Genomic DNA, 72,089 nt, shown 5'->3' on the forward strand with positions numbered 1-72,089 from the left:
GCAGATAGACAGGGGATGCAACTAAACTGGGTTCACTTCAGGTCCCCTGAGCATTTCAGCTCATCATAGGAGATCCAAGCTCTCTCACTACATAACATGATGCCTGGAAATTCACCATCAGAAAGTTATACCTAAGGATTCTGAAGACATTTATATTTTTAGTAAGTTTGTTAAAATGCAGATACTTCCGTGGTGGACAATACCTTTGAGTTATGAGGTGCCTTTCAAAAAAAAGACCAGTTGAAAGATTAATAGAGCAATGTCCTACAAGGCTTCTTAAAGCTGGTTTTCAAAGGACTTCTCTCATGACAGTAGAAAGAAATATATTTTATGACTATATATTGATAGAATAAAGATGACAAATTAATTTCACCTCACACGCTGCCCCAATCTGGTGATAGGGGTTGTCGAGTGCTGTATCGAGAAGGAATCTGATGCCTTTTTGGGCCCCAGCAGAAGTAAAAGCCATAAAAACCTGGTAATGTAATAATGGCACTGCCTGTGTGCCAGGCACTGTTCTAACTGCTTTGCATGTGTTAATTAATTAAATCCACCCAATAATCTTATTATCAGGTGTTGTTATTTTATATTTACAGCTAAGGAAATGGACATTGGTTTAATAACTTGCCTGAAGTCACAGAGCTAGTAAGTGATGGAGCTAAGTGCTGAACATGGAACACCTAGCTTCAAGGCTGTCTGCATAATCCTTAAGCAATAATGCTCTGTAAATTAGAGCAGATAAATGGAATGAAAGGGACAAAGCAATTTGTCTCCCCTCTGTGCATACAGTGATGCAAAACTAGGACTTCTAAATGCTTTATCGTTAGATACCACGTGAAATAGTTTCTAAGCACTTCTAACGCTACCTGGTGCTACTTCCAGTCTAATATCTGATCAGAAATAAAAGGCTCTTCAACTGACACAGATGTCACTTGGGACAAGAGACCCCCATGGCATGACTCTTGATTCATGAAGAGTGGCCAAAACTGAGGTATGAGCCATAAAGCCCCATGGCTGGTGCTACCTGCTTTTAACACAAAAGGAGTCCTCACACACTCAACCAAGAACGTATGATACACAGTGATCAGTACTAAGTACTGATCTTGGGCAAATGCTTCAGGTAAACCCTTCATCTAGAATCTAAGGTTAAAATAGCACCAGATCTGCGAACAGAATACTTCTTGGAATATTTGTTTGTGATTTTTTTTCTTTTACAATATGCCTATCCCACCAGACTATGAAGTCTCCAAGACCAAGTCTAGGGCACATTCTCATCTGCACCCACAGCCTGGCAATATGCACGACAAGTAGTCGGTTCTCAATTTTTTGTGCATGGGGTGAATGAGTGGTGGATGGGTGGTGTTCCGTCTAAATCCAGAAGATAGTCTATAGGAATGCAGAATGTCGGTGTTCAGATCCCAAGCCTTCCGTGGAGATACCAACTGCTTTTGATTCTTAAGTAAGAAAGGGCAAAGTGAGATACACTTACACATACACACACACACACACACACTCACAGTTTGACTGACTTGGTTTAACAAAGTTACTAAAACGCACTCCCAGGCTAAAAGGTAGGGGAAATTTTCAAGGACAAGATGTCCCCTCCCCTCCCAGTAAATTTTTCACCATATCAGAAGTATTTTACATTTACAATTTATATTTAATTTTGAGAAATTTAAAACAGCATAATTTCTTGTTTAAAAATGTAGAAATAGGTGGAGGGACATAGTCATCTTGTATAAACTTTTTAAGGAGCTTGGGATAATTGAAGTATGTATACACACACACACACACACACACACACACACACAAACACACACAAGTTAAAAATGGAGAAATGCACACACATGTCTGGGTTTCCAGAACCACAAAAAGTGACCACGTGCTTCTCTGATGTTTCAACATTGTCTCCAGGGACATATGTGATATGTTTCCCACACTTACAGCACCTCTCTTAAAGTTATTCATAAGGTTTTTCTACCTGTAGGATACATGTCATCTTCTCACATCCATTTATATCATTTATTCATACATATCTTGAATGATAAATCGGCAAGTATTTTGTTTTTCTCATTCATATGGTGCTTGCATTATAGCATGTTCCCCTTTGGCAGAAGTTTCACAATTACAGGCCCTCAAAGATATAAACAAAAAACAGGATATATTTATAAAATATATATCATATACATGTATAAAAACAAGTGTATATTTATATATAAATACATATATATATGTATACATAGTTTTTTCCATCCTTATGTCACTTGAGGACATACAGTAAAATGATTTTGTTATCCAATCACAAGAAAATTAGCGACCTTGATAAAAATTATCTGGACAAGTAATGAACATTTTAGTTAATTAAAAAAAATTATTTCTAAAAGTACTATGTTATTTCCTGCCCTCTAAAACTGATTCCAATAGACATAACTTAATCTTTTGTTGGTAACTTTAGGATGAAGATTGCTTACTCCTCGATTTTATAGGACACCTATGACCAAATTTACTTATTCAATAAATGTCTATTGATTGTCTCTTGTGTTCAGTGACAAAGTTAGACTCTGTGCTACCAACATTATAAAGCATCCCTGCCTCAACTGTCTCACAATCTGGCAGGGAATAGAGCTATACCTCCCTAGTTATTTGTAATATGAATACAGTAAAATAACTTTTTCATACATTAAAAAAAAATTTAGAAGGTATTTCATCATTTCACCTGATCCTTAAAAAGAAAAAACTCCAACAGGAATAAAAGAGAGTTAAGACATTCTAGACAAGGAGAATGGCATATGACTGCAGCATAGATTTGAAGAGATGACAAGAGAGGGGAAATCAAGGGGAAAAGTTAGTAAAGAGGCTAAATGAATAGTGGTTAATATCATGAATTTGGAATCAGACCACCTCATTTCAAGTCCCAAATCCCCCACTTATTAACTTTAGACCTGGGTAGGTTTTACCCTTTCTGAGCCTGTTTAAATCTGCAGTTGTTGTGAGAATTAAATGACATAACGAATGTGAAGACTATTGTTGAGGTCCCAGAACCCAGTGAGGAATATTTGGAACTATTGTTGTTGATTCATTATTTATGTCGTTATTATTAGAAGTGACCTGAAGTCATGTCTCCAGGGACATGTCTCTAAAGACAGTGTGGCAAAGAGACAGCTCTCCTCCCCAAAGGCAACTTTTTCCACTTTTGCCCACCCCCACCACTACAATGGGCTCCCCTACCAATGCCCATTAGGCCTAAACATTGCTGATTTCTTACCTGGATCAACTATTGTCCTTACTTCTATTTTGTCACGGCCCTACGTTCTAAGAAAAAGTGGCAAAATTAGAAAATAAGAAAAGCCTATCTATGTTAAACTAAAAATAGGCTTCAACTGAATTCAGTGTTCCTACCCTCGCAGGATGTTTCTATGCATTTTAAAGGTGCTCTTACTGAAATGATCTCTTAGACAAAGAATTCACTCTAATGGTGAGAATTTCAGATATAATGGCAGGCCTGAGGGAGAAATTTCCACACAGATACTTCCAGACCCCTCTAATGAATGATGAGTAGGTGGCTTCCTCCACCTACATGAAGAGCCATCTCTGCAGACAGCACTGCAGCTGGGTTCCAGTTTTGCACGCCATGAATTTCCAGTTACGTGGGTAGAAGATTCCATGGCACCATTCAGTTTATTCTTAGCATGTGTGGGTCATGCGTTATTCAGCATGATGAGACATCTCTGAATAATAAGGTGAAGATTATTTTTAAGGCCACAGCTAGCAAAACTGTAAATATTATTCAAAAGACAGAGCAGATGAAGCCATGAATACTCACAAGGCACAAGCAATAAAGTCAAGAAATTTTTATAAGGGATCTAAGAAGAACCAAACTGGTTCCTCCAATCTGCGAAACTCCAAATCTCATTGCACCTGAAGGCCTTGCAGGGCCCATTTATTGCCAACACATCCTTCTGCAGAATCCCTGGGCATCCCAGCTGCCAACATTTGATTCTTCATTAGCAACATTTCCAAACAACCTAGGAGTTTTCTAGGATCAGATAAATGAAGAATGCATAAATAAGAACTTCTTAATATGATTACGGGTCTTGCTTTGGAGGGAGGAAGGGACGCAGCAGAGTGATCCTTAGGCTGCTCATTAAAATAAGTCAGCTGCAGGTTGCTTACGAGCCTGCTCCCCAGCAGCTTCTCCAAAGGAAGACTAGGCAGCCGGAGATGGTGGCTGATCAATAACATGACAGGTGTGGCTGGTTGTCTCTAGGTGCCTTGACAAAAATATGTTCGTGCTGAAGCCACCATTCATTATAAGTTAACACAAGGGTGTGGTGTCTCGAAGTTTCCACGTTTACCAATTATAAGCTGAAACTATTAAGCATTTTGAAAACTAGCCAGAAAGCAGGCACACTGAAAAGTCCTGACTACACCTCTCTTTATGGACATCCTTTTTTCTGACCTTGTGTTACAGCAAAAATAACTTCAATCCCTCTCACCACTGACACGTTATAATCTTAACTTGTAAACCCTAAGCAAAAATAAAGACTAAATTTGATAACCTCTATTTCAAATAGAAAAGAGTGGTATTAAGGTTTAAAAAAAAGCCAACTGTTGTAAGTAAAATTAAATCTCTCCAGGAACCTTTATTTTAGAAAGGTTGGTATTCAAAGTTTGATTCCTCATGTTGAAACAGATGGGCAGAGCAGGAATAATCCTTACTGTGTATCACTTTAAAATTCACTATTTATGTGAAGGATTCATGTTCCTAAAGTACCAGTAAAATGTCTTTACTCTTCTTTTCCCACATGTCTTTGAACATTTCAACTACTTTTGCGGTCTGAACCATCACTCCAAGGTGAATTGCTTCTATTTCCACATTTCCTCTCCCACTCACTTCAGTTTAACAACGTTTCTGCTTACTGGTTCCGCCAGCTGTGTCTCTCACAGGAACCTCAAGCTCAAGCTGGTTGAAATGATTCATCCCCTTATCCAATAATTCAGCAAAACTTCTGGGCTTCTAATTGCTCTCGATGACATCTTCATGTCTGTAGTCACAGAGACTCAGAATCGCCAAGTCACTTTTGTCTCCCTTTTCCCTTCTTTCTTTACAGCAGGGTTTCTTCAACCTCTGCACTGTTGGCATTTTGAGCATGAAAATTCTTTGTCCAGAGAGGTAGGTTAGAATTGTTCTGTGCATTTTACAATGTTTGGCAGTATCCCCAGCCTCTTCCTACTAGTTGCCAGTAGGCAGTGCCCACTCCCCAGTCTGTAACAACCAAAAGTGTCTCCAGACTTTACCAAATATCCTCTGAGAGGAGAGAGGCAAAATCACTCGCCCTCCCCCAGTCAATTATAGTTGACACAGCCAATTTGTTCTACCTATTCTTCTCTTGCAGGTTCCTTGCATTATTTCTTTCTATCTCACTTCCATTTCAAGCCCTCACGTGACAATCAGAATGTGTGCTGTCTTTTTACAGTAATTTTTTGAGATGTACTGGATGGTGTCCCAAGACATGTCAAACTCAACAACCAACAACCAATCCAGGGGGAAAGAAAATCTAAAGAAAAGAAATCTGAGAAATAGTTCTGGTGACTCCAAAAAAGGTTGGAGTCTGAGGGCTTCAATGCTGATTTCATCTCTCACAGTTTAAGTCATAGGATTATTTTAGAATAGGAAAGACCCAATAAGAAGCCATCATTTAACTATTTAGACAATCTTGAACTGCAGTGTTGTGAACAAGGACACTGGGTTATAGCAAAGAATGTAGGTATGTACAGTGGAAAGAACATGGGTTGGGGGTGTTAGGGGGACCTGGTGTGAGTCCTGCCTTTGATAATCTGATGTTGGGGGATAAGAATATTTAACTCAGCAGATGTGTCATAAGGACTAGAATGATTAGTTGTTAATTGTTATTTCTATAGTATATCTTTTACCAGAAGGAAGTTGAGATAATAAGAAATGTGAAATACATGGCACATAGCAGGTGCTCAATAAATGTAAGCTGATAATAACATGAATACTTCATACTGATGCTGTTACAATAGGTTTAGATGAAATTAGGGAGATACTGTGATGGTTACATGAAGAATCTCATTAAGACAAAAACAACAGTGCTGAGGATACAGTCAGAATTTCCTAGGAAAAAAGAGGGACAAGAGTAGACTTGGAGTTAAGTGATGGACCCTCCTAGATCCACCACTATAAAGTAATGGTAGTAATAAGATAGCTTTAAAATTGATAATCAAGGGCTTCCCTGGTGGTGCAGTGGTTGAGAGTCCGCCTGCTGATGCAGGTGACACGGGTTCATGCCCTGGTCCGGGAAGATCCCACATGCTGTGAAGCAGCTGGGCCCGTGAGCCATGGCCGCTGAGCCTGTGCGTCCAGAGCCTGTGCTCCGCACCGGGAGAAGCCACAACAGTGAAAGGCTCACGTACCGCAAAAAAAAAAAAAAAAAAAAATTGATAATCAAAAGTTTACTAGCATCCCACAGATATGCACTAATAATATTTCAACCTTTTATTATGAAAACAAAATTAAAACAATTACACTGGATCTTTGAGAATCAGCCTGAATTACCTTTCTAAATGCAACAAAGACCGTGAAGGATGGGTTTCTTGAGAGAGTCAGAAAACACCAGCAAAAGTGTGGTGTCACAGACACCAAGGGAAAAATTACCTCAGATGGAGCAAACAGTCAATAAGATTAAGTGGTGCTGAATGATCAAATAAGAATTTAAAGTGCCTGGCTGGATTGGGGGTCACCAAACTCATTAGGAAGGGCCATTTCAGTCTGATGGTCATGGTGGACACCAGACTCCAGTGCGCTGAAGACAGAATGGGAAGTGAAGTAGTCAAAATGGCAGGTATAAGCATTCCAATGAGTTTGACAGTGAAAGATAAAAGGAAGGGCACAGTGGAATTGAGAGAGGTTTTCCTAAAAGTTGAGAAAGGCTCAATCACATTTAAATACTGAAGGGAAGAAGTTCACTGAAATTTCAAGAAGAGGAATCGTGCAGTAGAACATGGTTCCTGAAAAGGCAAAAGCGTATGTGATCTTGAAGAAAGGTGGAGGGATTAGGCTTAGATGATAGAAGGAAGAGAATAGATTCATCTTTCATAGCAGCAAGTGGGAAGGGGGAAAGGGTGGCTCCTTGGGCACTGAGTCAGTCACAGGAAGAGGAAAAAGTTCCCATCTGATGCCTTCCATTTTAATAAATAAAAGAAGTTGCTACATCACCCATGCCTCTGACTCTTATAAATTAGATAGTATTTCTTCTTTTATCCATTTTTCATTTGCAAGAATAGAGGGACAAGAATGGTCAATAGTTAATTATTTAAGATGGTCAACGGTTACATAATATTATTGGTGTATTCTTTTGATAATCCATGGTTCTTTTTTTCAATCCATGAACCCACCATCTCACACACACACACGCACACACACACCCCAATTTGAACACAAAACAAGGTCTAAGCTGTCCTGTGACTCATCAGTATGTTCTCAAATTGATAACATTTATACTTAAGTTACAAATCGGTACAGGATACACTCAAATAATACGTGATCTTCGAGTTGAAGTGTTGAAGTAAATGTCTCCTGCAAAGATGTAGGGCTCTCTCATCAGGACACAGGGTACTGGAAAATCACCTGCTAAGAATGTGGCCATTATGTAGGTTTTGTGTGCAAAACAAAGGTAGATGAGACTGTACCTTGGCGGAGCTGTCTGACGTGCCTCTGTCGCTGCCCAAGTGTTTCCCATGCCCTTGGCGGACTCGGGAAGGGGAGGAGCCTGCCAGACCAGTTGCAAAGTGCAGAACATGCCTCAGGGCCTCCATTCACAATCCAATTTGCCTCAGTGACTGTGCCCAGCCTTCACACCACAAAGCTGACCTTTCAACACAGGTAAGTTCAGCAACAATCACTTGGCTCAGTCATCGATTCTGCCTCATGCCAGAAATTCTGTAGTCCCGTGGTGGCGGTGGCCACTTGGCAGCAACTTACAGGAGGTCTGCTCTGGCATAGAATAAGGCTGTGTGTGTGTGTGTGTGTGTGTGTGTGTGTGTGTGTATCTTCTCCATAGTTAACAGGTGATGCTTGCAGGAAGGGAGGATGAGAAAAGATAGAGAAGGTCTGAATAGAAACAGCACCTCTGTTCTCTTTCTGGCCATTGTCACAGCACCCTAGCTATGTCCTGACTTCAACGGGGGTTTCTAAATACAAGGAAAAGGAAGGAAGGAGGGGGAAAGAAAAAAGGAAAAAAGAAGAGAGAGAATGCAAAAGCTGGGAGGCCTGAGAGGCTGAGTTAAAATCACCCTGGACGGGACTTCCCTGGCAGTCCAGTGGTTAGGACTGCACGTTTCCACTGCAGGGAGCCGGGCTTCGATCACTGGTCAGAGAACTAAGATTACACAAGCTGCATGGTGCAGCCAAAACAATAAATAAATAAAATCATCCTGGAATGTGCCTTTGGTTGGAATATCATTTCATCTTTTCTGCCTTTACTTTCTTCAATTCAAACTTTGAACTCAATGAAGTGGTTACAAAGAAACCTCTTTTTGTTATAACTTTCAAACCTTCCATATTTATATTTACATTCCTATAACAAATTTCCCTAAATCAATGGAATAGCAAGGACTCTTTGCGGCATTTTTGAAAATATTTTTTTACTCAGGTCAACACAACACAAGGATAACTACTTGTTTAATATTACCAGCGTGGACAGACAACTGGATAACTTGGGCCAAAATCTTCCTTTGTCAGATGACCAAAAGTTCACTTGACACTGAGCTGGGAAAGAAACAGAGACAAATGCTACAAACAGTCAAAAGCATCTCCTTTGTAAAGATGCTCCTTCCTCATATAATTTCCAAATGTGGTTCTACAGTAAAGAGTATATCCACTGTGCTTAATTGAAACGATTTTCATTTTGAAAACAAGCTCCTCTGTTCTTTTTTCACCTTAGGGAACTATACCTGCAATTGATTTCAAGAAGGAAGTGAATCTAGGTTAACTCCCCCCGCCCAGCACTGGAGGACCCCTTGCTCTAACTTCAGCGGGGAGAGAACTCAAAAGTAGCATCTAATGATGCTTTTAGTGCAGTCTCTGGCACAGAGTAAATGGTCACTAGCTGTTAGCTATTTTTATCCAATTGGAAGAAAAAGTCAACTGGTACTAAACAAAACCAAAGGCTGTGAATGTAGGGGGAAAAAGTAAAGGAACAAAGGAAAGGCCAATGGCTATTTGTAAGTAATGGATATTTTTAAAAACACTGATGAAGCAGGGAAAATGGAATCCAAATTCCAGGGAATTAAAGAGCAGTTAACAGTAAGTGTACGGTAAGAAAATGGAGGCAAGGATAAGACTACTTTTGAGTTTGCCAGTACAGAGACATAAAAAGCTAGTATAATACAATAAAACACTATCTGGGCATAGAGTTCATCAGATGACCAAATGATTCCCCTTCAGAATGCAACATTTATTCTTATATCAACTGACCTTTTCTATATCAACTGACCTTTTCAACAGACATGCCCCTCTATATGCATATGTAAATACATGTGTATTACTTATTAATAATATGTGGATACATGTGACAGATAAATGAAAGCTTAAAACCCCAGACCAACTAAAACATGATATGAATTCTCAAAAACCACATGTTTTATTGCAATCATTGTTCTGTTTCCTGCCAAGGTCAACTCAAAGTTATCTTGCAATGTTTTGGATTCTATTCCTCTCCCAAAGTTAGAACGGTGTAATATGAATGCTCCTTTCACAAGTGGCCACCAATTCAGCTCAACATTTTACAGCTTGCCTCAATAGCCTTCTACCTGCAATTCTTTGAACGGGATCCTGCTCAGCCAAGTTCCCTTGGGACAATTTCTGGCTTTAATCCAAGTCCTTAGTGTTGATAACCCTCCTCGCTACTCAGCACTCACCAGAATTCATAGATGATGCTGTGAGGTTGTTCAAGAAGCTGAATGCAACTCAGGTCATTTGTTGTCCCTCATCTCTCCATTTGCCATGTTGCTGATTTGTTTTTTTCACATCATGCTTCCACTATATATTTTAGCTGGTTTTTTTTTTAATTTCCCCATTTAACTGATCACCAGATTTCAGTTATCTGCAGTGAATTTCAAAGCCATCTAGGTACCTGTCCATATTTGCCTAACATCCCACCAGAACGCTCTCCTCATCCTTATGTATTTCTTCATCCACCACTTTGTCATTAACTTTCAACTTGACCTTCTTTAATTTTCTTCTTCTCATAGCTCCATAATTTCCTCTATCTAAATTTCTCCCTATGGATTGGAAGTGAAGTTCTTATATGCAATAGGATTTATTTTTTAATTATAATTTGTATTATAAAGGTAATTAAAACACATCACAAATGATAAAAATTGGACAATCACCCCCAAACACACAATTACGTGTTTCCTTCATATTTGTTTTCTTGTGCATAAATTTAACTTAGTTGTAACTCTGCTTCAAATATTTTAAACAACGTAAATAATAAGCATATAAAATTTATAATAATAGTATGTATGTAGTTTTCTATAAATTTTTTCACTTAACATTACGACATAAGCATTTTTAATTGAAGTATAGTTGATTTATAATATTGTGTTAGTTTCACGTATATAGCAAAGTGATTCAGTTATATTTTTTCATATTATTTTCCATTATAGGTTATTACAATACATTAAACATTGGTCCCTGTGCTATACAGTAAGTCCTTGTTGCTCTATTTTATATATCGTAGGGTATATCTGCTAATCCCATACTCCTCATTTATCCCCTCCCTACCTCCCTTTCCGCTTTGGTAACCATAAGTTTGTCTTCTATGTCTGTGAGTCTGTTTCTGTTTTGTAAATAGCTTCATTTGTATTATTTTTTAGATTCCACATATGTGATATCATATAATATTTGTCTTTCTCTGTCTTAACTTCACTTAGTATGATCATCTCTAGGTGCATCCATGTTGTTGCAAATGGCATTATTTCATTCTTTTTATGGCTAATATCCCATCATACACACACACACACACACACACACACACACACACACATATATATATATACACCACATCTTTATCTGTTCATCTGTTGATGGACACATAGGTTGTTTCCATGTCTTGCCTATTGTAAATAGCGCTGCCATGAACATTGAGGTGCATGTATCTTTTCAAATTAGAGTTTTCATCTTTTCCAGATATATGCCCGGGAGTAGGGTTGCTGAATCATATGGTAGCTCTATTTTTAGTTTTTAAGGAACTTCCATACTGTTTTCCATAGTGGCTGTACCAATTTACACTTCTGCCAACAGTGTAGTAGAGTTCCCTTTTCTCCACACCCTCTCCAGCATTTACTATTTGCAGACTTTTTGATGATGGCCATTCTGACCAGTGTGAGGTGACCTCGTGGTTTTGATTTGCATTTCTCTGATAATTAGCGATGCTGTGCATCTTTTCATGTGCCTGTTGGCCATCTCTATGTCTTTTTTGAGAAAATAACATAAGCATTTTTCATGCTGCTAAATAGACTCCATAATTATGACTTTAATAGCTAGGTAACATGCCATAATATCAGCTACCTTATTGTTGGACATTTAATTTATTTCCAATTACTTACTAGTATATAATAATGATGCTATGCATATATTAGTAGGTACAGCTTTTTCTCGCATATTTTGAACTATTTTCTTAAGATAATATCCCAGCAGTGGAATTAGTTGGGTGCAAACACATATTTCCAAGTTACCTTCCAAAAGTCATACCATCTTGCTACCATTATGTGAGGATACTAGTTTTGTTATATCCACATGAGCATAGAATGAATTAATGTCTAATGATGGTCTAATATATTCATATTGTACTCCATAGTTGTTTGAGCTAAATTTATCAATCTGATGCAATTTCAAAATTTTTCCATGTTAATTTCTTCACCTTACAAACTCATGTTCAGAATGTTGCCCTAACCAAGAAATGATGCCAGAGAAAAGAGATAAAGTCAAGTAAAGTGTTGTTGCTTTATTAAAAATTTTAACAACTTAAAGATGTGGTCTTGCTTATCATCTGTCTATAGAACAGGGAACTTGTTACTCATATTTTTCTCTTCTACCTGGCTATTATCAGGCGTAAAGCTCCATTAGGTCATTATTTCACATTTAAATAACCTGAGTAATTAGCTTTATCAGTTAGAGATGACAGATGTGGTATGTTTAGTATAAAGACACTATAAAATCCAATACCCCTAAGTCTATCATAATGTTTTATTACATGAAACACCTCAAGAGATGGACCAGATCTCTTAATTGTTCTTCAGGTACTTAAAGGTAATTAAATCACATAAATGTGATATTTCAAATTGTAGCTATTCATTAACCCCTCCAGTGGCCACTCACATGCCAGCAAAATGGCCAGTATTAGAAGGAACCAGCCCTCGATGGCATTCATGTTGTATCTGTAATCTCACAGCAATATCTGAATCAATGTACAGAAACCCATTTTCTGTATCTCCTTATGCATCTTCCCCTCTTGAAAAAGGGGAAATGTGGACAAGTGACTTAATAGAAGTATATTAATGAGGTTTCCTTAAAAGTGACTGAGATGTTATGCAATTTTATCATGTGCACTAACAAATCTGTTGAATTTCCTTGGATTGTGTCAAAGATGCTTCAGGGGAGAAGTCAAAGTTCTCTTTTGCTTGCAATGTTGACAAATTATTGAGAACAAGCTGATGATGTTTACTGGCTCAGCAAAGAGTAACGATTTGTCTGAATTATGAAAGGTACAAATAATTGACAAAATTTGACTATAGGTCAAAGGCTGCCTCCACACAAGAAAGAGGACCCAAGGAATACACAACCCCTGTTCTGTGCAAGAGAGTCTACAAAATCTTTTCAGTTTTTCAGAGATATTTTTTCTTTTTGTGGCTAATATTATACTTTTTGCTACTACTACATAACCAACAAATTTATTCAAGCTTTTAATGCATTTTCACTAATTGGTCTATTATGGCCAAATTTTGAACTTTGGCAAAATAACAAACCTATGCATGATAAACAAAGATAGACTTCTAAGTAATTAGCTCCAGAACAACTATGAAACATGGTCATGAAATAAATGCACATAGACTTATGGGTCCTTTGCCAATCAGGTACAAGAAGCCATACTTCTTGTAGAGGTTCAGCTATACTTCCTGTGTGGCAATTTCTCCAGATGACATTTTCAACCTTGTCTATTTTCTGGTCCTATTCCTAAGTACAGTGATGGAGATTCTCTGAAGATGTGTGGAGACAAAAAAAAAAAAAAAATTGTCACAAAACCACAGTGTCCCATGTCCACTCATCATCTCTGGTGTTTTTCCTCTGGGTTTCACAGAAATACAAAGGCCCAAGAAAGCTAAAAGTCTATTAACTCTCTTTCTTCTAGACATGATCCTACTTAAATCATTCTAGAAAGGGTTATCCCATTCTCCAGGGGAATGAATTTCACACCGTACTTAGAAGAATATTACCCTCATATAAGTAACAAGATGAACTGACACAGGCCACTTTGGAGAGTATGAAATCCCTGACATTTCTTAAAGTTGAATCATTCTAGGGAAACAATTTGAATGAATTCATTGGCATTACCCCCTTTGAAGCACCTACACAATTTTCAGTATTTGAATGACAACTACAATAGTTTATGATTCCTGTAGTTTCCAGAGAGAAGTAACATTTTTTGCACCTCATTAATCTCGATTTGTTTACACATGTCAGAGTCCTCAATTTAGCCGATACGTTGCTTGGCAATCTCAACCAAGCATTGCTCCACTTCTCATGAAAGACTAAGGCTTTTTTTTTTTTAGTTTTTGGAAGAAGAAGATTTCTTGACAACACATAATACCTATTGGATAGTTCACTTGGTCAACTGGTCTGATAGCAGAGGTTTTTCCAGACCCAATTCTCTTTCATAGGCCTCAGTGTTAGGCAGAGAATATATAGCTCTTCTCTGGTGTTTTGTTCTCTAGAGAAAGAGTTACATAGAAATGCATAAATAAATGGAATTCTTACTCCCAATTTGACTGATACCTTCATTCTTACCCTGTCATTGGCTCTGCCATATTTCTTAGTAGTGTGTTTTGTGGTCAAGTGAGTTTAGTCTAAGATAAGTCCATAGGAATAGAAGATACAGGAAACACTGACTTTTGTTGGCCAATTTGTTTCTGCAGCAAGGCCATCATCCAAGACTTCTAACGTCCTCAACACATGTTCATAAATAGACCAGTGCATGAAATGAAAAGAGGCAAAATCCCTAACTTTGTGAACAGTGTCGGATCAGTTGATTTAATATTCCTTGGTAGTCAGGAAAGGGGAAAACTCCAAAAGAGCTCCTTCTCCTGGTAGAGAGATTTAGTTATCATATGCATATTTATTATACTCTCAAATCTTAGTAATAGAGCCAAGGATATCCCCATTTAAACAGCTATAAACTGAAACTCAAAGAGATAGAGCCTCATATCCCATAGAAAGCCATCCGAGGGAACACATGGACCATGATTTCTTATTTTGCAACTCACTAGATTATTTTCCTTCCCATATGGCTGACTTGGTTGCTATCCAAATGAAGCAGGATCTTTTACCTAAAAAACAGCCTTTTCCAATTAACCAAATACATAATATAGAGAAGAGATTCTTTTAAAGAGTCAAGGACTGATCTCTCCTGGAGGCAAGCTACTGGATTTGAGGGACCAGAGGCCAAATGGGTAATGACAAATTCCAGGTTTTCATGTTTTGGTTCCTTGAGCGCCTGAAAGCATATGGAATGAGATTCTTTTCTGAGATGCTGCAGTGATGACAGGGAGAAATGTTGAAACTCACAGGATTTTAAGGAATGAAATGTATAGGGAGTTTTGGGGAGAACAATAGTAGAAAAAAAGTAATATAAGATCTGTCAGAAAATATCCTCAACTCTTACTATACAATTTGCCTTCTAAGAAAAACAGTCTTGACTCATGAAAGATGGTTTCATGGAAAAGAATAACTGGCATGCAGTACCGATAAAGCAAAATTGTAAACAAGCTAAATGGAGGGGGAAATTAAGAGAAATAAAGAAGACAAGGCTTAAAGGAAGTTTATGGGTTTCCAAAATAGATTTGCTCTGCTTTCTGTGCATGGATTTTAGACAAATCACTTTATTTTCATTAGTCTCCTTCTACCTAATGTGAAAATTAGGTTATTTGGGCAGACGATAGGAGGTGATTTTGACAATCACTTAGCACAATGCTTACCATATAGTGGCCAACAGATGTTAATTTCTCCAATGATGTGAGTCTAGTCTATAATCTCATTTAATGAAACATAGCTTATCTTATACACATTGTCCATTGAAGCAAGTAGCTGAAATTTAAAATGCACTAACAAAGATGAGACAATATTTGAATAATTATGAGGTCCACTAAATAGATTATAAATTAACTCCAGGTTCTTGTTCTTACATTGAAAGCCTTGAAACATTGTAATATACTTATTTTAAATGAGAAAACATCTTTGGATACAATTCTGGATATCTCAGCATATTCTTTTCTTACATTACTGTAGGTATAGGAATGTGCCTACCTCAAAAGTAATCTGTAAAAAGTAATCAAACTGGACTTCCCTGGTGGCACAGTGGTTAAGAATCTACCTGCCAATGCAGGGGACAACGGTTCGAGCCCTGGTGCAGGAAGATACCTCATGCCACGGAGGAACTAAGCCCGTGCGCCACAACTACTGAGCCTGCGCTCTAGAGCCCACAAGACACAACTAGTGAAGCCTGCGTGCCTAGAGCCTGTGCTCCACAACAAGAGAAGCCACCTCAATGAGAAGCCCGCACACCACAATGAAGAGTAGCCCCCACTCACCGCAACTAGAGAAAGCCCACGCACAGCAACGAAGACTCAATGCAGCCAAAAATAAATAAATAAATTTATTTTTTAAAAAGTATTCAGATTAATTCATTCGTTTAGAACTGACAGGTAACACAAATGAGACTAGTTCGAATTAGTCAGATGTCAATTCAAAACTACATTTGGCCAAGGGAATGTGGATCAATCATTTCTAGATTACTCAATTTTTTCAGAATAAGACAAAAATCATATGTAAAATCCACTGATTTAAATGTATTCTCAAAGATTTTTAACATTGCATGGTATGAAATACTCCTAACAGAGCCCTGAATGTAGCTGATAGGTCACTGCTTTGAAATCAACGATGTAATACGATTCAAGGAAGTTGTCAGCTGTCACAGGGAAAATCTAAGATTCTGAATCATTACTATACACAGGACATGAAGTAGTAGCAACCGTTGAAAATGAAAGGTCACAAATGGTTTGGTTACTCTTGAAAGGAAATCTCAGTAACTTAGTTTCCTTTAGTAACTCAGCATTAGTTAATTATGTAAACCCTTCTTATTCTCAAGGATCCACCTAAGAACCTATGGTTTGTCTTAATCAGTTACACTTAAAACTGTTAAATTATTAAACTGTAGTTATTGCTCACAAAGAGATATTTGGTGTATTTTAAAATGAATCATATATTCATATGGGATATTTAAGAAAGTATTTTTAAACAAGAAATTGCTATAAAAATATTAAGTTCTTACCATTTTATTTTTTTTGAATTTTATTTTATGTTTTTATACAGCAGGTTCTTATTAGTTATCTATTTTATACATATTAATGTATATATGTCAATCCCAATCTCCCAGTTCATCCCACCACCAACAACCCCACACCATGCTTTCCCCGCTTGGTGTCTATACATTTGTTCTCTACATCTGTGTCTCTATTTCTGCCTTGCAAACCAGTTCATCTGTACCATTTTCTAGATTCCACATATATGCGTTAATATATGATATTTGTTTTTCTCTTTCTGGCTTACTTCACTCTGTATGACAGTCTCTAGGTCCATCCACGTCTCTACAAATGACCCAATTTCGTTCCTTTTTATGTCTGAGTAATATTCCACTGTATATATGTACCATATTTTCTTTATCCATTCGTCTCTCGATGGGCATTTAGGTTGCTTCCATGACCAGCCTATTATAAATAGTGCTGCAATGAACACTGGGGTGCATGAGTCTTTTTGAATTATGGTTTTCTCTGGGTATATGCCCAGTAGTGGGATTGCTGGGTCATATGATAATTCTATTTTTAGTTTTTTAAGGAACCTCCAGACCGTCCTCCATAGTGGCTTTACCAATTTACATTCCCACCAATAGTGCAAGACAGTTCCCTTTTCTACACACCCTCTCCAGCATTTGTTGTTTGTAGATTTTTTTGATGATGCCCATCCTAACCAGAGTGAGGTGATACCTCATTGTAGTTTTGATTTGCATTTCTCTAATAATTAGTGATGTGGAGCAGCTTTTCATGTGCCTCTTGGCCATCTGTATGTCTTTTTGGAGAAATGTCTATTTAGGTCTACTACGCAATTTTGGATTGGGTTATTTGTTTTTTTTATATTGAGCTGCATGAGTTGTTTATATATTTTGGAGATTAATCCTTTGTCTGTTGATTTGTTTGCAGATATCTTCTCCCATTCTGAGGGTTGTCTTTTCATCTTGTTTATGGTTTCCTTTGCTGTGTAAAAGCTTTTAAGTTTCATTAGATCCCATTTGTTTATTTTTGTTTTTATTTCCATTTCTCTAGGAGGTGGGTCAAAAAAATCTTGCTGTGATTTATGTCAAAGAGTGTTCTTCCTATGTTTTCCTCTAAGAGTTTAATAGTGTCTGGTCTTATAGTTAGGTCTTTAATCCATTTTGAGTTTATTTTTGTGTATGGTGTTAGGGAGTGTTCTAATTTCATTCTTTTACATGTAGCTGTCCAGTTTTCCCAGCATCACTTATTGAAGAGACTGTCTTTTCTCCATTGTATATCCTTGCCTCCTTTGTCATAGATTAGTTGACCATAGGTGCGTGGGTTTATCTCTGGGCTTTCTATCCTGTTCCATTGATCTATATTTCTGTTTTTGTGCCAGTCCCATATTGTCTTGATTACTGTAGCTTTGTAGTATAGTCTGAAGTCAGGGAGCCTGATACCTCCAGTTCTGTTTTTTTCCCTCAAGATAGCTTTTGCTATTCGGGGTCTTTTGTGTCTCCATACAAACTTTAAGGTTTTTTGTTCTAGTTCTGTAAAAAATGACATTGGTAATTTGATAGGGATTGCATTGAACCTGTAAATTGCTTTGGGTAGTATAGTCATTTTCACAATATTGATTCTACCAATCCAAGAACATGGTACATCTCTCCTTCTGTTAGTGTCAGCTTTGATTTCTTTCATCAGTGTCTTATAGTTTTCTGAGTACAGGTCTTTTCCCTCCTTAGGTAGGTTTATTCCTAGGTATTTTATTCTTTTTGCTGCAGTGGTGAATGGGATTGTTTCCTTAATTTTTCCTTCCGATCTTTTGTTGTCAGTGTATAGGAATGCCAGAGATTTCTTTGCGTTAATTCTGTATCCTGCAACTTTACCGAATTCAATGATTAGCTCTAGTAGTTTTCTGGTGGCATCTTTAGGATTCTCTATGCATAATATCATGTCATCTGCAAACAGTGACTTTTACTTCTTTTCCAATTTGTATTCGTTTTATTTCCTTTTCTTCTCTGATTGCCATGGCTAGGACTTCCAAAACTATGTTGAATATGAGTGGTGAGAGTGGATATCCGTGCCTTCTTCCTGATCTTAGAGGAAATGCCTTCAGTTTTTCACCATTGAGAATGATGTTTGCTGTGGGTTTGTCGTATATGGCCTCTATTATGTTGAGGTAGGTTCCCTCTATGTCCACTTTCTGGAGTGTTTTTATCATAAATGAGTGAATTTTGTCAAAAGTTTTTCTGCATCTATTGAGATGATCATATGGTTTTTATTCTTCAGTTTGTTAATATGGTGTATCACAATGATTGATCTGCATATATTGAAGAATCCTTGCATCCCTGAGATAAATCCCACTTGATCATGGTGTATGATGCTTTTAATGTGTTGTTGATTGTCTTCTAGTATTTTGTTGAGGATGTTTGTTTAATAAATTTATTTATTTATTTATTCATTCATTCATTCATTCATTTATTTATTTTTGGCCATGTTGGGTCTTCGTTGCTGCATGCGGGCTTTCTCTAGTTGTGGTGAGCGGGGGCTACTCTTTGTTGCACTGTGCAGGCTTCTCACTGCGGTGGCTTCTTTTGTTGTGGAGCACAAATTCTAGGCATGTCGGCTTCTGTAGTTGTGGCATGTAGGCCTAGTAGTTGTGGTTCGTGAGTGCAAGAGCGCAGGCTCAGTAGTTGGGGTGCACGGGCTTAGCTGCTCCACGGCATGTGGGATCTTCCCGGAGCAGGAATTGAACCCATGTTCCCTGTATTGGCAGGTGGATTCTAAACCACTGGGCCACCAGGGAAGTCCCTTGTTGAGGATTTTTGCATGCATATTCATCAGTGATATTGGTCTTTAATTTTCTTTTTTTGTAGTATCTTTGTCTGGTTTTGGTATCAGGGTAATGGTGGCCTCATAGAATGAGTTTGGGAGTGCTGCTTCCTCTGCAATTTTTTGGAAGAGTTTGAGAAGGATGGGTGTTAGCTCTTCTCTAAATGTTTGATAGAATTCACCTGTGAAGCCACCTGGTCCTGGACCTTGGTTTGGTGGAAGATTTTTAATCACAGTTTCAATTTCATTACTTGAGATTGGTCTGTTCAGATTTTCTGTTTCTTTCTGGTTCAGTCTTGGAAGGTTATACGTTTCTAAGAATTTTCCATTTCTTCCAGGTTGTCCATTTTATGGGCATAGATATGCTTGTAGTATTCTTTTATGATGCTTTGTATTTCTGCAGTGTCCACTGTAACTTCTTTTTATTGATTTGAGTCCTCTCCCTCTTTTTCTTAATGAGTCTGGCTAAAGGTTTATCAATTTTGTTTATCTTCTCAAAGAACCAGCTTTTAGTTTTTGATCTTTGCTATTATTTTCATTGTTTCTATTTCATTTATTTCCGCTCTGATTTTTATGATTTCTTTCCTTCTACCAACTTTGGGTTTTCTTTGTTCTTCTTTCTCTAGTTCCTTTAGGTGTACAGTTAGATTGTTTATTTGAGATGTTTCTTGTTTCTTGAGGTAGGATTGTATTGCTATAGATGTTCCTCTTAGAACTGCTTTTGCTGTATCCCATAGGTTTTGCATGGTCGTGTTTTCATTGTCATTTGTCTCTAGGTATTTTTTGATTTCCTCTTTGATTTCTTCAGTGACCTCTTGGTTATTTAGTAACGTACTGTTCAGCCTCCATGTGTTTGTGTTTTTTACATTTTTTCCCCTGCAATTTAATTCTAATCTCATAGTGCTGTGATTGGAAAAGATGCTTGATATGATTTCAATTTTCTTAAATTTACTGAGGCTTGATTTGTGACCCAGGATGTGATCTATCCTGGAGAATGGTCCACGTGCACTTGAGAAGAAAGTGTAATCTGCTGTTTTGGGATGGAATGTCCTATAAATATCAATTAAATCTATCTGGTCTATTGTGTCATTTAAAGCTTGTGTTTCCTTATTAATTTCCTGTCTGATCTGTCCATTGGTGTAACTGAGGTGTTAAAAGTCTCTCACTATTACTGTGTTACTGTCGATTTCATCCTTTATAGCTGTTAGCATTTGCCTTATGTACTGAAGTGCTCCTATGTTGGGTGCATATATATTTATAATTGTTATATCTTCTTCTTGGATTGATCCCTTGATCATTATGTAGTGTCCCTCCTTGTCTCTTGTAATATTCTTTATTTTAAAGTCTAATTTATATGATATGATTATTGCTACTCCAGCTTTCTTTTGATTTCTATTTGCATGGAATATCTTTTTCCACCCCCTCACTTTCAGTCCATATGTGTCCCTAGGTCTGAAGTGGGTCTCTTGTAGACAGTATATAGATGGGTCTTCTTTTTGTATCCATTCAGCAAGCCTATGTCTTTTGGTTGGAGCATTTATTCCATTCACATTTAAGGTAGTTATTGATATGTATGTTCCTATTACCATTTTCTTAATTGTTTTGTGTTTGTTTTTGTAGGTCCTTTTCTTCTCTTGTGTTTCCCACTTAGAGAAGTTCCTTTAGCATTTGTGTAGAGCTGGTTTGGTGGTGCTGAATTCTCTTAGCTTTGGCTTGTCTGTAAAGCTTTTGATTTCTCCTTTGAATCTGAATGAGATCCTTGCTCGGTAGAGTAATCTTGGTTGTAGGTTCTTTCCTTTCATCACTTTAAATATATCATGCCACTCCCTTCTGGCTTGTAAAGTTTCTGCTGAGAAATCAGCAGTTAACCTTATGGAAGTTCCCTTGTGTGTTGTCATTTTTCCCTTGCTGCTTTTAATAATTTTTCTTTGTCTTTAATTTTTGTCTATTTGATTACTGTGTGTCTCGGTGTGTTTCTCCTTCGGTTTATCCTGCTTGGGACTCTGTGCACTTCTTGGACTTAGGTGGCTATTTCCTTTCCCACGTTAGGGAAGTTTTTGACTACAATCTCTTCAAATATTTTCTCAGGTCCTTTCTCTTTCTCTTCTCCTTCTTGGACCCCTATAATGCGAATGTTGGTTCGTTTAATGTTGTCCCAGAGGTCTGTGAGATTGTCTTCATTTCCTTTCATGCTTTTTTATTTCTGCGGCAGTGAATTCCACCATTCTTTCTTCCGGATCATTTATCTGTTCTTCTGCCTCACTTATTCCACTATTGATTCCTTCTAGTGTATTTTTCATTTCAGTTATTGTATTGTTCATCTCTGTTTGTTTGTTCTTTCATTCTTCTAGGTGTTTGTTCTTTAATTCTTCTAGGTCTTTGTTAAACACTTCTTACATCTTCTCAATCTTTGCCTCCATTCTTTTTCCAAGGTCCTGGATCATCTTCCCTATCATTATTCTGAATTCTTTTTCTGGAAGGCTGCCTATCTCCACTTCATTTAGTTGTTTTTCTGGGGTTTTATCTTCTTCCTTCATCTGGTACATAGTCCTCTGCCTTTTCATTTTGTCTATCTTTCTGTGAATGCGGTTTTCGTGCCACAGGCTGCAGAATTGTAGTTCTTCTTGCTTGTGCTGGCTGCCCTCTGGTGGAAGAGGCTATCTAAGAGGCTTGTGCAAGCTTCCTGATGGAAGGGACTGGTGGTGGGTAGAGCTGGGTGTTGCTCTGGTGGGCGGAGCTCAGTAAAACTTTAATCCACTTGTGTGCTGATGCGTGACTTCCCTCACTGTTGGTTGTTTGGCCTGAGTGGACCCAGCACTAGAGCCTACATGCCCTTTGCTGGGGCTAACGGCGGACTCTGGGAGGGCTCACGCCAAGGAGTACTTCCCAGAACTTCTGCTGTCAGTGTCCTTTTCCCCACGGTGAGCCACAGCCACCACCACCACCACCCGCCCCCCGCACCTCTGCAGGAGATCCTCCAACACTAGCAGGTAGGTCTGGTTCAGTCTCCTATGGGGTCACTGCTCCTTCTCCCTGGGTCCTGATGCACACATACTTTGTGTGTGCCCTCCAAGAGTGCCCCGTTTCCCCCAGACCTCTTGAAGTCCCACAGTCAAATCCTGCTAGCCTTCAAAGTCTGATTCTCTGGGAATTCCTCCTCCCGTTGCCAAACCCCCAGCTTGGGAAGCCTGATGTGGGGCTCAGAACCTTCACTCCAGTAGGTGGACTTGTGTGGTATAATCTGTCTCCAGTTTGTGAGTCACCCACCTAGCAGTTATGGGATTTGATTCTACTGTGATTGCACCCCTCCTACCGTCTCACTGCGGCTTCTCCTTTGTCTTTGGATGTGGGGTATCTTTTTTGGTGAGTTCCAGTGTCTTCCTGTTGATGACTGTTCAGCAGTTAGCTGTGATTCCAGTGCTCTTGCAAAAGGGAGTGCAACTATGATTTCACAGTTTCCTATGGCCACTCAAGAAGAATTATCCAAAAGATATCAGAGCACAGCTCCAGTATGCTTACAGACTTTTCCACCCAGTTTTCCCTGGCAGAGCTTCATATATATTGATATAACAGATCTAGGGCAACTCAGCAAACATCAATCAGCCAAAAGCCCATTCACCAAAAATCAATGGGTTGAATGAACAATTTGCTGAATTTTTTATCTAGCGTAGGCATTTTTTCCCCTAATCCTCCCATGAATATGAATAACAACCATAGAACATTATACATAAAAATAACTTAATAAGACAGCGAAAGACAGAAGTAGGCAGAGTAGCTAGGGGCTTTGGAATTACATAGTGGTGAGCTCCCTATGCTTTCTTTTTGCCTCATATATCCAGATTTGGAACTGAAGAAGCTAACAATCCTGAGATACCAACAAGTGCAGATAATTTTTTTTTAAAAAAAGAAAGCAAGCCTCAACAAAGCCAGTTGTCTCTCTAGCCAAAGGACCAGAAAGGGGCTGCCTAGAAAAAACACGTAACTTTTAGACAATAGTCTCTCTACTTCTGCCATACACCAGAAGTTAAAAAAAAAAACAAAAAACTGTGCCCACATCCCCACCCAGGCCAGCAAAGGCCTAGCAGAGAGTCTCAGCTTCCACCCCCACTTGAGAGTAAGGAGGCACCCTGCCCCTTCCACACTGGAGTGATGTCACAGGACAAGTAGTAGAATTAGGACTTTCACCACCACCCAGTGGTAACGAGGGCACTGCCTGCCCCCTGCCCAGTGGTGTTAGTGGAAACCATGTGGCAAGCAATCATGAAGCACTCTGACTTCTGCCAGCCAGGGAGTTATCATGGAGGTCTAGTGTGCAGCGGGAACTCCCAATCCCTTTCAGTAGTACCCAGGAGATACCCCATCCTTGCTCAAGTGTCAATGGAGGCCAATGGAGAACCTGGACTTCTACCCTCACATTGCAAGAAAGAGGTGGCACCTCCTCCCTCTTCCCCTGCTGAGCAGAGTCAAAATAAGCCAGTTAAAACAGAAGGTTTAAATAAGATTCAGAGTTGTATAATACCCAAAACGTCCAGATTTCAACCAAGGATCACACATCATATCAATAATCAGGAATATCTCAAATGGAACGAAAAAAGACAATCAATAGATGCCAACACTGAGATAACAAGGATGTTAGAATCATCTGAAAAAGATTTTTAAAGGAGCCATCATAAAAAGGCTTCAATGGACAATTATGAATACAGGCATACCTCAAAGATATTGTGTGTTAATCTTCAGACAACTGCAACGAAGTGAGTCATATGAATTTTTTGGTTTCCCAGTGCATATAAAAGTTCTACTCACACTATACTGTAATCTATTAAGTGTGCAATAGTGTTGTGTCTAAAAAATGTATATCCCTTAATTTAAAAAATTTTCTTGCTAGAAAATGCTAATGCTCATCCAAGCCTTCAGCAAGTCGTAGTAGTAACATCAAAAATGACCACAGATCACCATAACAAACATAATAATAATAAAAATGTTTGAAACATTGTGAAGATCACAAAAATGCGACACAGAGACACAAAGTGAGTAAATGTTGTTGGAAAAAATGGCACTGATAGACTTGCTTAATCCAGGGTTGCCACAAACCTTCAATTTGTAAAAAACACAATATCTGAAAAGCACACTAAAGCAAAGCACATTAAAACGAGTTATACTCATAAACTTGAAACAGATACAAACTGGAAGATCTCAGCAAACAAAAAGTTGATATAAATAAAACCAAATGGAAGTTTAAGTACTGAAAATTATAAGAACCAAAATCAAAAACTGAATAGATGAACTCAAGAGCAGAATGGAAGAGATAAAGATAATAATCACCGAATTAGAAGACAGAAATTACCAATCTGAAAAACAGAGAAGATAGACTGAAAAAATTAACAGAGTCTGAAGGAACTGTGGGACTATAACAAAAGATGTAATATTTATGTCATCAGAGACCCAGAAGAAAATGAGAAAGAGGGCAGGGCTAAAAAGAACTCAAAGAAATAATGGCTGAAAACTCCCAAATATGGCAAAAAGACACAAATCTACAAATTCAAGAAGCTAAGTGAATCTTAAACAGGATAAATCCCAATAAATTCACATCAAGACACATCATAGTCAAATTTATGAAAACTAAAAACAAAGAATAAATCTTAAAAGCAATGAGAAATAAATACCTCACCAATAATTGGAGGGGGAGAGGAATCTAATAACAGGAAATTTCTCATCAGAAGTCCTGGAGACCAAAAGGAAGTCACCAAAAAGTTTTCAACTGATGAATTAAAAGAACTATTGTCCCAGAATCCTATACTCAGTGAAAAATCTACTCTGGAAAATAGTTTCTTAAAGAATAAAACATGTAACTATAATATAACCCAGCTGTTGTGCTCCTTAGCACTTATCCCAAAACAATGAAAACTATGTACACACAAAAACCTATACACAAATTTCACAGCAGCCTTATTTGTACTAGCCTAGATTTAGAAACAACCCAGATATTCTTCAATGGTGAATAGTTAAACCATAGTATATTCATGCCATGGAATACTATACAGCAATAAAAAGGAACAAAATATTGACATATACAAAAACCTGGATGTATCTCCTGAGAAGTGTACTGAGTGAAAAAGGCCAGTCTCAAAAGGTTATGTACTAAATATTTCCATTTATATGTCATTCATGATATGAAAAAAAATTACAGAAATGGACAGCAAATTAATGGTTGCTAGGAGTTCAGAAGCTGGTGGGGACAGGAGGGAGTGAATGTGGAGATATCGGTGGTGACAGAAATGTTCTCTGTTTTGACTGTATCACTATCAATATCTTGGTTGTGATAATGTACTATAGTTTTGCAAGATGTTACCACTGAGGGGAACTAGGTGAAGGGTACACAAGACCTCACTGAATTATTTCTTAGAAATACATGTGAATCATATTAAAATAGTTTAATTAAAAAAAATAAATCTGATAGGGTAAGACTCTCATTCTTCTTCAGATGACTTTTCCTGGCTTTTCCTAATACATTTTACTGTCACCAAGTCCATGATACTTCACAAAAGGGCTTGGCAGACAGTGGTTGTAGATAAATACAAGTTAGAACCGGAGGGAAAATAAAAAATAAGCAGGAACCAAGTGGTAACTACAGCTGACAGACCGGTTTACGAGGACATATGGGCCAACCCTATGGGGACCCCTAAAAATAACTGGGAAACACTCTGACCACAGACTCTTTGGACTAGTAAGGACTCACTTGATCATTAAAAGTAATTGTGACTTTGTTTTAAAACCATAGGCTAGTAAAAATTGAAACATTTATGTTTTAACAATTCTCCCTGACCTTGACCAGCAGATTCATCTAGTGCTTATTTCATTTTTCTAGTTAAATAAATAAAATACTTCAAGGAGAACATTTCCCAGAGAAGGCTAATATTGTAAATTCTCCAAGGTACAGATTAGCAATTTCATTATGATCCCCACAAGCATTCACCAGTTCTTCTCCGCATGTGGTATAAAGCCAGGCGTTATACAAAGGAAGTAAAGAAAGGGGGTTAGAGCCTTTGAGAATTACAACGAAAAACTGAAAAGACACAGGAAAGAAACAGTCAACCACCTAAACACTAAACTATGCTCTTACATGCACACAGCACTACCAACGCCACCAGTAGCCCGTGAAACTATACCCCCCATCTCTTCACGTTTATGTTGGGCTTAGTTGCTTCCATTCCTGCCCAAGCCACCTGGGCCTCACACCTATCTGGATTGCATACCAGAAGCAGCAGTAAGGGGTAGTCATTTGTCCACACAACAAAGATTTACTCAGGGCTTACCATGTGTCATATTCCATGGTAATTATTAGGGTTATAAAGAAGCATGAAATACGGCCTTAGCTCTCAAGCCCTGGTATAAAGTAGACATGTCAACAAATAATGCAAATCAGAGTGATTAGTACAACCTTACACATATGGACAGGGTTGACCAGAAGCATGAAAAAGAGAGGGAGCGATTCTGCCACACAAGGAACATCCAATGTATGAGCGTTATCACCTGTACTTAGGCCAATCTCTTTCTTTGAAGCAACGAGACAAAATGGGGCTGTCACTGGTATGACATCAGGGCACCTGCCTATTTCCTTGGGAGGTTATGAAGTTCAAGGGTATAATCTATACAGGGGCTGAGATATATGTCCAACTGGCACAAATTTATCTGTACTGTTAAGCAAGTCCCATAGCTTTTCTGAATCCCATTTCCCTCATATGTAAAACAAGAGAGCGTACTGGGCTCTAAAAGACAATCTCAGCTAGAAGTCACTGCTTATCACCATCTAGTATTTATAAAGGGCAATCAGAACAATCCCCACTCCTCTAATTTCTAGCTATGTGAACTTGGGTAAGTCACTATCTCTCAATGCCTCAGTTTTCTCACCTCTAAAGTGGGCACAATAATAAGACATCTCATAGGACTGTCAGAAAGATTCAATGTGTTCATATACGTAAAGTGCTTAGAAGAGCACCCAGCTCATCCTAATTGTTATATAAATATTACCTATTGCTATTGTAATAGTTTTTTATTATAGATTACCAATGATATTTAATTATTACATTTAAAGCATTGAAATACTTGATTGTAAATGTACAAACTGTTTGCATATTCTTTCCAACAGTCACCATTAGGAATTCATAACTTAATACATTAACGAGTCAGATTCTGCCAAAAGCACACTCTTAAAAAATAAAACAGGTTTTTTTGGAAACCACATAACTTAGAGGGTGTTACTATATTATTTAATCATATTTAAAATAATTCCCTCCCAACCACAAAAAAAAAAAAAATGCATACATACTTCCAAAGCTGTCTAACCTCAAAATGACCTGAACACCTAATTTAGGATCCACTAGGTCCTTGCTATTCATGCGTAGTCGGCAGGCCAGCAGCATTGCAGCTGATGCAGTCGGTCTTATTTGGGGCTTAGGATTCTGCATTTGTACAAGCTTCAAGTGCTGCCGGTGCCGCTGGTCCACAAACAATACTTGGAGTAGCAAGACACTAAGCTGTGGCAATCAGAAACAGACTTCAAAATGACTGAAATGATTGAATTAGGTTCGCCAAAGTCCCGTTAATTGACCAAATCTGGAAAATGTCTTACTCGACACATTGTACAATCACAACCATGTTTATAAAGTATCTCAGAACTTACATGGAACTCTGACAGGAGTACATATATAAACATAAGAGGTTCCATATTGGCAGACATGTTGCTTGTGATTTAATTTTTATAATAAAATTTTCACAGTTACAGAGATGAGCTGACATAGTCTTCATAAGTGGGCACACATGACAGGGGGAAGTATACCAATATTAATTTGGATAACTGTCAGAAGGTCTTTATTGAAAGACATCACAATTACTGTGAAAGTGGGATTTCAATATAAGCATGGTGTTAAAAAGAGGTTGTGGTATAATTTCTGCTTTTAAGATTATTAGTAGGGCTTGTGTTATTCCTATGAACGGAGTGAATCTGACCCTCAGAGCTGAGTCTGTCAGAATCTCAATAGTTAGCTATATAGTGTCTAAAGATTTAAATTAAAATTATATGTATCTCGTCAAAAAGAGTGGCCAGATTCCCAGCAGCTGGAACAGAGTACTGAGAGGCCCTACTTTCTGGGCGGACTTGAAATGAGAACTAAGACTTTTTCGTAAAGCACATGAAAATAGAATTTTGTTGAAGACAGACTGCGATGGTACAAAAGGGGGGTTTAGGAAGATGTGAAAAGCAAACTATTTGATGGCTGCAGCTCTTTACAACCAGCTCAGAGAAAGAGACCGAATAGTTATCTGCTTACTACAAAGGATGCAGCAAAGTTACTGCTCTCCAAGTTACTGAGTACAGACGATGCTTGGATGAATGCTCCTCCAAACCTTGGAAGATGTATGACTTTGGGATTTCAGGGGTTTCCAAAAATACACGAAATGCAGAAAAACTTCCCTCCTTTGCCAAAACACATCAGCCCTTTGTTTACATTACATTTTCCCCTTCTATATGTTGGAAATAATAAGACCCCCTCATAGCATTGATAAGATTGAACATAGGGGAAGGCAAGTGGGAGGCAGCTCAGTCGATTCTGTCTTGAAATCTTCTTTCACACCTCTCCCTGAAATGTAAATATGGCCTCGGTCCAGCTCTCCCAGTCCCGATGACTTTGGCTGAGGGCGGTCGGTATGGAAGTCATTTCCCTTCTAGGTGCAGTAGCTGCTTTCCACAGACTCAACAAAGACACAAAATATCATTAACATCTGATTCTGAAAAGGTTGACAACCACTTCTTTGTTGTACCCAGCAGTCTGGGGAAAGCTGCTGCGTATTACTCTATCTTGAGCAAAATTATACCTATTAGGCTCTGATATGAGTATTGGAATATTTCTCCCATTCGTGCACAGCGTTGCAGCTTGAATATGCCTATTGTTTTCACAGTATCCATTACATATTTTAAATGGCATGGAATGATCATATATGTAAACATTACTTCAGCTGAGGCTGAGTGATGCTTGGCAAAGCAAAAGAGGCTGTCTGACCTCCTTGGGCCTTGGTTTCAAGGAAAGAGGTGCCAAGGGACTTTGGGGGGTGGTCAGTGGTTACTGAAAGGAGTGAAGTGGATTGACCAATGGGTGCTGCCATGTTAAAGGAGTCTGGATCCCTTCCTTTGACACACACAAAAAGCTGCAGGCCTCCAACTAGCTTGTCTATTTTGTGGCATACAGAAGGAGGATGAAAGGCTTGCCTGAGGGTCTGAAATAGCAAGAGGGAAGAGTCTGGAAGAAAGGGGAGATTTACTGGGTGCAGTTTCAGGATACATGAATAAGAAAAGAGTGGAAAAATGCCTCCAAATATAAAAGCACTTCTAAAATAGCCATTAATAATCACATTCTCTAAGATAAAAGCAAGAATCCTAAGCTGTTTTTTTTTAAGCACTGATGTTTTTCTTTCGGTCTTCAGAATAGGAAATGGAATTAGCCTAAAAACATGAAATCGACTGATTAAGAATTCTTGAAACTTCCTAGGGTCGGGAGGCACACTGGATCCTAGCAGTCGCTTCGCTGCAGGCAGACTAGTGAGCAGAAGTATTTCTGCACACAGGACATTAATGCTTAGAACAACCTGTAATCTTAATCATTTATAGAGCTGAGTGCAAGCTTTCACCCCAAGATCTAAGTCCTGGAGCCCTGGATTCACACTGGAATGTTTATTGATATTTTTCTAAGAGACACTCTCAAAATTATCCTTGCATTTTACTCACCATTAGTCTACATTTCGAGTGCATTTTTCTGCCTTTTTAGATTAGATTTAGATTTCCTTGATAACCAGGAACATAAACACAGAGAATAAGTCATTATTTGAAGAATTTGGGCCATACAAATAGACAAAAAATTTCCTCCAGGCCAAATGTACACCCAAATGTTTATTGTGCTCAATACTTCTGTTTCCTTGATAGATGGCTCACACTCACTTTTAGGCTGAAAACGGCCTTAGGCAACCTTACAATTACAAACTAATGGCTGTTTACTGCTGTGGAAAGGAGCAAAACTGCTTCTTTAACTACTGAAGTTATTCACCAGCAGTGAAGTCAACAAACATTTTTTTAGCACCTACCCTGTTTAAGTTACTATGCTAAGCAAACACAGATGCATGAGAGTCCTATCCCCAACTAGCTTGTGAGCTACTTACCAGCAAAGACAAAGTCCAACTGTGACAAAAAATTTAAATGATGAGCAAAAATCAAATCAAAACAAGATGAGATTCACTGACAAGTGGGAGATACAGACAATAGAGGCCCCTGGACATCAGCAAGAGAAGAGATCCCATCAAGGAGACGGGGGGGGGGGGGGGGGGGGGGCTTTATCAAGGAAGTGAGATTTGCCCACCAATGAAATCATTGCTACTTATCAGAATTAAAAGATTAGCAAAAGGTAGTGATGTTCTCCAAAATAATATTTTAAATCGTTTTTTTTCAGTCTGTCTGGCTTCTTTCCCTGTTTCGATTTTTTAAAAAAAATACCCATTCTGCTTGTCAGTAGGCTGTCTCTTTTTAAAAAGAGAGGCATCTTAATGATTGGTCAATCCAGTGACATTGAAAAAGATAGGCTACAGGACTAGCCATTTGGGGAAACTCAGCTATGCTGTCTCCCGCCTATTATGTTGAAATGAGCTGGAGACAAGCTGTCCTCACCTACAACCAAATACACCCCCATGCACATCTGCACCTCCAGGTTCCAGACCTTCCATGCTGGAACTACATGAACTACATGCTCATTCACATCCACACACGTGTGCGCACACACATACACGCGAGAACACACACTGCGTAATCTTGCTCAGGAGATACTGAAGCTACAGCCCTTACGCGTAAATAGATGCTTTCTTCTATTAGCAAAAGAAGAAAGTTTCCATTTCTCTTCTTTTGTGTGTGACACCTTCTATTTCTTTCTTATTGATTTATTTTTTTGTTTGTTTATTTTTGGCTGCGTTGGGTCTTCATGGCTGCCCGCGGGCTTTCTCTAGTTGCGGCGAGCAGGGGCTACTCTCTGTTGCAGTGCACGGGCTTCTCATTGTGGTGGCTTCTCTTGTTGCAGAGCACGGGCTCTAGGTGCGTGGGCTTCAGTAGTTGTGGCATGCAGGCTAAGCACTTTTGGCTCGCGGGCTCTAGAACGCAGGCTCAGTAGTTGTGGTGCACGGGCTTAGTTGCTCTGCGGCACGTTGGATCTTGCCGGACCAGGGCTTGAACCCATGTCCCCTGCATTGGCAGGCAATTCTTAACCACTGTGCCACCAGGGAAGTCCCATTTCTCTCCTTTTTAAATGCAGACATTACTGAGTACATGCAAGAGTCCAATGGGTTAGCATCATACTTTCTAAAGATGTTATGAATTTATTAGTCTCAAATAAAGGGGTATTGCACAGTAACTCTACCATTAGCTCAAACCACCCAAAGGACAATGGTGGCAGTGTTTCCCAAGAACTGATGAGAATTCCAGGTGTTTTGAACTCGGGTGATTATTCTCACAACTCTAACAACTAGTCAAGTGTAAAGAATTTGTAATGTCCAAGGCAGGGCAGTATTTAAATTATTTGAAAAGTGTTTTTCAAAGAAAATAGCTGCAATTTGTTAACTCTTAACAGGTGTGAAACAGAGCAGTGTAAAATCACCAATTTATTATTCAACCCAGCATGCCCTAAACTGGAAGAACTGTACAAAAATCTACTGAAGTTCAGAGGAAACAACTCAAGGAGTTTGTAAATCTTCACTAGTTCTTAAGCAATCTAGTCACATTTAGGAGATCATAACACTCACTGATTTCTTTTCCATGAAATGAAATCTGAGCTAAATTCCGTTAACACCTGTTCCCTAAGTCGACATTTCTCTGCCCCTTGGCCCTCCCCTCTTTGGAGCTCTTTCTCAAACTTCTGGTAGGAAGAACACAACCTGGGGAGCAAAGATGATACAAGATTCAACGAGGAAGAGGATTTCGCCCAGCTTTGCTCCTCAGAAAAAGCTGCTTTCACAAGTCCGGTTGAGTGATTTCTTTGTCACTCTGGATGAAAGGATCTCCAGACATCAGAATGGAACTATCTTAGATATCATCTATGGCACCTGGGAAGCCAATCCGAACTTTTCTCAATCTCCCACCTTCACTAGGTGCTCAAGGCTGAAATAAAATGCACGGATTCAAAAGGTCAAGCTAGTACCAAAATTATAAACTCACCCAGTGCAATTAGTATATAAAAGAGCAATAATTAAAGATAAAGGGTAGTGTGTAATGTTTTAAACTGACTAAAGAGGAAATGCATGTGAACTTCTGAAGATAAGTTATAACAAGGATTTGATATATTACATTAGGATCAAGTAGAGTCTCATGTATTTAGCAGCCAGTAGTTATATACCAGAAAGGAAGTTAGAACCCAAAGCCCTGTAACGAAGGAGGAGGGTACATACTTAGTTTATTTTCTCAGATTAAATATCCAGCCCTAGAGTGATGCAATAATAATTGACATTTTAATAACAATCCAGACAGAATACCTTCTGCACGTTGGATAATATACAGTTATTTGATACCATGGGTAATAAAATTGTATTTAAAATACCATAGACGCCAAAGAAAAAGAAGGCTCTCCTTAAAAGTAAACCTCAACCAGGGTAAAAGAACCTCTAATTTTTTCCATAAGAGGCTCTCATATTTTAAACCCAGTGAAGGGATGATAAGACACTTTCTTATCTAATTACAATGCAATTTTCTATTTGCCTTATATTGATTTAGGTACAAGCATTCTAGAACTTTCCACATATAACAGAGGAAGGCACATACACACATAAAAAGCCATGATTACCCATCCCAGAAGCTTTGGAAAAGGGAAAGAAAATGGTCTCTCATACAGAGAGAGAAGAGAAGAAAAAATTATCAGCAACATCTTTTACTCAAATACCTAATACGTATGAAGCAGCTTCACTGAATGTCTGTAGAATTCAGATTCAAATGCAGTGGCGATGGTTATAATGGTGGTAATAATTTACAACTGCAAGATGGTCACAGTTTATGAAATATTCTCACCTGATCAGCAAAACACAGAAGGCAATCTTCTCCCCATTTTAAAGATGATTAAAAGGCTCAGGTAGCCTAGCAATTCCTCAGGCCTCCGTGAATAGTCAATGATGCAGCTGAGATTGTCATCCTGACCTCCTAACTCCTGGTCCAGTGCTCTCTCCCTCACACTTTGCTGTACCCTCTCCATAAAAATGAAAGACGCATTCCAGGATTCCCAGTCTCTGCCATTACAGCAGCTCACAAGAAGCTTTTACAGAACTGGGCAATTCCCACCCTATATCATTTTACTTCTCACCTGTCCAGAGCCTGTCAAGGGTCCGCTCTGCAGGAGTTATTGCTCTGTGGAGCTCTACCCTAGGCAAGCTCAAGTTCCCCTTGAAGCCCATTTCCCAAAATAAGAGTAAGTAATATACAGCTCTTAGTTCTTCCTGCATGCCAGGACACCACAGCCACCTTCCCTTCCAAAACACTAATGAGCCCACATGACACTTGGAACTTTGGCCCCTTTTGCCTCTACTATTTGTATTCTCCTGTCTTACTATCTGTGCAATGCAGATGATGCAAAAAAGTAGTCACTTCTCAGAGAACCCTATTATCTTCAGGTATAGTCAATTTATACAAACCAACCCCTAAACATTTAACTTGTGCCTTGTGTCGGCACCCCTGATCCACCACCACCATCAAAAAAAAAAAAAAAATTCCTCCTCTCTTACCCCCCACCTACCACTAGATCTATCCAATCAGGAACCTCAGTCACACCTAAGCCTCCCTCAGCCTCACTCCCCAACCTCTGTCTGCCCCATCTAATCAGCTTCCAGGGTTTGGTTTTGTTTTGTTATTGACAATTCTCCATAAATTTCGTTGATTCAGCCCTTCCTCTCCATTTCCGTGTGGAGAAACAATCCTGCATGGATTTCCCACGTTTGTACACTGTAGGTCTTCTGAGCAAAGGACATGTTTAAATAGCTGACAGCCTAGGAAGCTAGAGATTGTGCATCCCTCTGGAGAGACTTAGAGATGCATCTCTCCAGAGGCGTTTATTTACACCCCAAGGTGTAAACCTAGAGATGCCTTTCCTCTCTCTCCTGATAATGAATAATCTCTCTCTCTGGAGGGGAGATGAGAAGATTTGCTAGGGACCTTATAAAAGTTCAGAGTGTACTCAAAGGTGGGGTCCTCTCCTGTGGTGCACCCCATTATATGCACATAGGTAACACCTCCTGGTCTAGTCACCCAGTGGGGACTGGCGCATGGGGAACTCATGCAGGCTGCTCTGGCTGCTGTTTTTGCTGTAATAAAACATTTTTCACTAATCCTGGGTTTTCTCTGTTCTGTCCGTATTTGTATGTAAAACTGTGGCAGACGAACTTGTTAACTTGCAAATGAAATACAATTCAGATCCTTCCCATTTTTTGACTTAACACCTATTGCCATGCCTTAGCTTAGGTCACTATCTCCTTTCCTGATTTCCTCTAATTCTCCTCATTGGTCTCCCATCTTCATCTGTTCTCCTCTGTTGAATATGTCCTCCTTTCAGTCATCAGAGTGATCTTCTAAAACTCTCCTCCTAATGCTGACTCTTCCCTGCTTCCCTCCCTTTTGGAGGATCACTCACTTTGGGAGAAAAAATAATAAATAAACTTCTTAGCACGGCCTGGTACCACCTGAGCCCTCTCTGACATCTTCATCAGTGCTCTCCCAAGCTCCCTCCTCCTCTCCACCTGGAATGCCCTCCACCACCAGTCTCCCCAACCTATCACCGTTTCTACACGATGAATGCCTACTCATATCTCAATACCCAACTCAAATACTACCTGCCCTGGAAAGCCTTCCCAAACTCCCCAGCATACGAGCATCTCTCTTTTCTCAGCTCATCTGGAACACTGCGTATATGGTTCATGTGACACGCCAATTAATCTTTGTTCACAGGTCTGTCTGACCCACTGGATTGTGACCTCTCTCATTTAAACAGGTATCCCATCCCCACTCCCGCCGTAGCACAGAATATGCCTTCAGTTAACATTTGTTGAATAAATGAATAAGCGAAAGAATAATCGTTGAAATGTTTTCAAAGACCTTAGTTCTCATCCTGTTCCTCATCTACATGGGCTTCCATCCCCCTCCCAAATCTTGTGATGATTTCCAGTGAAGCCACACACATTGTCTTCACAGGCTCTGTGGACACATGGAGAAGAATGACAAGAGAGGCTATCGTGCTTTTCATTACAAAGTGCACTTCACATTACATACTTTTGCCACCACTTCAACCACAGGTATCCCTCTATCACCAAAATTAAAGCGATCTCAGAGATTTGGAAAACAGCTCCCGGAATAACAGTTAACTTAGATAACTGAGTCATGTCTGAAACATTTAAGGCTTTTGTTTATTAATATTTTATTTACAAAGACATAGGACTTTCTCTTCCATTCAGTCAAGAAAATGAAGCTATTTCATCCAGAAATTAATCCGACCTTCTAGACTTCAAATCTGAAGTGTCAGTGAGTTTGATGAACCTGATTTTTAAAGCAAGAAGATCAGCCTGTTTGGTTTTGTTCCTGGCTGCCAAAGGAAGAACAATTTTCACTGGGAAAATGATGAATGAGGCCACCAATCACGAAGGTAAAAACAGAGCAAAGACTGAAAAACTGAAAATAAGCAGAGAGCATCAGGTAACATTTTCATTGGGACTGAAACTTTAATTGGGAGGATAAGTGTTCATTACAGACTCTGTCCCTGGAATACTTTGGCTAAGAGATTCCAGTGAGTGTTAAAATCATTACCAAATGAGCTCAATCTAAACAAACACCCACCTTTTCCATTTCACACTGAGATGAAATTACTTCGCTGTGTACAAGTGAAAAAAAACCTTGGGTTGTCAGCTTCTCCTTTCCCAGAGGGCTTGTGAAACCATTTTCTCTTTCTCCTTATCCCTCTGCTTTTCAGATTTAGATGTTAGTCTCCTGAAAAAGTTTTCTATCAAGCACTTAGACTAGTACCTGACTTAACTGACACCAGCATTTCTGCCCCGTGCAGAGATGATTTTCCATACGAGCACACACAGGGCCATGCCATCTGAGCAGAGGAAGCTCTGACAAGCACCTTACTGGGGGAAACACAAGCACACGGCTTTCTATAACATAAGTCATCATGGAGGAGCAGCCAGTTGAGCTGGAGGGAACAAAGCAGCAGGAATTGACAAGGAGGATGATACCCAAAATGCAGGAAAGGAGTGATTACATGGGGAGAAATGTCCCTCCTATATTTTCAATCACTCTGGTTGTCTGTGGCTCGTTCCTAATTAACAGATCAGGAAATGCAAAGGCTTTCTCCAGTCAGCCAGGATCATTAGCATGCAGGAACCTGAGGCTTTGTGCCTAGAGCAACTGTTTATTATAAAGAAGATAAAGATGATGTATTGTATATTACATTCCATCAGCAGAGATCATGGAGATCATAATACAGGAAATACAGCCTTGCCTCATCCCACCTATCAAGATTGCACGGTGCCGTTCGAAGGCTACAGCTTGCCTTCCTTTTGATTTTATTTTTCAAGAAATGCACATAATGAAACCTGTAAAGCAAATCACTCAAAAGAGTGATGGAAACAAATTAAAATGAGTAGTGTTTAAATAATTAACACCTGCCAAATGAAGAAGAAGGGCCTTATTGCTGATATTAAATCACATCCTTTAACGTCTGAAACAGATGACAGTAAGTAATTCCAAACAGTCAAGACCGGATGCTACTTTTTAGTTCTTGGAAAGTGGAATGAGTTTCAATAAAGCTGACCAAAAAAACCCCAAAATTTAAAAAGTCTCATTTTGACGTAGTTAATTCTACTGCAGAAAGCTGGGCTTACATTAAACTTTTTTGGAGGGGTTTAATATACTATAAATGAACAGCTTTAAGTCCTGGTTTAAAATATATTCATTATTCAGTGAGCTAATGATGTATGTTCCACCTGGTTGCTGTGGAGTCTTGTACGTGAAAAATTGAGGGTAATGTCTTGTTATCAAGAAAAAATATTAGCCTTGCCAAGTTTCCAGTCGATAAATATAACTCACAATAGTGCTGCCAGATAGGCAAATAAGGATGCCCCCTGCCTGCCCACCCACCAGCAGAAGGATACCGAAAAAGGAGTATTATTCCAGTTTGGACCAAAACTAAAAATTTTAGCACTGAGCAAATAATCCTTAACTCTATTAATGCATGAAGAAGAAAAAGACATAACATGGTGGGGTTTAAAGAGTAACTAATGAAAACTCCAGCAGCTTGAGTGACAGTCTTCACGGCCAAGGGCTCCTTTCCAACTCAGCCCCTTGGGATGCAAGAATTGGGGTCTGCAGTGAAGTCCTCAGCTCAGAATTTCACCACTTTGCCTAACCCTGCCTCCAAACTAGGCAACGGTGAGACTGTGGTCATGTCTCATTTCTCATTCTGCTTTGTGGAGGGCGATGAGGGAAACCGGAGATGGTGGTCATGTTCACTCCCCTTCATATTAATGGTATCATTTAATTAGAGTTAGTGTTGCAACCACCTGCCTGTAAATCAACGAAGTTCTCTTACAACTCAGATGCTTCATATTAAAACACGTTTGAAACATAACCCCTCTGCACCTTCTATGGTCCACTTCAAGTATCTCAGCTATCTGACAGGTTTGTTTGCTTGTTTGTTTCTCCCCAAGCTATACTGGGACATTGTCTCCAACAAGACTTACCTGCTTATAGAAATCTCAGCCTTGTAAGGATCAGGACAATGACATGAGAAGCCATGAGCTTGTTTTGCTGCTCTTCTCCCAAGCACAGCTTCGTTACCAGAACGTCTTTTGAGAAAAGTTATCTTCTGATCTAAAAGCATGTTCCCCAGAAAATGAGTTGGTGCCGGCTCTATCATATTATCAGAAGTGTTTGGTAATCTAATTGCTCTGGAAAAAAAAATATTACAAGAGTGCCCTCCTTTTTTTCCTTCTTCTTTTGTAAAACCAAAACTCTTTAAACAGTAACGTTTAACCATTTAGAGATTGTGTTCTTGGCAGGCAGACCACAGAACCCAAGGAAACACTTCTAGCTGAAGGCTCCTGGTTGACCACAGAGTCTGAAGAGTTTACTTAACCCCCAAAAAACCCAAGCATGCCTTTTTTCCTCCTATCAAGACAGGTTCACAAACACTATAAACATTGCTAGTATCACCTACTGGCAAAAACAAACAAACAAAACAAAACAAAACAATGAACCAACCTAATGATTCTTACTCAAGAGTAGGCAGGAAATGATACCTAAAGATAGGCACCCTCGATGCATGGTTCATCTAATCCCACAAAAATATGTTTTTTAATATAATCCTATCTTTATGAAAGGCTCCTAAAACCCTAGGACTTCCAAGCTAGCCTTCATTTTCTTCCACTTTCACTTTAATAAATGCATCATTATTCATCATACACTGTAAATCGATACCCATGGTCGAACCTGAGGCTTTACTTTGCGACTTTTATCAAAAAGCACAAGGTATTTGAAGTTATGAAATATGGGTTTCTTTCCATCCTCACCACAAAATTCACAAATTACATAATGTCTGCAATGACTTAGTTTTTCTCACGTGTTAAGTGGGTACAATTACGTCTGTGTTATCCACATCAATGTTATAAGGTTACAATCACAAACTTGGAAATAGAAAAATAAATTTTAAAAGTAAGAGAGAAAGAAGGATGGGGGAGAGGGAAAGAGAAGGAAAGGGAAAAAAAGAAAAGAGGAGGGTAGGTAAGGGAAAGAAAAAGAGAGGGAAAGGAGGGAGGGGAGAGACCTCTCCACACATCCATCCAGCACTGTATCTGAAGAGCATGCTTCAGCAAATTAGAAATGGTGGCAATTTGGAGTAAATGAAACTAATTAAAACTAGCACGAGGGTCATTCTCATATTGATATAATTTCAGTTTCCAACATGGAAATTTGTTATTTTCAAGTTTCATGCTTGCGATTCCAAAGACGGCAAGCTCTAGAGTAGACAGGATGAAATGAGATGCCATCCCACTTAATTTATTGTATTGCTGACTAATTATTCCATGAGAGTTAGTCCTGCCAGTCTGCTCTTTTAGAGGGCAGAGAATTGGCATTGTTACAGTTTTCTGTTTAGCCCCAGAAAGTCTAAGACAAGTTCAGCCATGAGGAGAGAAGACCTGCTACTTCTGCTTTATTAATAGCTTCAGATGAGTTGCTTCTTCCACACTGCTCTTATGTTCAACCTTCATATTCCATCTTTTCCCCTCATTCCATCCAGGTTAACTCATGGTGCAGGACAGTAGTTAAAGCTTTGCAATCACACAGACTGGATTCAAATACCAGTTTTGTCACTTGTTAGCTGTATGACTTACAAAAATTACTCCATTCCTTCACTGGACAAATATTTATCGTGTATCTACTGTGACCAAGCATTGCTCCAGGAAAATTCAAGGGTGAAAAGAGATAAAATTGCTGCCCTTGTGGAGCTCACAGACTAGTATATTCTGATCACTACCAAAAACAAAAATGAGTTTTAAAAGAAGAAAATCTGGGTCATTTACTTAGCTAGGTGTTGGAACATAGCAAGTGCTCAATCAATGGCAGTTTAAAAAATTATGTCACCATGGATGACAGGGAAGCTCTGTTTCTTTCCTCTTCTCTCTCCGAAGAGCATCAAGAGTTATATAAACATGACTTTCATTTAAGTGACCGAGTCAGTCGTACATCCAAAAGAACAACCTCAGCCAATCAGTTCAAACAAAAGGCCCAGCCTGGGGTATAATATAGTAGCTTTGCCATCACATAAACCACAAGTTTTGTCATCAAGCGTATATGGACACAGGTCTTTTCAGATAACAATCCTCCAGAGACATCAGTAAGAGAGAGTACAGCGCAGCGGAACGAGCCAAGCATACTTAGGCTTCATCATTAGCTTTATGAGTTTAGCCAAATCTCTTATTTTCCTTTAAACACACCAATTGCATGCCATTTTCTGTTTACTCTGCCTGAAATCTCTTTCCCCAAATATCTGTTTGCCTTTCTCCTACACTGTTGACATGCCTGCTCATCTTAGAGAACTTCCTTGATCAACTATATAAACCAGCAGCCCCTCACGTCCCACTCATCCTCTATCCCCTTATCACCTTTCATTTATCTTCGCAGCACGAAATCTCACATGCTGATATAGACTTGTGTTTTTGTCTGCTTCTGCTTGCCTCTCCACTCTAGAAGGTTAGCAAAGATTTTGTCTTTCTAGTCACTGCTAAAACCCCAGCATCTAGAACAGGTCTTGACACAAAATGCTGCTCTATAAATATTGGTATTTGTTCAAAAAGTGAATAAATATACTAACAATTGCCTACAATGTTACTGGGATCATAGATCTATTGAATTCTACCTATTGGATGTCTTAGTGGTTAGGGGAGTCCCTTGAACCCAAATTACGAATCTCTGCCTGAATTCTGGCTTGTCTGTCTAACATCCCAAATGGTAGACAATTCACTCTAGCATAACAAATATTGCTTTTGGGTTTTTTGGTGGAGGTCCTTCCAAATATGGAAAGGCCTATAGCCCCCAATACCTTAAGTAAGAGACTCTAAAAATACAAGAAAGCCAGTGTTGAAATCTTTCCTTTGTTCTCTAAACCAGTAGGTCTCCAACTTGAGCCGTATCAGGACCACCTGGTGGAAATGCAGATGGTTGGGTCCCCACTTGCAGAGTTTCTGGCTCAGCAGCTCTAGGGTGAGGTCCACGAATTTGCATTTCTAACAAGTTCCCAACTAATGCTGATGCTGCTGCCCAGGAGCTCCTTTTTGAGAATCGCAGCTGACGCAAAAAACAAAAAACTCTGGTATAGCCCTTCACACTTTCACCCTAACTTTGCCTCAGTTGATTTTATCAGAAAAGTAATGATTGCATTTACTCCCTGATTTTACAAACTTGAAAATTATGTTCCGGGAGTGTGGGCAAGTTTTATGTTTTAGTTCCATAATGAAATCTAGGCTTCAGCATCGTTAACCAATCTGTTTCATGATGAAAATTAATTATTATGGTCATTAGACTAAATGGCTTCTGTCATCTGCAAAGACATAATTGGTATAGAAAATTGTTTCACAAGTATGAAATAATCAATCAGCAAAGGCTGGCTGCACCCATGATTTTTTTTTCTCTACTAGTTTCAAATGGACCTGCCCACCCTGGCCCTTCCAATTCAGGGGACACAGGGTCGATCCCTGGTCGGGAAACTAAGCCCGCATGCCACAACTACTGAGCCCATGCGCCCTGGAGCCTGCAGGCCACAACTAGAGAGAAGCCTGCACACCACAACGAAGAGCCCACGCACCACAATGAAAGATCCCGCATGCTTCAATGAAGATCCTGCGTCTCGCGACTAAGACCCAACGCAGCCAAAAATAAATTAATTAAATAAATAAATATTTGAAAAAATAAAATATTGGGAAAAAAATGGACCTGACCAGAAGTCACTTAGAACGGGAAGGGGGTGGGGGGATGGCATGGGTTACTCTAACAAGGAATGGAAGATGTGTGGCCTATGCATTCTAAACTATACAACTTCACCTTCAGAGTGCACTTTTCATAATTCCAGGGGAAAGACAAAACCATAGGGAGACCTCTGAGACGGGGCTGGAGGAAAACGCTTTCTCACCAAGGCATGCTCTACAAAAATGGCGCCCTTTCCACAGATTTAAAGTAATATGAGAATGTGACAGTAGAAAAGACAGTGATGAAAAGTCAACGAAGGCTGCAATGCATAACTGAAAAATGCATAATTGAAATGTCAGAAGTAAAACCATGAGATGCTTAGGAGAAAGAGTCTTGGGAGAACACCTATTCTATGGACTCACCAGTGTAGGTCCCACCTCCTCCACTCATGCTGCTAAACTTGATTCCTCTGATGACTACACCTCTGCTAGAAACAGTCATCAATCCTGGGGAACACCAGAGGAACCTTGCTTGGCCACCAAAATCCTTCAAAGGTTCACTTTTATTGGTTTCTAAAACTCAACCTACTAGGAACTAGGCTATACCTCTAAGGCTATTTACCTACTTGTCTGAATATACAAATCTACCAAGTCACCTAACAAACATTTATTTAGCACCTATTTCTGCAGGGTGCAAAATTTTAAAAGCATTTACTGATGACTGGGATAGGGAAAAGAGACAAGGTTATAAAAAAATAGAAATTTTGTTCTCTACCCTTAAGTGTTCAAAATCTGGTTGGAGAGACAAAAATAAACAAAAGTAATTACATCAGAACAATACAAATTAACATATCTCCCAGTAAGAATATAAAAGCAATTTAATTAGAACATTTTTCTTTATGGATTAGCATGAGGCGATATCAACTGCACACTCAGATGCATCTGTGGGTACAGATAAATATTCCTATGAATGAGAAGCTGATTTTGACCCCAATATATTCACAAAACAAATGGATGTTGACATATGCAAAGATGACTGGGATCATTTAAGCTGATAAATAAATTACTAAATTAAGCAGCCTCAATCAAGCATTATTTGTAGGGGTACCATGCTACCAAAGTTTATCATGTTTGCTTTGAAGAAAAGTTCTTCATGCAGAAATGTGGCTAATTGTACATTGTTCTAAATAATATCAGATGTAGAAGGTAGCAATTTAGGGAAGATTGCTCCTAGGATAACAATATTGAACAAACATGTAATAACAATGGCCCAGCAGGAATCCAAAAATAGGGTCAGCCATTCTACGCATGCTTCCCTCCCTCCCATGAGGGACAAGGGGAGGAGGTATTGAACCCAAGACAAACTGAGCCATGCGCTTTCCATTTTGAGCCCACTTCTTGCCCTGCTTGCAGTGTAAGCATTTGACTCTTATGAGTTGCTTCATCAGTACCAACCAGAAAAGGACTTTAATACAGAGAGCCATGCGAACATGCAAAGTCAAATAGTCTTCATTAAAATGAAGAAACGGATGCATCCATCTATCAGTGGCAGTTAGTTGCTTACACATATCTGAGAGATTTGGCTGAGTACGACTTTCTTTTTTCCAATTCCCATTGTTTATAACAAGTCTTTTATCATCTTGAAGTCTTAATTCTGTCTCTAGCAGTTCAGTTGTTTATCCATTTGGCAAACTCTAGGTTTTTCCTGTTGCCTTCCCTTTGGGGCATGAATTAGCATAGTTGTGCAATGTTTATTGTTTGTTATTCCTTTATTTTTTGATTGCATCCTTGAAGATGTCAAATCTTCTTCCCTGAGTTGCACTGGAAAAGCCAAAGATTTCCATGAAGGGGGAGTTTGGGAACATGGAATATTCAGTAGGAGCCTGGGGTTCTGCTGGTGAAGCTGTTTTATTTTAAGCATATTCAGCAGGCTGTACTCTCAGGGGCTATTTCAGTAGACTCCCCTCCAACCCCCAACCTGCCACACATACACACACACACACACACTCCATCGTTCCAACTGTAGAGTCAGTATAGCAGATCAGGGAGTTCCACGTTAGGGAGGCAGTAAGCAATGTAGTTAGAAGGTCCATCTCTGGAATGAAACATCCCCTGGACTCAAATCCCAGCACTGTCTCTTACCAGCTGAGAACTTGGACCTCTTACTCAACCACTCGAACAGAGTCTGAGTTTTTCACTCTCTGAAATAAGGGAAAAAATACCACCCAGAAATATCATAAGGAATAAATAAAATAGTATATATAAAATGTTAGCAGAATACCTGCTGAGCACACTGCTAAGATACACAAAGATCAATAATGATAGCTTCTTAATGATTACGATAAGACTTTAGGACTCGGTATCAATGTCTGACAATCATGGCATAGATTTTTCTGTTTGTAGATTATTCAGTAGGCAGATTCCTTATTCATACAACCCCGCATTGCTCTATTCATACAAACCATCTCATTCCTTATTCTGACAGCCTTCCCTAGACTGTCAAAGGGACAGGAAGGAAAATCATTTCTATTAGTATTTCATAGCTCTAATACAAGTGAATTAAGGAAGAAGTTGCATCAAAAAATGGGACATTAGCTATTAAAGATTCAATTACCTCTATTCTTCCTTCCCCCACTTGAGGAAAAGTCAGAAGTAAAGGGAAAAAAGACTGCATTATAGTGCTTTAGGAACGTCTTGGGGAAAATAAATACGTAATCTAAACGCAAGGTATCATTATATTATTATCACTCTGCATTCATTTAATAAGAGATTAAAGTATTCCAGTTCACAGCAACTAAACTTGCTTCAAACTTTCCCATGGTTTCTTTGATATTCTTTATTTGAAGGAAGCTCCCATTTAGGACAACTGCTGCAATCTGTTGGTTTTAAACTAAAGCCCTCTTGGACATCGGAAGTACCTTTAACCCAATCATAAAATTCACTGCTCACTTGTTTTCTCAGATTCATTTCTTCCCAAGCTAAGGCAACCTCACCTCATCCTATCAGGCCAGTAACAATTGGGACATAATTGCAGCTCCTTACTCCACTATATTCTAGGATACATTCCCTGACCCCCTTCTCCTTCTAGAACTCCAGGGGGAAAGAGAGCTTGAGCAATCCCAGAAATGCTGAGAGTTCTGAAAACTCTCCAGGGAAACGTGTTACACGTTGGCTTCTCCAAAAGCATACACTAAGAAGGAGTTTCTAAGATTTTTCTTAGAAATCACACTTAGGAAGGGAAAAAGAAGAAAACAGGATGGGGCAGAGGAGGAAATCAAATTGCATGACAGATCCCACAAAGCCTTGGTCAACCTAGCAGAGCACTCTAGAGCAAGAATTTTTCCACGAGAGTACCTCCCGTGGTGCAGAATGCCTCGATTTTTGTATCCGCATCATGCTCAGTCATTCCAGATGACTGAGGACTGAGGCAGCAAGTCCTTCCTTGGAGGAGATCTGGGTCCCTCATCCCCATGCTCCCCCTCCCAATCCTGGCTTCCTTCCCCCAACGTGTAAAGCTCAAGAGGAAGGAATGTATCACTAGGTGGCCACATGTTTTTATCAGAGTTCAAGGCTGTATCCCTTCTAGTTAAATACTCTGCCAGTAGGAAGAAGAATGACTATGAAGGAGTAGAGATAAAGGAGAAATGACCATTCCTGGAATCATCACCTCTCTTTTTTTCTAAACTTATTCCTTTTCCATTAATCTTTATTTGCCAAACAGGTACCACCTCTTGCCCAGTAGTCCAAGGTAGAAATTTCAGAGGCATCCTTCACCTCCTCTTTCTCCATCACCCAACAATCATAAGTCTTACAGAGCCTATCTTCCTAATATTTCTCTTATCCTCCTCCCTTCATATCTTCATCCACTAATACAATCTAAGATCAGGTTGTATCATTTCTAATTACACCTACTTATCCTTCAAAATTCAAAAAGGGCTGCCTCCTCCAAGAAGCCTTCCCTAACTCCCAACCTCTGCAGCTCTCTAGAAGAGCTCTTGCCATCCCTTATACAACTGCTGATTTACTTGCCCATCTCTCTACTGGAGTTTAGGTTTGCAGAGACCCCGAGCAACATCTTATTTGAATTTGTATCCCAGCATCTAACTTGGTGCTTCACACTCAAAACAATCCTGAATATTTGTGTGCTGAATCCATTTATTGTCCACTTGTGCAAACTTGAGCTTTGGGGCCACAAACAGTCTCCATCCTCCAGGACCTTAACTAAATTCAATCACATCAAAGGGAAGAAGGAAAGGAAAGCAAGCCTCAAGACACCAAAAAGGAAATCAAAATGGTACCAAACAATTTTTTTTAACATCTTCATCAGAGTATACTTGCTTTACATTGTTGTGTTAGCTTCTGCTGTATAACAAAGTGAATCAGCCATACGTATACATATATCCCCATATCCCCTCCCTCTAGCCTCCCTATCCCACCCTCCCTATCCCACCCTTCTAGGTGGTCACAAAGCACCGAGCTGATCTCCCTGTGCTATGCAGCTGCTTCCCACTAGCCATCTATTTTATGTTTGGTAGTATATATGTCCATGCCACTCTGTTACTTCATCCCAGCTTACCTTTCCCCCTCCCTGTGTCCTTAAGTCCATTCTGTACATCTGAGTCTTTATTCCTGTCCTTCGCCTAGGTTCTTCAGAACTATTTTTTTTTAGATTCCATATATATGTGTTAGATACGGTATTTGTTTTTCTCTTTCTGACTTACTTCACTCTGTATAACAGATTCTAGGTCCATCCACCTCACTACAAATAACTCAATTTCATTTCTTTTTATGGCTGAGTAATATTCCATTGTATATATGTGCCACATCTTCTTTATCCATTCATCCGTCGATGGACACAGGTTGCTTCCATGTCCTGGCTATTGTAAATAGTGCTGCAATGAACATTGTGGTACATGACTCTTTTTGCGTTATGGTTTTCTCAGGGTATATGCTCAGTAGTGGGATATACAAGCAGCTCATGCAGCTCAATATCAAAAAAACAAACAACCCAATCCAAAAATGGGCAGAAGACCTAAATAGACATTTCTCCAAAGAAGATATACAGATTTCCAACAAACACATGAAAGGATGCTCAACATCACTAATCATTAGAGAAATGCAAATCAAAACTACAATGAGGGGGCTTCCCTGGTGGCGCAGTGGTTGAGAGTCCGCCTGCCAATGCAGGGGACACAGGTTCATGCCCCGGTCCGGGAAGATCCCACATGCTGTGGAGCAGCTGGGCCCGTGAGCCATGGCCACTAAGCCTGCGCGTCCAGAGCCTGTGCTCCGCAATGGAGAGGCCACAACAGTGAGACCGCAAAAAAAAAAAAAAAAAAACTACAATGAGGTATCACCTCACACCAGTCACAATGGCCATCATCAAAAATTCTACAAACAATAAATGCCGGAGAGGGTGTGGAGAAAAGGGAACCCTCTTGCGCTGTTGGTGGGAATGTAAATTGATACAGCCACTATGGAGAACAGTATGGAGGTTCCTTAAAAAACTAAAAATAGAAAAAAAAAATAATAAAAATATAACAATTTTTTGAAATGAGATATTTGAAAATGGGAAAAACATAAAATTAGAGCTAAATAGATAAAGAAGGGAAGGGAGTGCTGTAAAGACTCGTTTCTCAAACTATCAGATGAGTGATGTCAAGCTGATGTGAAAGAAAGCCCAAGAAAACTGTGGCCTAATCTAGCCATATTTAAAATGGACAGAGACAAGAGTAAATGAACAAATATGTTAATTAATTAATGTTAAATAAAAATTTAAACATCCAGAAAACACTAATCAATCATTTTCAAATTTTTACCTCATCTCTTATTATAGTTTGTACTAAGTATGACAAGACATAATAGAGTGAGTGATAAGGACATGCTTCAGTTTGGAAAATAAATTAAAAGTACCATTTAAAATTTAGCAAAAACCTATTCACAGCTCAATTTCATATTTCATGAGACAAGATCAAAAGGCATAATATAAAATTTTACTGGGTAGAAGCAACAACAGAAGAAGGCCCCAGCTCTGCAAGAGCTGACAGCCATATTTTTAACAAAATGAAACTCATACAACTAACTAAGGAAAAAAAAAATCATACAACTCATTAAGGAGAAAAATGAAATAGCCTGTGACTCCTTGCTGATATTAGATACAAACAAAATGGACAAGGAAATGAAGTATCATATTTTACATCAGATTGTGACTTTCCTTGATCCTGTCCCTCTATATAACCCCACATCAACTCAAAGACAGGCATATAATATGAAGCCAAGTGATGAAAACCTCTTAGGAGAGACAGCTCCTATGGCATATAAAACTGGCATATGCATACAAGGAGAGGAAAGCTGCTGTATTCCTAGGAGGTAAGTGAGATATGGATTATCATGTCAAGAACATTAAAAACATAAGGGATATAAGAGCACCTTGAAATCTTTAAACAAAAATAACTATTATCATTAGAATACTCTGTTTCTTCTTCAAACTCCTTATTTCTTCTCCATTTCCTCTAGTATATTTTCTCATCTTGATTCCTAACCTCAGACATTATTCAGTTCTCAGGCCTTAGCTCTCCTTTCTCTTTCACCAACCATAAATTACCTTTAAAATAACCCTGAAATTCTTATATTTGCTGCAGTGTAGCTTTTCCAAAAACACAAGAATGTCATATCGAGTCTATTCATATGAAAGTCACATCTAGTGATATCTTTTAAACCCATTTCTCCTTTTTTGTTTCCACAATCATGATCTAATCCAGACGGATAGCATCTTTCCTATGGATTGCCACAAGTCTGATCTGTCCCAGACACTGCTGCTAAGTCACTCTGCTTAAAGCACCCTCTCTCTCAAGGTTGCCCCCTACTCAAATGCTTTTATCCTTCACCCTCATCTACAAACTTAGATTCCAACTTGGACTCTAAAATTGGACCCTAGACGACAAACTTCTCACAGGTATTCAAGATCTTCCACTATCTGGTTCCACCTACCCCCACATTGTTAGTTGCTCCTGAAACAAAGCCTTCATCCTAACCGCTCACCAAGTCTCTGTCTATCCAGTAGCTACGAAGCACTCAAGTCACACTGCTAACATTGTGAATGGTAAGTACAGAAGCTTAAAGATGCTAGGCTCCTTAATCAAGGACATGCTGTGAAAAAAGTGGATTCAAACTCAAGTTTTTCTCACTCCAAAGTTACCCTCTTAACCACTGTTTACTCAAATCGTTTTCACCCAAAAGCTGGTACTCTTAATCACTCTGGCTGGCTGTCTTATGAACCAAAACAAGTATAAATTTTACACACACACAGACAAGAGTCTAGCTCTGTTTAATGATGACATTAGCCAGGACTTTTACAATGTGCAAATTTAAAAGTATGTAATTAAAGATTGACGCCTTACTTAAATATATATGTTAAAAAAGATGAAAGTGTATTTGACTGATCCTAGTTCCTTGATATAAAACTAAAAATGTATAAATTGTAGGTCTCTGTGAAATTAGAAAGTATTTCTGTGAGCTAATGAAGACTTTTTAAAAATAGCTTCTGGGAGAAAAAAAAAAAAACTAAATAGATATATAATTCCTCATTTCTCTCCTCACTAAGACAATGAACAAGAGTTTGATCTCTCATCCAAATAAATGTACTTCTGAGTTTGTCAGTTTCATTCTGTTTTCATACTAAAATCAAAGCATATGAACAGCAATTTCTCCTTCTTGGTGGCAATGAAGTCCCGAGAGCAGGGATCTAACCAAAGCCTATAATACTATGTTTGTCAGAGGTTGCAAAGTGGTGGCCTGAAGACTCAATCTGGCCTGCACGTGTGTGCCATTGGCCCATGCAATGTTTTTCCTTTCATTGAATTAGTCTCCAGCATTCAAAACTCAAGAAATTTCACATAAAAAATCCAGATTTCCAGATTTTCTTGGAAAAGACAGAGATCTGGGAACACCAGGCTCACATTCCTCCCAAATCACTGTTGCTTCCTCTAGAGGGGGGTTGGAACTCACCGCACTTGGCCTGTCCTCACTAATGGCTTCTGTCTCGTCTTGTAGGCATGTCATTCTACATCCTGAGGATTTAAAGGTGAGTTTTGGAAAGCATTTGTGGAGGGGCAAAGTACAACAAAGAACATGGGAAGAACAGAAATAGGAAATCAGAACATCATTCTATGTTTTTTGTTTTGTTTGTGTGTGTGTTTGAAATTATTCATTGAAATGCTCTTCTGTGAAGATGAGAAGTGCCTCAAAGTTCCTTCCACACCTCCTGCTCCCTTTTCCATTTCATCTACTACTCCTAAAATACAAGCTTTTTTTTAAATAACAAAAACTAAAGAGAGAAGAGAACCATTTAAATTTCTTTTTCCCAAGAGTATATGTGTGTGTGTGTGTGCGTGCGTGTGTGTGTGTGTGTGTGTATAACTGAATCACATTGCTGTGCACCAGAAACTAATACTGCATTGTAAATCAACTATGCTTTGATAAAAAAAATAATAAAATAAGGTCATTTAATGTTTGGGTGCAATCGTAAATGTGATCTTCTTTAAATTTTTTTTTTAATTCTTTTTCCCACAACTCCCACCTCTGCTGCCCTCACCCCCAATCCTCAATTTGGGAGACAATTATAGTTATGAGGTGATCAAATCTGATAGTCATATTTAGAAAAGTTTGATATTTTAATAGTAACTTACAAACTAGAAGAAACTAGAACAAACTAGAAGAAAATGACACAATAGTTTGAGGAAGATACAGATTATAGACATGAAAAGTAACCAAAACAAAAACAAAAACTGGTAACCAAGCAGAACACTGGGGATTGAGGAAGGGGTTATTCTTAGAACTAAATTACACATTACTATATTTAAAATAGATAACCAATAAGGACCTACTGTACAGCACAGGGCACTCTGCTCAATATTCTCTGATAACCTAAATGGGAAAAGGATTTGAAAAAGAATAGATACATGTATATGTATAACTGAATCCCTTAGCCATACACCTGAAACTAACGCAACACTGTTAATCAACTATGCACCAGTATAAAATAAAAAAACTTTTTACTAAAAAAAAAAAAACTAAATCAAGCAACAGAGTTGAGATCTTTGGTTTCAAAGATGTCTTTAGGAAGGATATTTTATTTTATACATATATTTTAAAATAAGCAGTCTCAGCAATTTCCAAAGGATTATTATGTCATTCCTTTCTACACTGCTGAATAAAAGTAACCTGTGATTAAGCAGCAATTCATGATTTAGGGAAAAGAATTCACTGAACATTTTATGAGAGCATTTCTAGTGGCTTCTCACCTCTGAGGAGCTAGTTTCGATTTACACACTGTAATTAATCAGATATCCAGAGCCAGAGAGAATTCATCAAAGAAAATGGAAACTTATTTTAGGGCAATTAGCTACTCTGGTGATTGATCAGTTAGTTACTTCTTTATTTTGTCTCGTCACTGCCAATTCCAGCTATATATTTTATCTTATTATCTAAGAATCTCCAAGTGAAAAATGTCTAATAATTTCTCAAGCTCTGCTTAAGTGTCAATGAAAAGGGTAATAGGAGAAGAGCTCTATCTTTGCAGAACAGGTTTTCCACACCTTATGTGTGAGCTCCTTTGAAATATTGGAGTTCTATCCTGACATTCCTATGGAAGTGGCTCTGTCCGAAAATGTAAGGATAGAACAGCAGAATAAGTAATGAAGCAAGGACTTATTAGATAATCAGGATATTAAAGAGAAAAGTGGATTTTCTGGCTTGAGGTTAGGACAATCCATTTAAAATCTTCTGGAGAAGAGCAAAGAGGAAACTTACTAATTTGAAAATTGCCATTCTTTTTTTTTTTTCCAGAGCTACTACCAATTCATTAATGCCCCCTTTGAAAATCTCTTAAATTCTTCATTTGGCAAACAGATTTTCTTCATTGCTTCATACTGATGGGGGGTAAGGGGGAGTGGTGTCTTCTTATGTATAAAGTAAACCATATGAATGTGTAAATTTAGACAAATGGGAAAATAAATGGATGGTTATTATGCAAAAAGCAAAAGCCAAATGGATCTGTAAAATATCGTAGACCACAGTGGCGCCTTCTCAAAGAAATGTTCTCTTTGCTCTTGCCTTTGAGCTCCACAACCCTTAAGAACCAAAATCAACTCAAGAGATCTAGCTTTCAGCCTTTAGCTTATACTTATGTCTGTTTCTTCTTTGTCTAAACTAGATTGGACAGTCCCACTATATACAGGCAGCTATAGGGAACATAAAAGAATTAAGAAATAGGATTTTGCTATAAAGTCTACCGAACATGGATAAAACCACTGGTAGAAAAGTCCATTGTACCTTCAGATGACGTTTACACTCAGCACCTCCTAGCATGCAAAGTACTTTTCAGCTATGGAATCATCTTGGAAATTGAGAGGTCTTGACAAGTAAGTTGGAGCAATACTTTTCAATGGACGTATTTTACAGGAATTATATCCTTCAGGGCTGGCAACCACTAAGTTTAAATTCTAGAAACTCGAAAGTTTTCTAAAACTCTCATTACCCTTTTTAAATTGTAAACTAAACTGCCCTCTCCTCTCCTGGGCCATCCTGTCAGGTGGACTTTGCTCAGGATTCTGGTGCGTGCAATCCAATGAAAGCGCTCCTAGGTCTGTGGGCCCAGGAGCCTGCATTTCCTCCCGTCTCTCTTTAAACCGTGTAAGCCTAGCTTTTTTCCTTCGAGTCCATTGAAATTGTACTACATTGATGGTCACTATCAAACTTTTAATAACCAAATCCAGAAGGCTTTCCCAGTCATCATGATCCGATATCAAGTGTCTCTGCTCCAAATCACTGGTCTCCCCTACCTTCCAGCCCCTCTGGTAATATCTGAGGTTTCAATATATCAATATATATTATAATATACATATTACAGCATATATTAATATTTGACATTTCCCCTCCCTGACCATTAGATTAATTTTTTTCCAGTCTCATCCACTTGTTGTTTACACAAGAAATGATTTACTCTTTTTTTATTTGCGGTACGCGGGCCTCTCACTGTTGTGGCCTCTCCCGCTGTGGAGCACAGGCTCCGGAGGCGCAGGCTCAGCGGCCATGGCTCACGGGCCCAGCTGCTCCGCGGCATGTGGGATCTTCCCAGACCGGGGCACGAACCTGTGTCCCCTGCATCGACAGGCGGACTCTCAACCACTGCGCCACCAGGGAAGCCCTGTTTACTCTTTTAATCAGTGGGTACTTGTTATAACCCTCTATACCTAGGATGAAAGTGAGTCTTAACCTCAGGTTCAGGAGACACCCCCCCACCTCGCCCCCGGCAAAGCCTCCTGTGTTCTCCCACTCCTCTCCCCTCTGCCCAGGATTTACAAGTTTTGCCTCTCTTCTCCCAAGTATATCAACAGAAGGGAAATCAGAGACTAAGACTTACTGCTGACATTTGGATCTGTGGTCCCAGACCCCAACCGTTCAACCAACTTCCTGTGTGGATCAATTTCACACCTTTTGTGGACTAAGAGATACCCCAAATACCCCTGAACCCTCATTCATCAGAGCATGTGACAAAACTGTCCCTCCAGACGTTTGGCAGGCAGTCAAGGGGGTTGGTAGAGTCAGCTATTGTCTGCCATGACTACCTGGGGCCCTGGGCAGTAACAGGGAGTTAGGATTAAAAGTATCATTGCGGAATAAGAGGGGAGATGAGGGCCAAAGTTCTTATGCCTGTACCACTCTTCAAGGTATCTTTTGTTTGTCCCTTCCGATTTACTCTTCATTTTTCTCCAGTCAGGAGGCTAACCAGTATGGACCACTTCAATAGGGCTTCAGTGCTCCCTGTTTTCTGATTGGGTTTGATCAATGGGGCTCCTGCCAGAAGATTAAGAGAGGGAAAGAGTAAAGTCAGTGTATTATTACCCCGGCTCCCTTCCTACAAACTTGCTTCAGAGGGATGGTTCTCTCAACACCACAGAACTCCAGGGGGATTTCTCCACCAACTCCCTCCTTCTGGATTCTAGTGCCCCTTTTCTCCCCTTACCCTTTCAGGCCTAGTGGTAGCAGATCTGCTGCTGCTAGTCCTGGGTTCCTGCATTATTCCTTAAGGCTCACCTACACCCCACCCACATTTTTCTACAATTTAGTGCTCCCACAAATAAAACTCTGTGAGTTGTTCTAATTTTACTGTGCTTCTTATCTCCATTGGAAACTTGACTTACATTGCCAAAAAATCACCTACAGGCATACCTCATTCTATTGCATTTTACTTTACTGTGCTTCACAGATACTGTGTTTTCTACAAATTGAAGGTTTTGGTAACCCTGCGTCGAGCAGTTCTAGCATTTTTCCAACAGCATTTGCTCACTTCATGTCTCTGTGTCACAGTTTGGTAATTCGAGCAATATTTCAAACTTTTTCATTATTATTGTATTTGTTACAGTGATCTGTGTTCAGTGCCCTTTAATGTTACTACTACTGCTCACTGAAGGCTTAGATGATGGTTAGCATTTTTTAGCAATAAAGTGTTTTTTAATTAAGGTATGTACATTTTAAAATATATGCACACCTAATAGACTACAGTATAGTGTAGACATAACTTTCATATGCACCGGGAAATCAAAAACTTTGTGTGATTTGCTTTATTGCAATATTCACTTTATTGCAGTGATCTGGAACCAAACCCACAATGTCTCTGAGGTATGTCTGTATAGGATTTTCAAAAAATACATATAACGGACCTCAACCCAGACCTACTAAATCAGAACCTTTAGAGGTGAATGAAGCCTGAAAAAACATTTTCAACAAGCTTTCTCATTGATTTTTACTCAGTGATTGTGCAGCACTAGTCTAAAGCAGGGGTTGACAAACAAGGCCCACAGGCCAAATCCAACCTGCCCTCTGTTTCGGTAAAGCCTGTGAGCTAATAACATTTTTTACATTTTTAAATGGTTAACAGAAATCTAAAGAATGTGATGATCTGAAAATTATATGAAATTCTGTCCACAAATAAAGTGTTATTTGAACACAGCCATGTTCATTAGTTTAGATTTGGCCACGGCTACTATGGTGCTACAACAGCAGAGATGAACAGGCAACAGAGACCACGTAGCCCACAAAGCATAAAATACCTACTGTCTGTTCCTTTTACAGAAAATGTTGCCCATTCCTGGTCTTGAGAAGAATATAGTCTCCTTGATCTCTCACTGAGACGACCCCCTATTATCTACTTGGACTAAAGACTGAGATCATTTCCCAAGTCATACAGACAACTTAAGGATGCAAAGTTAACACTGTCTCATGCGCTGAGAATGCGCTGAGAATGACAATTCCAACTTTAATGTGGTTGTTGATATATTTAATCATATGGATATTTACATGCATACATATTATGTGTTTTAAGTATTTAAACCAGAGCTAATGGATACTACAATTGGATACATTTAAGCATCCAGACACAGAATCCTTGTTCTATTACTTATTTGTTGCGTGACTTTGGGAAGTTGCTGTTTTCACATTTACATCATTTAATTCCCACTCTCTAAATAGTTGTGAGAAAGGAAAGAGAAAATTTTTATGACAGTACAGCACAAGACATGTAATCAGATAGTCCACAGCTATGAATTCCTTTCCTCTACCCCATCCTACCTCACTACCATTTTCGTTCCTTCACACACTAAAAAGTCAAGGGATAAGGATATATCTTTCACTGGGGACTTTCTCCAAAGAACTGAATGTTTCCAGGTTATCTGGAAAGGCAAAATAGGCCTTAGAAATGCACTAATGAGAAAATGAGCATCACAGAGGTTTTTATCTTGTTAAATACAATAGCCCACACCCTGTGGGCACTCCATAAACACTAACTGAATTGGACTTCATTATGCTGTTAGACCACATCCAATTCCTTTGCTGCCTCCATCATCAGAAAAGCTGGCTTACAGTATATGCAAATAAACAATTTACCCATTGGTCCATGCTTTGAAAGGAAAACTTGCATGTCGCAGTTGAGACATTACGCTTTGATAGATTCTACCCTTGGGGTCTGTTTTTGAAGTGTAGCTTTAGTTTCTCTTTTATCAGTATACCAAAGTTTTCTAAGAAACATGGAAACTTTAAGACCTGCTGAATCCCCACAGTCCTACCAACTGAAATTGGCTGGAAGACAAATGAAGCCTTGCCACCGCCTTAGAATGGAAGATCAGAAACAAGAGGTAAACCTATCACTGAGGTCTACTTTTCCACATATGCTGAAAAAATAAGAAACTATATGTATAGTTCCAAAGCTGTAAAATACCTTGGAGATGACTTCTTCAGAGGGTTTTTTACACTGGAGCCCTGGGGGTCTTTGGCAATAACTTAGGAGGCAGGGAGAGCCAGATTGGGTGGATCCCTTCAACCCTAACCACTTCCTCAACCACAAAAACTTTGGTTTGCCTATTTTATATATTAGAGTGAAAAATGGGTCTCACAAGTTTAAAACAGGTTAAAGCTACTGACCCATCTCTCTCACATTGTAGATCAGGGATCAGCAAACTTTTTCCATAAAAAGCCAGAGAGTAAATACTTTTGGCTTTGCCCTATCGTCTCTGTCACAACTACTCACCTTGGCCATTGTAGGTGAAAGCAGACACAAGTGTTATGTAAATGAATGAGATCAGCTGTGTTCCAATAAAACTTTATTTACAAAACAGGTGGCAGGCTGGATCTGGCCTGGGAGCCACAGTTCATTGACTCTTGCTGTAAATGATAAAAATAAGTTCTGAATAAGTTAAAATGACTAATCCAAATCATCAACCAGGTAATAGCTATGAGACCAGGATTCTTTCCACTACATTGCTAATAGATCAGAAAGGACAAAATGTACAAGATCTTTTGAAAGGTGGTGGATAGTATTAGAAAACGTTCTATTTAATAAGTATTTCATAAATGCCTAGCCTGTGGCTAGTACTGCATCCTGCTATAATCCCAATCAATACTTTTATTATAATAATTTGTCTATTACTGTACCTAAAAATAAATGCCTCAAGGTGAAAAAGAAAATTTGTAACATTCTTATGTAATCTGACTCATTTGGTTTTGCCCATGTTGTTCAGTAAAAGGATATATCACTTAATTAACTATTGATTTGATCAGTTTATCTATAACAAAATGGCATCTAAAGTGTTGTAAGCAAAAATGTATTTGATGTCTGCAACTCAGTGAATATATATATCATGATGTGGTCATTAAGCCTAAAGCACTCCCTAAATGGGAATGAATTAACTCTCTGTCTCCCTTTCCATCTTGATACACCTCTGGCTGTGATGTCAATATGACAGACTCTGATCCTCTGCATTAAGGCACTTTTCCTAAAAATGGGGAGACTCCCCACTGTGTCATCCAAGTCCCATCACGAAGGCTCAATGAGGGAGATTCAGCCACTGCTCTTGGGATCCTGATCCCCATACTCTTGCCTCTGCAGCTTTTATCCAAACACAGGGGAAGAGAAGGCTCAGAGAGCAGTGGCAATTAATGCAACTCTGTCATCGATGCTTTCTGACACTCCTTCTTTATCCCAGATTCAGTACTGTTTTGACCTTTCCCACATCATGAGTTTCAGTTTCTTGTTACACCCTCCTCGTTCATAGGTTAGTAAAAACCCAACTGGAAGGAGCAGTAAATCAAATCAGAGCATATGGGAAATACCACACACCCCTGTAATTCACAGAACATATGAGACAATAAGGAATAGGAAAAGCTAAAATTGCTGTGATGTACCTCTATTCTTATGGCAGTTGTAATGAAAATGGAAAATAGTCTTAGCATAGCATTCCAGTTAAGTCTCAGGATGGTTGCTTTGTGGTGTTTGTTGGCTGATCTGCCCACAGAAAACAACAGAGACCTGAAACTTCTTTAGGAAATACTTACAAGATTCACAACTCTGAATGTCCGTGAAACATGCATCAGAATTTTAAGACAATTTAAAGGGACAATTCTTGTAAGTGGATTCCCAACACCATAAACGATGGGAGCTAGGACTACCTCCTAAGTCTCTGGCCAAAAACCATAGAAAAATATTTCCAAAAAGAAAGGCAATCATTTGCATTTTGTTTACTATTTAGAATGATGGGGTCTTGAAGCTAGAAAGGATCTTATACCTTGATTTTATTGACAAGGAAACAGAGATGCAAGAAGATTAATAAGTGTCTCCCAAGATCACAGTGCTGGTTGGCAGCAAACTCAGGGCTTGGACTCGGGTTCTCTAATCCCCATTCAGAAGTTCTATCTGCTACACCATTTGACCTCTTCCATTCTAGTTCTATTTACCATGGTTATAGTGTTAAATCTTTCTTTTCTTAAGCTTCTTTTGCTTTTAGAATAAAGCAATCAGTAAATACTTCCCATCTCTTTTCACAGAGGAATGACTGGCACAAGAAAAACCTGGTGAAAATTGTTCAAGATAGCTCAAGAAGTTTACAGAAATATGGTTTTGTTTGTGTTTGTGTTTAGTTTTGCTTTGTTTTTTATTTTCTGCCTATGTCTTGGGCCAAGCAATCACCCCTTCTAAATGAAGTGGTTGCTGGTTTCCATGAATTCCTTTGTGTTTCACTCATGACTATGAATACAGGTAAATCAACAGAGCCTTCCCTCACTTGCCTTTCCGACCCACTCCAGCAGACTGGTGTTAACTCTCATACACATGAACCTCTGTTTCTTTTAATGACCTTTTCAATGTAGGGCTTCTTAAAGATTCTGTTTCCCCTGAAACATAATTAGAAGTTCTTCGTTATCACATTTCCACACTCTCTCCTCTTAGCTGTAGCCCTTTGTTAGCACCTAGTTAGTGCTTCATTACTTCCCTCTGCCCACCTCCCCCCACAACTGCAGTTACTTGGCCTCAGAAAGAATCTGCTCACAGGAAATACTGTGAATGGTCCAATCAGGCAACCAGAGAATGTGTGGTTGCCTGGGGGCAGGGACTGACCCGTGAGCTAAAGCAGGATCCCATTTCAACTGAACTAATATAGAGGATTCTTTTACTCTCCAGAAATGGAAGATTATTAATCCTCATCCCCCTGCCTATTGTGTTTGGTTTTTGAGTTTTATTCTAATGAAGCATAAAACCTATGTGGTCTCTTCAACTGCCAAACCCAATATTGTGTTTTTAATGAAAAGGTGCTCTGGCTTCCAGAAAGAAATTGAGTCATACTCAGGAGTTAGTTAACTCAGAAGAGAGGTTGTTGAGATAGTGGTCATAGCAAGAGCATTGGAATCACCTGTAAGCAACATAGATTAAAATTTCTTTTAATACATTCAGTGCTTATTATGTGAAAAGTACTCTCTTCATAAAAAGTGCTGGTGAAGACGTGGAGCAACTAAACTCTGATATCCTACTGATGGGAGGGAAAATGGTTCAGCCCCTCGAGAAAACAGTTCCTTATACAGTTAAACATACACGTAGCATATGAGCCCAAAATACAACTAGTATAAATACTAGTTATTTATACAAGTGAAATTAAATCTTATGATCAGACCTGTACATAAATGCTTATAAGCAGCTTTACTCATAATTTCCCAAACCTAGAAACAACCCAAATACTCTTCAACTGGTAAGTGGGTAAACAAACTGTGCTATACCCACACAATGGAATACTACTCACCAAACAAAAGGAACAAACTAGTGATACATGCAACAACATAGCTGAACCTCAAATGCATTATGCTAAGTGAAAGAAGCCAGTCCCAAAAGGCTATGTGCTTTATGATTGTATTTATATGACATTCTGGAAAAGGCAAGACTATAGAACAGAGAACAGATCAGTGTTGTCAGAGGCTGGGTGTCAGGAGGGGTTCACTAGAAAGGATGACAAAGAAATTTGGTGGGGAGGGAGATGATGGAAGCATTCTATTCCTTGATGCGATGGTGATTACATGACATACAGCTGCCCAAACTCACAAAATTGCATGCTAAAATGGGTAAATTTTACTCTATGTAAACTATACCGTTAAAACAAAAAGCTCTGTCTTTGACACCAACAAAAAACATTATCTCTGTCCTCAAACATGGAAAATTCATTTAAGAAGACTGAGAATTTTTCTAAAAAGATGAACCAAGATGTTTTGCAAGCTATGCTAATTCCCAAATAGATAGTAGACTTAATTTTAACATCACTTAGGACTCAAGTTAAAAAGTTGTACTTTCAGTAAAATTAAATAGAGAAAATATATATGTACATATTGGGTGGCCCATCAGAGTTTGGTTTGAGGCCACAGATGCCTAGACAGTAAGTGAAGAGGAGTTCAGAAACAAAGCAGGTACAATAACAGTGGTTAATATTTAGTAAGTCCCTGCTATATGCCTGGCACTGCCCATGTGCTTCACATATCTTATCTCATTTAATCTCTACAATGTTAGGATGTGATGATTACTCACCATTATTTTGCAGATAATGAAACGGAGGCCCAGAGAGGTCAGTCCCTTGGATCACATGCCAAGCAATGGAATTAGGATCACTGTGGGCTGTGGGTTGGGATGTTTGAAGAAAAGGGAACTTCAGCTCTACAGAGGTGTGACTAAGGTACAGAGGTGTGCCCACATGTGGCATAAAAGGGAAAATGAGCAAACTTATTTCTCAACTGGAACAGGAGATTTTCTCTAAGAAAATAATAGAGGATATCATTAACAAGTTAGGAAAAGAGCAGCTTGTAGAGGACACTGAATGGCAGTCTGATAAACTTGAAATTTGTTCTGTGGTTCCTTGACCTCACACCTTAGGAGATGTTTGCAAAAAAGGCAACAGAGTTGACTTAAAGAGACAGGTGAAATTATCCTTTTAGAAGATTAACCAGACAGTGGTGTCAGGGATTCTACTTGGGTTTCCTGGCTGCAGGAAGAAACCATCATCTGTAGGTGCTATAGTAGCTGCGTTCTGTGTATTATCTCACTTCAAGTCCACTTCAATTATTATCCTCATTTTATGAATGAGATGATTGAAGCTGAAAATGGGTAAATGATCTGCATTAAAGTCAACTGCCAGCTCGAGGCAGATCTGAGACTGAAGTCCAAGTACACATGACACTTATGTACAGTTATCCCTCAGTATGCACAGGGCATTGGCTCCAGGATACCAAAATCCAAATATACTCAAGTCCCTCATATAAAATGGCATAGTATCTGCATATAACTTACATGTGTCCTCCTGTATACTCTATATTAGCTCTAGATTACTGATAATACCTAATATAATGTAAATGTTAAGTAAATAGCTGTAAATACAATGTAAATGCTATGTAAATAGTTGCCCATGCACAGCAAATTCAAGTTTTGCTTTTTGAAACTTTCTGGAATTTTTTTCCAAATATTTTTGATCAAAGATGAATTGGGGGCTTCCCTGGTGGCGCAGTGGTTGAGAGTCCGCCTGCCGATGGAGGGGACACGGGTTCGTGCCCCGGTCCAGGAAGATCCCACATGCCTCGGAGCGGCTAGGCCTGTGAACCATGGCCGCTGAGCCTGCGCGTCCGGAGCCTGTGCTCCGCAACGGGAGAGGCCACAACAGTGAGAGGCCCGCATACCACAAAAAAAAAAAAAAAAAAAAAAGATGAATTGGGAGATTGGGATTGACATATATACACTAATATGTATAAAATAGATAACTAATGAGAACCTTCTGTATAGCACAGGAAACTCCACTTTGCTGTACAGTAGAAACTAACACAACATTGTAAAACAACTATACCCCAATAAAAAAAAATTTTTTTTTAATTACAAGCAAAAAAAAAAAAAAAGATCAGTTGAATCTGGGGATGCAGAACCCAAGGATAAGGAGAACCGTCTGTACACGTGGATGAAAGCCCTCTGAGGTAAGGAAACCCATCAGGGTTATTCATAGTAGTCAGGGCACTTAATTAATGTTTCCTAAAACAGAAGGAAAGATCTTAACAGATAAATGACAAAAGAACTGGCTGTACTCCTTGACTAGTTGGATACGAGAGAAAGGAAGAATCAAAGGTGTCCAAAGAGCCTGCGGAATCAGGAGTCTTATTGACAGAAACATGCACTGGGATGCCACACAAATAAACCTTGACATAACCTGAAACTCATGAACAAATTATTTTTAAGTACTGAATTACTGCTGATGTTGCAAATGTGGAATGGCCTCACCTATGTATCCAGAGTTTTCATCTCCTCTTTGCCATCCCTAGTGCCTCTGCCTACACAAGGATGCTAAGAAAGTGCAAGCCATTTTAGACAAATACACTTGGCCATCTGCAGACTAGTGTGCAGAGGGAGGGGCTATACCAGGTCAAGTCAGCTACACAAGTCCTCAAATCCAAGGTCATTAGATCAGAGAAGGCTGACCTTAATGATTTCTTAGACCAAAGCCACCTCCACTCCAGGAATTTAGCTTATCAACATTGTTAACAAGCTTAATAAAGAAACACTTTCAGATGTCATTCAAATACTGTAGAAATGAAAAACATTCAGAAATGACAATATGCCCCTTCCCTTCAATTGTAATTATCCATTCGTTCAACAATAATTGACTGAGCATTCACTACAGATCAGGCACTGTGCCTGTGTTAGCCAAAAAAAAAAAAAAAAAAAATAGCTCACCATTCTTGCCTTCACAGAGCATGCACTTTGGTTGTCAAGAAGGATTACAAATAGAACCTTTGAAAAACCAAAATCTAAGTCTTCCAGAATTCTTCTAACCTTCCCTTAATGGTGATAATGGAGCATCTAATTTTACTCGTAATGTGCCTGCATTTTGCCAAGAATATTTGCTGTTATTTTTGTTTACTCCTTACTCTTGAAGAAGTGGGAAATGAATGTTGTACAAATCCATGGTGACTGTGAATGTGCACCCTCAGATCTCCTGCCGTGGGGAATCTAATTGGCTGACTGGTTGCAGCTGCTGTGCTCTGAATCCCTCACTACATTCATGCTGGGGCTTCCCGCAGGCCACTCCCAGCCAGTGGCTGAGCCCAGCAGGGTTGCAAACACAGACCCTATCCCGTGAGATAGAGGACCCCTCCATGGGAGATTCTGGCTTGAGGCCTCCCAGTCAGCCTGAATGCAAACTTCCTTACAACTGGGCTGCAGTCTGAGACTCTTCCTATCTACCCATCAATGCACCTTCCTTCTCTCCTTCCCAGGCATCACACCTCCATCATGATCTGAAGGCTCTCCCCACCTCCTCCAGCTTGCTGCCTGCACTTCTGCCCGCCCAGGCATTTCCCTAACAAATTTCTTATACATCTAACCCTATCTGTCTTGGTGTCTGCTTCTCAGCGGACTCAAACGCAATATGCTCAAGCAGTAATCTCCAAACTTGTCTTCTACAGTAAGCTCTCCCTCATGAATACTCCCTAAAGGTGCACCCTGAAAATTTTAAGGACCCTATTCATAGTTGCTGTTCTACTGCTTTGTAAGTATTTTTGAGGCAGTTTCAAGAGTATATACTTTGTCTTTGGTACCATGCAATAAGAACCCTTTTTGGAGAAAATCACCTTATTCCTTGGGTTCTGGTCCAAAGCAGAATGGAGGAGCACTGTGGTAATTGGGCAGCTGTGGACTCTGACTTCACACTCTCTAATCCTAGTTCTTCCTCTTACTAATCATGTGAACTCAGACAAGCCATTTAACCCCTCTGAACCCGTTTCCTCTCTAATATAAAGATAATAATATCCTCCTTGCTGACATCAAAGGACTGTTTTAAGGATCAAATGATATAATTATGTGAAAATGCCTTGTAAACTAGAGCACTATATAAAAGTATATTATAATTATTGTCTTCTAAATAGTAAATGCAATTAACCAACTTCATTCATATTTCCTGAGGGACGTACACTGAATGTAAAATATACACATCTCAATAGCAATGTGGGAAAAGTCAGAAAACTGTGGAAGCATTGCACAGCAAGTTCTGTAAGCCAATCTCACAACACTGAAGTAAGCTATAAAATTACAAAACAAAAGCACTACTGAAATTACCTTAACTTCTGCAGATAAGAGTGAATACAAAGTGCTGGTTTAAATGGAAAAAAAATTAAAGTTTAAGGTGATTTCCAAACCAGTGTGATTTGGATGAATCTTGGAATAAAATATAATCTTTCCAACCTACTTGACTTTGGGTAATAATAATAAATCTCACTGCACTGGTAACTTGAGGTTTTCCTTGGTTTGGTTATAAATCACTTTTCATAGGTATAAAACAAGAAAAACATTTTCAAGGGTCCTTGGGTATATGTGAATTTATATCTGTTTTTACCCCCTACATTGCAGTTAAATTCAGGTGTTTCTGTGTGTGATGAAGTTGGCATTAAAAAGGAAACAGCACAAACCAACAGGGTTAATCTTTTGTGTAAGTATAAGTCATCACAAATTTTATAAAACTAAAACCTGTGAGACATTTCTTTGCAATGTGCTTAATCCTGAAAGCAGTAGCTTCCATTTAAATTACAAGCCCTCAATCAAAAAAGCTTCAGAAAAAATTTCTTCTTCCTGGTTAATTATAAAACGAACAGATATCCTGAAGGAGAAAGAGGCCACCTTCTCTGTTGACTGCCTGAAATGAAGGCAATAGTTGGGTGGCGTTTGGGACTGCGCTAAACTAACCGTTTCCTTCCCTCAGTGTTTGCTTTGGGTTTCCTATTTCATTACCCATGTCAAATCTCTCCGCATAAGAAGTCTGAGAGGTATATACTCATCCATTAAATAAAGATACCATGCAATGTTGTTGGATGTGAGAAACAGAAATTGATTTCTTCTTGTTCTTTTTATTTTATTTTTCAACTCTTCCACCAACAAAGGAAATACCTGTAACCTAACAAACTAAGAGCAGGCTGCCTCACTCTTGGATGGAGGCAACTTTGCAACGAAGCAAAACGGAACCTCTCGTTCTACCCGCCACATTCATGACATTTTTTTTAGAAAATCAGAAAAAAAATCAGCCCAGTGTTTTTGAGGCAGCATAAATTTACCTTGATGGATTGGTAATAGCTATATTTCACCTGAAGGAGTGTGACAGCTATTGCTTGTTAGTAATCTGAGCATGTCAGCCCTTGCAAACGCCCCTCAAACATATCCCACCAACCATCAGTAAACTCCCTTCAAACATACTCTATCTAACCACCAGAAAACTTTCCTGAAACACCAAAGGCCTATATAACCAGTCCATAAAAATCAAGACAAAAGAACTGAAGAGGCCTGGGAGAATGTTCTGGAACAAGAACAAAAAGAGGTCAGAGGGTGATTAAAGGTAACATGTTTTCATTCAAAATGCAGTCTTCAAGGGAGATCTAGCTTTCATCAGTTTTTCCAAGCTTCCATGTCATAGATCACCCCCATGTGCCCATCAAACAAAGCTTCTAAATAAATACAAACAAATGCCTTCTTAGTGGGGTTGCACTTCCAAATTAAGCCCTCTGACTTGCTTATGTGCATGCAAATAAAATGTCATGCTCATCAGGGGAGCATACTTGGGCCTCAAGTTGTATACAGTAAATGGCACAGAATCTGATTGAGGGAAAACATCTCTATGCCCGAGGACAGTCAATTTGGCTGGATCTGCTGGTGATGGAAACGACGTGTCACAGATGCCAGAAGCAGAGACAACCTTACCCTTTCACATGCAATGACACACATACCTTTCTCCACCACGGAAGTCAGCCCTGCTTATTTTTTTTTTTTTTTTGCGGTACGCGGGCCTCTCACTGCTGTGGCCTCTCCCGTTGTGGAGCACAGGCTCCGGACGCGCAGGCTCAGCGGCCACGGCTCACGGGCCCAGCCGCTCCGCGGCACGTGGGATCCTCCCAGACCGGGGCACGAACCCACGTCCCCTGCATCGGCAGGCGGACTCTCAACCACTGCGCCACCAGGGAAGCCCCCTGCTTATTTTTTTAATCCATTCATTCATCCGTCAAATATATTCCAAGTACCTACTACATACCAGGCACTATCAACATCACCATAAGTGTATAAAACACTGTTTCTGCCCCCTAGGAGTTCAAAGTCTATTAAGAATTACACAATCTGTACAAAGAAGCAATTAAAAGCAAAAATGCCCACAATGCAAGGGAACCTACATAGCACAAAGTCTGCCAAACAGTAGGTGCTCAATAGATGTTAGGTGACTATGAATCTGAATAATTATTCACAAAGAGACAGGCAGTGCTGGAGTATACAAAGCTAGAATCACTCCTAGCATACAATAGGTACACCATGAATATTTTTGATTGAATGAATGAAAAAATAAATGCTATGAACACGTAGAAGAAAAATGACCTAACAGAGTTAATGACTTCCCCATGAAGGCAACATTTAAGCTAGATGAACAAGGTGTGAAAGAAAATGCTAGGCAAGGAGAATAATGGTAATTGGCCTGTTAGTCAATATAAGTCACATGAGCTGAAGTATTAACTTCAGAACGTGGCTGCACTTACTTCATGCTGCTGATTTATATGACTGCCCAATGCTCTGAATCACGACCAGGTAGCTAGTTTCACTGAGGCTAAGAAGAGAACCCAAGACTACACCTTCAGGAAAGGGTGATAATCAATATAGCTGTGACACTTTCCTTATCGTGAAGGTCCATTTGTTAATGGCGAAATGCGAAGTGTATCCAAAGAAACAGAGTTATGAATTTCCCAGAAAAAAATAAATGCCCACTAACTCACCAAGGAGGTAGGAGGTAGAAAGAAGACATGGACAATGAAAGGCAAGAAAGAACTGAAGGAAGATGTTTGCCTTGAGTGGTTCTGTGAACTATATAGAAAAGCAGGAAAAAAAGAGACTCTTAATACTGAACCAAAATATTTGACAGAATATAATCATTTTATGACGCTTCAAATACTTCAATTTAAGGACGTGCTTCTGTCAAGAGAAAGCACTACAAAAAGAAAACTGGTTTCATGAAATTAATGCTCAGATTTTCAAAGAAAATATTTAAGTTGAAATAATAACCAGGTATTATTCCAGATTTCACGGGATGAATGTTATACGAGAGGTATGGGCCATGTGTGCTCAGGGAAGGCTCTTTGGCAAGCAAAGTTTTAGACTGTGATGTGACTACTATACATGCTGAGGATTTATCTCTAAATATGTAATGGAACCAAATGGAAAAATGGAATCCAACTTACCAAAATTTTCTTTACAGACAACCATTCAGGTAAGTATTAATTATTCCACAAAGTCAAACTTGCTGTGTTTCTTTTCTCAACAGAATAGCAATTCTCAGTAGTTGTCTCAGCTATGTCGCATGTTGACCTATTAAAGCGTCCCCCAGGTCACGTGACTGCCCACCCCTCGGTGACATCCTTTCTTCACAATAATTCAGTCTCTGAAAGATTTACTGATGAAATAGAGAGCAGATCTAGATTAATACAAAAGCAATAATTTTGCCTTAATTCAAAAGGAACAGTGTTCATTAAGCATATTTTTCCTGGACTTCCTGTTTACCAGGCAATTTGAAATGGTTATCAGTCTTTCTGGCATCAGCTCATCTATGTTAATGATATTTGTTTCCTTTTGTGCTGTCCCACCATGACTATTCCACTTCACTAGAGTTAACTCCAATAAAATCAAATGAGGAAACAAACAAAAACAATCTTAAAACCCACTATCATTAGTAACCAGTAGAAGCTTTCATAATTTCTCTAATATCAAAAAATAATGGAAAAATAATAATATTTTCTGCTTTACAGTTTTAAAATAATTTATCTACCACTGTCTCTTTTAAACTTCATTAAATACCTCCCCACTAGGTACTGACAGTTAAAAGAAAAGTAATAAAAAGTACTATTTAACTCCCATTTTCAGGAAGATGGAGTTAATATACTTTTCTCAATTTCCCACTAAGCACAGTTAAAAGCCCTAGACTTTATATACAAAATGAGCATAAAAGACTCTGAAATACAGAAAGAATAAAGCAGACCAACTAGGGACCTCAGAACACAAGGAAGGACACAGTGGTGAGTTACTTGGGTTTTCATTTTCCCTCATATACCCCAGACTTAAAACTGAAGAAGCCAGCAATCTGGGAGTACCAGCAGGCTCAGAAAAAAATGAAAACATCAAAAACCTTCCCTGTCTAGTCAAAAGGCATCCTAACAAAACAGAAAACTGTTAGACAATTACCAGTCTACTCCAGCCAAACATGGGCAAAAAAATAAAAGTGGTCCCACCTCCACCCATGGCAACAAAGGTCAATACAGGAAACCTAGACTTCTACCCTTACCTGGCTGTAACAAGGCACCCCACGCCTCACAAATAACCCTCTCACCAAGGTAGTACGAAGGATGGCAGAGTAGAGGGCCAGGAATTTCATCCCCATTAGATCTCTGCCAAAGTGTCAATGGAAAGCAAGTGGGGAGCTTGGACTTCCATCCCCCCCCCCCCCGGGGAGTCATGACAGAGAAAGAAAACAAAATTTAGCAATCTCAAGTATGGAAAAAAAAAAGGTCCTAATTGCAGAATCTGCAGACATCAAAAGGATAATGAGGAAATACTATAAATTCTAAACACATAAACTTGACAACTTATATAAAATGAACCAATTCCTTGAAAAATACAAACTACCACAATACACTCACATAAAATATTTTGAATAGCTCTGTAACTACTAAGGAAATCAAATTCATAATTTAAAGTCTCCAAAAAAGAAATCCCCAAGCCCAGACGTTTTCACTGGAAAATACTCCAAACATTAAAAAAGATTTAACCAAGTTCAACAAAATTGCTTCTAGAAAACAGAAGAGGAGGGAATACTTCCTAATTCATTTTATGAAGCTAATATTATCCTGATATCAAAACCAGTCAAAAATAGTAAAAATATTCCTAATGAATACAGATGCAAAAATTCTTTAAAAACATGTTAGCAAGCAGATTCAGCAATATATAAAAAGACTTATACACCACAATCAAATGGAGTTTATTCCAAGATACAAGACTATTTTGATATTTGAAAATCTGTCAATGACATCCACCCTGTTAACCGGCTAAAGAGGAAAAATTACATGGTCATATCAATTGATGCAGAAAAAGTATTTGATAAAATTCAACATTAGATCATGACAAAACTCTCAGAAACATAGAAGTAGAGGAAAAATTTTCTCAACTTGATAAAATGCATCTATAAAAAACCTACAGTTAACATCATATTTAATAGTAACATTCTGAATGCTTTCCCCCTAAGATAAAGAACAAGGCAATGATGTCTATTCTCACTGCCTTTATTCAATATGCTGCTGTTAAGTTCTAGCCAATACAATAAGACAAGAAAAGGAAATAGAATGCATAGAAATCAGAAAAGGTAAACCTGCCCTTACCTGCAGATTGTGTAATTGTCTACATAGAAAATTCCAAGAAATCTACCCCAAAAACCTCATATAAACTAATAAGTAATTTCAGCAAGATAGGAAGATACAAGATAAACACAAAAACATTAATTTTATTTCTATATACTAGCAACAAAGACATGGAGACTGAAATTAAAAAATAATAATACTTATAGTCACTCAAAAAATGAAATTCTCAGGTGTAAATCTAACATAACATTTAGAGGATTTATATGCTAAAAACTATAATATGCTAATAAAATAAACCAAGGAAGATCTAAATAATAGGAGATACAACTATATTCCTGTACTGGAAGACTCAATGTAGCAAAAATATAGTTCTCCCTAAAAGATACACAGGTTTGACACAATTCCTGTTAATATCCCAGCAAGATACTGTGTAGATATGGACAAGATTATTCTAAAATTTACTTGGAAAGGCAAATAAATTAGAATTGTTAACATTTTTGAAAAATAAGAATAAAGTGAAATGAAACAATCTACCCAATGTCAAGACCTATCATATGGCTACAATAATCAAGATTCTGTGGTATTGTCAGAAGATTAGACACACAGATCAATAAAACAGAATAGAGAAGTTAGAAATAACCTCACACAAATATGCCTAGTATAGAGAACACAGAACCCAGAAATAGACCCACACAAATATGCCCAAGTGATTTCTGACAAAGGTGCAAAAGCAACTGAATGAGAGAAAATATTTTCAACAAATGAAAAGACATTTGTTGGAGCAGCTGAATATCCATAGGCAAAAACTTAACCTCAGACTAAGTCTCACACTTTGTAAACTGATTGAGAATACATAACAGACTTAACTGTAAAGTGTAAAATTATAAAACATTTTTTAAAATATAGGAGAAAATCTTCAGGATATAGGGCTAGGAAAAATGTTCTTATACTTGACCCAAAAAAAAGCACAAATCATGAAAGAAAAAATTGGTAAATTAGACTTCATCAAAATGTAAAACTTTTACTATTTGAAACACACTGTGAAGAAGATGAAAAGACAAGCTGAAGTCTGAGAAAAGACTAGTATCTAAACTATGTAAAGAACTCTCAAAGCTCAACATTAAATAAATAATCTGAATAGAAAATGGGCAAAAGATATGAACAGACATTTTACTAAAAAAATACACAGATGACAAACAGCACATGAAATGACATTCAACATCATGACACATTGGGGAAAAGAAAATTAAAACAATAATGATATATCACTACACACTTATCAGAATAGTTAAAATAAAAAACAGTGAGAATACCAAATGCTGGCAAGGATGAGGAGAAAATGGATCATTTATATATTACTGGCAAGAATGTAAAATGCTATACCCACTCTCAAAAATAGTTTGGCAGTTCCTTAAAATAATAAACACGCAACTACCATAATACCCAGCAACAGTCTTGAGCATTTATCCCAAAGAAATGAAGAGTTATACTCAAGTTATACTTGAGTTATACTCCAGTTAACTCAAAATCCTGCACATGAATGTTTACATCAATTCTATTCACAATAGCCCAAAGCTGGAAACAACCCAGATGTCCTTCTGTAGGTGAATAAATGAACTCCAGGACATTCATATCATGACATACTACTCAGCAATAAAAATAAAAAGCAGTTATACACACAGCAACCTGGATGACTCTCCAGAAAATGGTACTGAGTTAAAAAAAGTCCCAGTGCCAAAAGGTTATGTACTTCATGCTTCCATTTATACATCATTCTTGAAATGACAACATTATAGAAATGGAGAACAGAACCATGGTCACCAGGAAGTGAAGAAGGGGCTAGGGTGGAAGTGCTGTCGTTATTGCTGTAAAAAGGCAACATGAGGGATCCTTGTGGTAGTGGAAATATTCTGTATCTTGGCTGTCCTCAATATCATGGTTGTAATTTGGTACTATCCTAAGATACTACCTTTGAGAAAAAAGGTAAAGGGCACATGGGATCTTTCTGTATTATTTCTTACAACAACATTTGAATTTATAATTATCTCAAAGTTTTCAAGTTCAATTAAAAAATGACCCATACATCTTTAAGTGGAGGAAACAGAAGTGCAAAGAAATAAATGTGCTATAAATATGTGCAATAATTGACATGGGGATGGAATTCCTTTAGCAGAACAGTATGGTCACAGTGGGAGCTACTAAAGTTCTCCCAAAGGTTCTGAGACTTGAGCTGAATCTTGAAAGATGGGAGTTGTTTACCAGCTTTCCTTTAATTCTTGCAATTTTATGAGAAAAATGTTATTATAATATCTCCTTTAGAGGAGGTTCAGAAATGTTAAATAAATGGCTCAATGTAACAGTTGGTTTCCAACTGCAATATCATTCTCTCCCCATTTTTACCATAGGTTTAATTTTCAAAATACAACATAGTAAGAGCAAAATGCTAAAATTTCAAAATATTTTTTTAAGAAAAGGGCATTCGTCTATTTGGGCATTTAGTGAGCATTTGATGATATTCCCAGGTATGTGTTAAAGATCAGACAAAATCACAGACCTCGGAAAGAGAAAAGAGGATTATTTAGTACTATGTTTTAGAGCCAATGGTTCTCAAACTATTTTCTGGCTGCATGCTATTTTTTGCACAAGAAACTCCTATTTGTAACATCTCTTCATGCATGTGATGATTTGGGAGAGTGAGAAAGAGGTAAGAAGACAAATTTAGGACCATGTAGGGAAAGTGAAAGCACATGTGTAGTTTATGAAAGTACTTCCAATAATTTAGAGAGTCCTCTCAAAAGAGAATTTTAGCCTCCCCACAGAAAATAGATACTGTGCAAGCAATTTTACATTCTTTATGATAACATTAT

The 72,089-nt window shown here is 38.7% G+C and overlaps 1 long non-coding RNA gene across 1 annotated transcript; it reads left to right on the forward strand.

The window, feature by feature from the left end:
* The first annotated feature begins 6,717 nt into the window (after positions 1 to 6,717).
* Positions 6,718 to 15,967, forward strand: LOC125961659 (uncharacterized). Its single transcript, XR_007472636.1, has 2 exons — positions 6,718 to 7,903; positions 15,587 to 15,967. It is a non-coding gene; the product is annotated as an uncharacterized LOC125961659 (long non-coding RNA).
* The last annotated feature ends 56,122 nt before the right edge of the window (positions 15,968 to 72,089 follow it).

The sequence above is a fragment of the Orcinus orca genome, chromosome 17 (assembly GCF_937001465.1).
Source record: "Orcinus orca chromosome 17, mOrcOrc1.1, whole genome shotgun sequence".
NCBI classification, from domain to species: Eukaryota; Metazoa; Chordata; class Mammalia; order Artiodactyla; family Delphinidae; genus Orcinus; species Orcinus orca.